General features: G+C 44.0%; 2 protein-coding genes across 5 annotated transcripts in view; one reads left to right on the forward strand and one right to left on the reverse strand.

Moving 5' to 3' along the window:
* The first annotated feature begins 3364 nt into the window (after positions 1–3364).
* Positions 3365–29826, forward strand: ZNF217 (zinc finger protein 217). 3 transcript variants are annotated; one of them, XM_069033899.1, is made up of 6 exons: positions 3365–3447; positions 17290–19085; positions 21176–21301; positions 22133–23713; positions 27006–27125; positions 28307–29826. In XM_069033899.1, exons 2-5 carry the CDS (start codon positions 17687–17689, stop codon positions 27113–27115), a joined length of 3216 nt encoding a protein of 1071 aa, XP_068890000.1. In that variant the 5' UTR covers positions 3365–3447; positions 17290–17686; the 3' UTR covers positions 27116–27125; positions 28307–29826. The 3 variants fall into 3 exon arrangements, with proteins under 3 accessions (XP_068890000.1, XP_068890001.1, XP_068890002.1); XM_069033900.1 differs by lacking the exon at positions 3365–3447 and adding an exon at positions 3964–4138; XM_069033901.1 differs by lacking the exon at positions 3365–3447 and adding an exon at positions 11349–11512.
* A 16469-nt stretch (positions 29827–46295) lies between these two features.
* The window catches only part of TSHZ2 (teashirt zinc finger homeobox 2), a 205995-nt gene continuing 181067 nt past the window's right edge, over positions 46296–71223 (reverse strand). For both annotated transcript variants that reach the window (XM_069034377.1, XM_069034376.1), the window contains exon 3: positions 46296–47081. In XM_069034377.1, the coding sequence (XP_068890478.1) occupies positions 47080–47081 (2 nt within the window). In that variant the 3' untranslated portion in view covers positions 46296–47079. The remainder of the gene's footprint in view (positions 47082–71223) is intronic.

Genomic DNA, 71223 nt, shown 5'->3' on the forward strand with positions numbered 1-71223 from the left:
CACGCAGGAAGTCTGTGGCAGAACTGGGACTGAACCCAGCTCCCCTAAATCCCATTTGTGCCTTAACCACACGACAGGCCAGATTTAATAGCTGCCTAAATATGAATCTAAAATGAGAGAGTCCCTGTGCAGAAGAACAGAACTTGGCTGCTCTCCTGCTGCCAGGGACAGCCTGGGTGTTTTGCTGCTCAGGTCAGTTGTTTGAGACAAACACCCACAGCAACCCTTGAAAGATTTTAAATTTAGGTGAAGGCTTCCTGCTGCCTGCTCAGCTCTGTTTTCATTCTCCCTGACAGCGAAGGTTTCCCTCTGTGTGCTCTGAGAAGAGCAGGACTTGAGCCAGATCACAAAACTTCCAGCCTGGATTTTTACATAATGTAATTGTACATAATGTAATTTAAAAGAACTCAGACATTTAAGTACGTTAAGAGTTTGGGGACTGAAACGAAACTTTTCAGCTTTCAGCAGTGTTATTTTATTTCTTTCTGTTGTTATGGAGGAGATTATCACAATTTTGGGCTTGCTGCCTGGTTCCAAAGTCTAGTTTGGGGCTAGGTTTAATACTGCAGGAGTGTGGAGTAACATGCAGTGCAGAGCAGTAAACACAGGTCTGTCAGGGCGATTGTTGTAGAAGTTTTTGTCTCATACATAAAACATCGACTGGGGAAGCTTCTCCAGAAAGGCAGCAAATGTCCTCAACACAGGGCAAAACGGAGGGAGAAGAAAATCTAGGATTTATTTTTTCAAGTTGGCCCTTGCCTCATATCAAACATTTCCAGCGCCATGAGCATAAATCACTGAGGTCACCGTGGCTAATCTGTAAAAATAAATTGGATGTTTTCATTTCACTCCTGTAATGTGATATTATATAATGCATTTTGAGCAAAAGAAGAAAAGTTTTAAGATATTCCGAGCCTCTCTTTTTTTCCTATAGCAGACCTTTTTTTTTTTTTTTTTTTTTTGTTTTCCACAGAGGTCCCATATCTCAGTGGATAAAAACCATGTGGATCCTGTGTTCTCTGCTAACTCATGTTTACAGTTATCCAGAGCCCTGGCTCAAGGGAACAACCCTTGTGATCAAGGAGGTCAATAGATTTCACACAGAAAAGTAAAATTTTTAAAAAATTAAAGGGGAAAGGAGCAAATAATGGGTTTTGGTGCATCATGAGAACAAGAAATACCACAACACCTGACTCAGGGAGTCTTTAAGGACAAAGAGTTCTGAGCAAAAGTACAACGTTAATATTTTTGTAAGCTTGTGTGCCTTGAATTTGTTTTTATTCTTGTTTTTATTCTATTTGTTCTTCAATATAAGGCCATTCAAAATGCTAACATCAGAGCAGAATAAAAAGAGTACATTTTTTAACAGACTGTTAAGAGAGTCATTTGGTGCAGCAAAAACTGGTTACTCCCCCACCCATTTCCAGCAAAATTCTGCTTTGTTCTCCTGGCCACGCTGCCATTTGTAGACAATCAATACTTAAACTGCTCCTGTGCTTCGAACTTGGGAGTGTTTGTGGGATCAGGTTTGGTCACATAGTGCAAGATGGTGTGCAGCGAGTTCCAAAGAAATGCAGAGCTCTTGCAAGACAAAGGAATATTTTGCATGCACGGATAAACACCCGGTCTAATACATCCTACTGCAAAAAAATCACACTAGACTGGCAGGAATTGTGCAACAAGCTCTCCTGTATCAATTCAAAACTCCATGCAGGGCAGTGGGAAGGCCAGGATTTAACACCTGAAAATCTGTGAAGGAGCACAAGGTAAATTCCTTTTCCTCATGGTTCACACAGCTGATGGACACAGAGATTTTTAACCTTCAGTAAATTAATAAGGCTGCCCCATCAGCCCATATGACCATTTGAAGGGCCAGGACTTAAATATCTGTATTTTAAATTTTTGGCCTTATCATTAAATTTTTGACCTCTTGATGAAAATAAATCTGCTTCAAGTCAGCGTGAGGCAACATTCAAATTTGCCAATAAAGATATTTCACCTTCCAGAATTACCTGGTGAGTAGACTACCTTGTGTATATTATACATTCTGTAATGGTTTTGATTAATCTTTATTTGCCGTGTAACTGACCTAAATTTCAGCCTGGGTAGTGTTGCTCATTTTAGACTGGGAGAACATTTTGAGAAGAACTTTTAAAAAAAAACATGTTAAAAAACCCCCCAAACACATGATTTTAGCTGCAATTATTTTAGAAATGTCCTCCATTCAGGCAGGATGATTTTTATATTGAAGGAAACAAGCCCCTGGGTGTGATGTAAACATAATGATGTAAACTAAACTGACTTTAGCAGGTCTCGGTGTGTCTTTGGGGGAAAAACCAGAGACCACATGGAAACTCACCTCCTTCTTATCCCATTTATTTGAGGGAGGTGCTAACCTCAGAGTCTAGCAGAGATTAAGCACTTTGCTAACAGCATTACAGATTGCATTTAACTCCGAAAAACCTCCTCAGTGCCAAGTGGGATACTCGGAAATGTGTTTTAAGTCTTTGCCTGCCGCACTGAATTCCTCTGTAGTGGAAGTAGTCTCCATCCCTCTGGAGCAGAGAGAGCAGCTGGGTGTTCTGACTGTTGAAAAAAATGAAATATAGATGAAACCCTTGGCCTTTTTGGGGCAATTTCCACAGTCAATCTGTGTATCCTGTTCCCCTGCTGCTTGGGCAGCCCTGATGTGTGCCAGGCCCACCACTGGGCACTCGGGGATCATCGGCGCTCCAACCACACGACAAAAAGGGTTGGGGCCATCATCCTGAGTGGCCCACCCAAGGATGCCAGAGATCAGTACTTATAAGGTGTATCGGCTATAATGACGTTTGTGTCTGGGTGACACTGGCTCTGTGGTGCTGCCCTCCGTTTGTCATTCCGGCAATGCCCATCGGCCAAATCCAGCATCACGATGGGCTAAGCCTGCCTCATGATGGCTCACGGGGAGGTGGCACAGAGGGAACAGCACTCACAGAGTCACAGAATAACTGGGACTGGAAGGAACCTCTGGAGATCACCCAGCCCACCTGGAGTAGGTGACACAGGAACGCGTCTGGGTGGGTTTGGGACATCTCCAGAGAAGGAGACTTCCACGCCCTCCCTGGGGCAGTCCCAGGGCTCTGCCACGCTCCACGGGCAGAAGTTTCTCCTCACGTTGGGGTGGAAGCGGCCGTGTTTTGGTCCGCGTCCATCACTCCTTGTCCCGTCTGAGGGACGGCGCGTGGCCAGCGCTGGGCGTGGCCGCGGGGCGCGGCCAGCGTTGATTGAAAGGCGCGGGGCGCGTGGCCAGCGAAGGCCCCGCCCCGTTCTGGGCGTGTTCCCCGCGCGGGGCGTGCCCGTGGCGGGGGCGTGGCCCGGGGCTGCCCGAGCAACAGCTGCCGCGGAGCCGTTTACAAACAGTGCCCCGAGCGCGGCGCGGCCGCTCCCCCGCGGCGCCTCGGTCAGGTGAGGCAGGGCTGGGGGGCACCTGCCGGGGGCTCCGGGCCCCCTCCTCCTCCTCCTCCTCCTCACCTTCCTCCGCCCCGCCGGGGGCACCTGCGGGAGGCGCAGCCCCGTCCCTCGGGCGGCCTCTGCCGTGAGGGGCCGGTTGTGCGAGTGAGCGCGGGGGGGCCGCTGCCGCCGGGATGTCTGAGGGGTACGGGGCGCACCCCCGCCCCACCGGTTTGAAGCGGGGCTTAGAGCCCCCCCCCTCCCCCGTCCCCGCGCTGTCCCGGCGGCCGTGGGGGACAGGAGGAGGAGGAGGAAGGGCAGCGCGGGGCCGGGGGAGCGGAGGAAGGTCCAGGTGTGTGTGGCCGCGCCGGCCCCGCCCGCGGCCGCAGGTAGCGGCCCCTCCCGCCGCCCCCTCCCCAGCGCGGGGCGGGCGGAGCGGCGGCGGCGGCCGGAGCCCTTCCCCAGCTCCCTCCCACCCCAAAGTTCGCGCTGGCCCCGCGCTCCCGCCGCCGCCGCGCCGCCGCCGCCCCCTCCCCTGCCGCCCCCGGGACGGGGCCGCGCTGCCGTGGAACACCTGGGGGGTCGCTCGGGCCCCCCCGAGGCGCCGGGCCGGGGCCGGGGCCGATTCTCGGCCGGGGTGGGGGTGTGCAGCGACAAGAGACTATTTCTTTGTGAGTCAAAGATGTTCCTGGAAGAAGGATTTGTAGTAAGTGGCTCATGGGGCGGAGGGGGGGGTTGTTAATGAAAAGTTTATTGATCCGTTTTGCCAGTTTTTGTTTCATTTACCTTTGTCTTTCAAAGACCGAAGCCTTCCCGATCATTTATTTAGCATCGTGTTTCTTTTTTTTTTTCTTTTTTTTTTTTTTTTTAAAGGGGAATAGGAAGTTTAGAAAATAAATAAATAAGCCTCAACTGACTTCTCAAGCAACAAAAGAGGTTGCCAGGCGAGGACAATAAAATTCTAGAATATCCAGAGATTGGATTTCATTCCTGTTCCGTGATACCCCCTGGACTTTCTGTTTTGGGGTGTGAGGCTTTTTTTGTTTGTTTGTTTGTCTCCCACACAGAAAACCTGCACCCAAAGTAAGGTCTGTATGTTCTCTAATGAGCCATCCCATAAAATGTGCTGTGTGACTCCCAGTAAGTATTTGAATTGAAGTGTAATAGTTTTGAAGTGGTGGGGAACAAAAATCTTTCTGTTGGGTTATTGATCTGCTGATGAAAGGCGTTTGAATGTGAAAAGGGTTTAGTTTAGGGGGGTTGTGTGTTTAAAGGGGTTTTTTTTAAGGCTTTTTTTTTTTTCTCATTTTTGAAATGACCTTGAGAGCTTTAAAACTACATCAGTTTCTACCAGTGGGTTTGAGGGGGAGGCAGGAGCAGAAGAATCTAGTGAAAATCGAAAATAGAAATAGGAACTGAAGTATAGCTGCAGTGAAATATTTTCTTATAGAAGTATGTGAAAAGGGAAGTTTTTGTAAGAATGTGTGAAAAAGAAGAGAGGGAAATAACGCAGTTTCAGATGCGGGAGGGGGGGAGAGAAGGGAGCATATCATTCTTCACATTTTATTAGGCCGTGAAATGCAGGAGTGATATGATCTGGAAGACACAGAAATAAAACGCCTAACTACAAGTTGAATAGCAGGCATTGACTTGCTGACCAATGCTTCCATGCTTGGTGGGGGCTGGTTCTGTGGCTGCAAAGGTATCAGAGCACAGGGCTATGACAATGGCTTGCAAATGCTTTAACGCCATGTTTTATTGCTCTTAGGAGCTCTTATTAACTGGAGGTTTGGGAATACGACTAAGACTTTAATTTGGGATGTCCACACTGAGGTTTCAGCCTTTCCTTGGATAATAGAAAAGGACAGTTGCAAATAAGTAGGATAAACTGCATTCTTTGGCAGAGGGGGAGGGAAGAGGGAGAGGGCGGAGGAGGGTTTTTTTTTCTTCCCCTTTACTAGTTCTGTAACTGAGTCAATATTTTAAGATCTGTAGCAGGAATGTGGCTTTGTGATCACTGATCTTTCTGCAACGTGTTTTTTTTAATGAGCAATCTCGTCATGCTGAGCAAAATACTTGGATTTTCGATCTCACAGCTCTTTCCTGAAACCAGCATCTGAGTTTTCAAGTTTTGCCTTTAAGTTTTTCAGGGTGGCGAATATGAAAAACAAATAACTTTAGAACCATGGTTATTACAGTGCTTATTGATTGGCTTGGCCTCTAGCCAAGCAACTCTTCTGCATGCACCAGAGTTGCTGATTTAAATTCTGTGGATTCTTTTTCATATGTTAGTCTTTTTTAATCTTTGAACAGCATATATGGCAATTTAGGAGCAGTAGTTCAGTTTTTAGTTAAGGTTGTTCAATTATGTCTTCATCGCTTTGGAGTTGGTTGAATGACTTGACATGAGATTAAGCACAACAAAAGAAAAGGCAGGGGAACAACAGCTGCCTTCCAGTACCAGAGCTCCAGATTCTGAGCAGTTCAGCATTTTACCTTTTGCTATTACGTGGTGTCAGGTTTAAATGTGAATATTTCTATTCTCCTTTACAAGAAGCTCAGGCTTGCTGATAACACATCAGCCACTCAAAGCCTGGATGTTCGTGTTTTGGGGGTTGTTTGTCTGCTGCATTTTGAAGAAAATGATCTGGGATCTGATACTGAGGGGTGAATTGATCTCATTAACTTTTAAGACAAAAGTAGCAAACAGTCCCCACTAGTTAGTACTTGTTTAGTTACTGTGTGGTAAGAACTTTAAGGTGTGTCCTTAATGGCAACTGACGATTCTTGCAGCGAAGCCTTGTTTATTTTAGGTAGATGTTTTATACAGAATTTCCAGTGGGACAAATTACTCTACTGACTGCACTTACTCTTTCTGAAGGCTGACTGTGAGCATAAGAGAATAATTTTGCCATGCTGCAATCAGGATATATTTAAAAATTGAAGCCATTAAGTTTTGCTGTGTATTTTAAGGCTTTTCCTGCTTCCTTTGTTTAAACATTCTCAAACAGTGCATATCATCGATGAGTTTAAAACATTCATATGGCACTGTTGGGGCCAAATTTAAAATTTAAGTGAATACCGACGTTCTTGTTGATCAGAATAGAAAAAGCATTTATTTAAATAAGTGGATGTTTTCTGGTTTTGAGTGTGGTAAGGAGGCTATATTGGTATCTTGTAAACAAAGTTTCATATTAAGTAGTCTTTAGAGAATGGCTTCCAGGCTTTGCATTGGAGGATTTCTTTTTTTTCCCCTCTTTAAGTGAATAATGTTTTTTTGGTTTTGCTTTGTTTTGGTGGAGGGATGGGGAGAGCAAGATTTAGGGTAGGGGCTAGAAGGAGCGGGAGATAATAAACTTTTGCACCTTTTAATCAGGCTGTCTTACACAAAAGGCTGCTTGATTCTGGTTTCCCCTTTCATTAGATCACACTCCAAAAATTCCTTTTTGAGCACTTATTTCTAACCTTCAGAAATATCTTCTCTTACCACTGTGTTTTCATTTAGAACTATGTTGATAGATTAATATGATATTTTATACAAAGTGCTAAGTTATTACTTTGATCGGGGAAAATTATTTTAAAAGGGAACTGTGGGTTTCACTTAGACTTTCAAAACAGTGATTACAGTAAACTTTTAGTTACAAAAAAATCTGAGAGTTTGCAGTTAAGAAGCTCTGGGGAAGTGTTAAGTAAATTTTAACTTCCCTTTGTTCTTTGGGACTTTCTGTTGTCCCAGCTCTTTCTAACCTGAATCTTGATTGGGAATGCATTGTCCTAGGAAAAGATTCCATCCAGTGTATATGTAAATACACTCCCTCTTTCCTGTGTTATGAAATGCTGGCATATGGAAAGAGCAGCCCCCCTTTCCCCAAGGTAAAATGGGCTGAGCTTTCTTTTCTTTGCAAGAAGCTGAAAGAAGAGTTTGACCTTTGAACTCAGCCTCACATTTCCACGCTGCTTTCAGGATGATTAAATAACCAAGGATATTTGCCTGTGTCTTATGCTTATTTATCTCACTTCAAATGTTGTAATATGTAACTGTTGAGGTATTGTCTTTAAATATAGCAGGACAGTGCTTTTGGTTGCAGTAGGGCTGCCATGTGCCAGCTCAGCTCTCACTGGGGAGACTCTGCATTTACAGCCCCCCTCAGAGACTTCCCACATCTCATATCTGCATTATTTGCGAATGGCTTTTTACTTTCAACCGACTTTGGGGCATTTCTGATTCCTTCCCCCCTCCCCTCCTCCCCCCCCCCCCCCCCCTTTTTTTAAGGTGACTTTAGGAACAAAAAAGTTTTTCTTCCTGGTGCATGAATGCGCTGAGGGGATTCTGCTGACTACTGTATGCGTGCTTTGAGAGAGATGTGACTCATTCCACAAGAGATTTGCAACTGAATACAAAAGTAAGGAAAAGGATATGACCAAGCTATGTAAGATTCTCAACACATGTTGTATTTTAGGATTAAAAAAGCTTTTTCAGTCTATAAACTTAACTTGGTTTTTATGTGGTTCCAAACAGAAAGTTGCTCTCTCAAAATAATTTGCTTTTAGAAATGAACTTTTTTTTTTCTTCAGTGAAATTGCCAAATAATACCCTTTTGTTGCTGATGAAGCCTGTTTATGCCAAATGTGGGTGTATGTCAATGAGAAAAATACATTAAAACTTCTACTGTTACAATCATATGACTTTGGTCAGAGCATAGTTTATAGCTTATCATAAATCTAGCACTCTTGATTCTTCCTTTTTTTTTTTTTTAAGTGCTGTGATAAGAGCAGGCTTTGCAGTTTCAAAGTAGAACAGGGTACATGCCTGGAAAAATGAGTTTGAAATTAAAAATATAGGTGGCATAAGTGTTTGGAAACACAATGAGGTGGAATTGGTTATCAGCGTGCCTTGAGGATTTCAAAAGAAAGTACAAGAGGAAATGTGGTTAGGATATGCAGGGAAATCTATGTAGATCAGGGTGACTTCAAGATTGGAGCAGAAAACCATCCAAGCAGAAGTGAATAATTGACTGGATGGTGCTTTCCTATGTGCTGCAGATTTTATGTAACTAAAAGTATCAAAGTCTGAGTTTGTTTATGCGCAATAGGTACACTTGCATTGTCACTGTAATAAAGGGAGTGCAGTTTGCCTCTGATTGAGCTGCATCAGGGAAACTGAGGCCCTTGTGCTGTGCTTACACTTTATTGTGATAGTTGAGAACTATTTGGGTGAAATCCTGAGGTTCTCTTAGCCTCTCTTGGTACTCAGGAAGAAGCAAATTAGATTTGCTTAGATTTACACCAAGGAATGATGTTTGGTACAGTGTAAGGAAAATGGATGTAAAGGTGGCCCAGAGAAGCCTCAATTTTTGTTCACCTTTCCTGTTTGTTTCTAACATTTTTTTGTTCTTATGCTGACAAAATTGGGATCTGTAATTGCCTGTTTTGAAGCTCAGTTCCTTGCAGATGCTGCCTCTCCTTTACAGGCCAGCTTGGCCCTGTGCAGCCCAGGCTGTTGGATACATCATCCCACACACCCCTGGAGCCCACTGGTGAGGGATAATGTAAGGCTGGGTAACTAAAAAGTCTCCATCAGTCTCTGGGAGATCTCCCACCTGCAGGGGAGAAAGGAGGCAACTGCTTGAAGTGTCTATCACTTCTGTATTTTAGTACCTTGAGATGCTAGTCCAGGGGATGACAGAACTACAAGTAAATGTCTTTTCCCTGCACTCTGTATCTATTTCCATCTTTCAAGACTGACTTTTGCAAGCACCTAATTGTGGATGTGTTTGAGAGTGACAACTTCCAAGTGCTCTGCAGAGGAGAGGGATCAGATACTGCTCCGTTCCTTCCAAGGTGCAGCAGTTTGAGCTGTGTCGGGTCAGAGTTGGATTCAGAGTTGAAGCCGGGTGAGAGCACTAGGACACATTAATGGCCTTAACAAAGGGAACTCTTTGGAAGTGACCACTTCTCTCAACTTCAGGAATAGTAAAATAGTCTCTTTTCCTGTTATTTCACCTGTGCTGCCCAAAGGGATGCAACTTGCCTGTAACTGCTACAGAGGAACTCCTGGCTCTTGAGTAATAAGGAATTAAGTCTAATTTGGTAAACTGAATTTACCACTTTGTAGTTGTGGCTGCTGGAGAGACCTTGCATCCCTCTGCCAAGAAGTAAAAAAAGTCAAATTTGCTTTTAAGGTCTCTGAAAATACCTTCTTCTAAATGAAAACCAAGAGTAAACATACAAGGCAGTCTGTGTAAGGTGAGACTGACTCAACAATAAAAATGTATCACTCATTCCACTGAGAGCCTTTACCTGCTGTGGAGAGAACAATAAACTGTTTTGTAAGGTAAGGGGTCATTGCCAGTTTAAGTGCATGTAACTTCTTGATTTAATGAAGTTGCATCATCCTATAGCAATGGTGAAATGTGTCTCAGACTTATTTAAAATAGGATTATTCTTGTGTTTTTCAGCTTTTCTACAACAGGTATTGGCCACTTCTGTTGTCTAAGGTACACTTTGGTTTTGTTGTTCCTGAGAAATGCTCTCCTAATCGGGGGGAAAAGAAAAAAAAATCCGGCAGTTTGAGCAGTCCATCTGAACTTTAAAAGTCAATACTTACTTGTAGTGCTTCCTCCTTTAATGCCAAGAATTAGTCTCTTTTATATTTGCTCTTGCTCAGTGGAGGAAAAACATGTGCAAAATGCTGCAAGCTTATATGTTCCCTGCTTTAAAAGGCCTGATTGCATCTTTTGATAGAAGAGGCATTCATTTCACTGAGGAGACACACTCAGCTCATCCATCCTCTGCCAAAACAGTTAGACATATAGCCTTCAAGAAAAAGGGACTCCACAGGAAAAGGTTTTTTAGAGAAAGAGGATATCCTTTGTTTTTATTAGTATAGATGTCTGAGATGGGGGGAGGGAGCTTTCCTAATATTGTTCATTATTAACTATGAGTTATTTTCCACTGGTGATTAAAATCCTGTTTGCGAGACTTCAGGGGGAAAATGACTCGCATGTGTGTCTGTTTTATCTGACTACAAAAGGGCTTTCAACACAAAATCTTTCTGAAGTGTGTGTGCAGAAATGCCTGGATAATAACAGTCTTGAATTCTGTATACGTCTCACTTTGGTTGTGTTCTTGTGAATTGTTCTAGGATCATTGCGTTGGAAATCTCTGTGGTGTTGTTAGAAGGGACTTGTAACTGAGCTTCTCTCTTAGAGAGGATAAAAAGGATAAGCCATGAAAACCTTTCTAAGAGTTTAAGTTTAGGATAACTTTGAAATCTTCAAGCCTGAAGGATGAAGACTAACGAGAGGGACTTAAATTTGCAGATTGAGGGAGTGGAAATTCCAGTTTAGGGTCATCTTTTATGTTCTCTTTTCAACCTGAACCATCTTCGTTTTGATCTTTCCTGCAACTGAAACAAACAACTCTCTTCCTCCCCTTCCTCCCCCTGAATCTCCATTTCCTTTACAAGTGCTTGTGGTAGTTCTTTATCAGGCTGAACTGTTAACAAAGTATTAAAAACAGTTTTGTGCTTGCACAGTTGGTATAAAAGGCTCGGTGTGGATGAGAAGCAGCATTGGGATCGCTCACGTGCTCCTCTACTAACAAAGAACACTCTGGGAAGTTGTGTGAAATGATCTACTGTTAAAAGATGGGAGTAGCTGTTTCCCTCCCTAGAAAGCAGCAGAATGCCCAGTAATGAGGAATAATTCATTGGCTTCTGTGCTGGTCTGCAAAATCAGGTTTTATCTGGGCTGGCTGTTATAACTTTTCCAGTGTTATCGTTTTGAGTCGCGGGCAGTGGATACTTGTATTCTTTGAGAAATAAGGTCATGGTCTGTGGAGCAAATACTCCATCATCTTCCCTAAATTTAGGGACTATCCCTCCTTCAGACTGGGGTAGCAGAGGCATTTCTGCCTCACAGAGGAAAGCCCCTCCTGGCCTGAAGTGTGACACACGCATTTCTGCTTAAGCGCAGAAAGGAAGTTCCGCGGTTGCCATAAAGCCCTGCTACCTGCAGAGACAGCCCTGAAATTGCACGCCGTGGATTTTGGAAATCTGACTCACCTTTTGGGACAGATGGTGAGTGAGAACCTCACGATGACACTTGGCTTCAATTTCTGACTAAGCGTGGGAACTTAGGAATGCCAGGGCACACCAGAACTTCCCCCAGCGTGGAGCTGGGGTCACTGCTGGCTTCTGCAGACACTGCCAGGACACTGAAGGGGCATCTCAAAATCTGGGGCTCCTGAATATTGTTAGGAACTGTTTTAGGGTGCTGTTTGTGCTTAACTTTGTAGGTACGGTGCAGCTGCCTTAGTTTTATGCATTGATATATATTTATATTAAAAAACATTCTAAATAAGATGAAGTTCAGCCTCATCTCAGGTTTTGTTTGAGGATTTGAAGTTCTGTTTATTTGTGCGTGAGCTGCTCTGCCTGTGATCAGTGTTACACCTGAACACAGCTGTGCCCAGATAAATAAGATAATATACATAAGGTAGTTTTTATTTGTGGTCTCAGTGAGGAAAAAGTGATGTTAACTGGCTTGTTTTATCTATGTTCCTTAGGCAGAACTGGAACAACTACAGCAAATCTTTGAAATTGAAATAATTTTAAAAAAAGGTGTTAAATTTGTAATTTCCAATAAGCAATCAGCAGTGTAAAATCTATTTACCAGCAGTCTGTTCTGAGGCATAAACACACACCAAGAGGAAAGAACAGGTCATGTAAAATGATTCTTGATAGCCTGAAACTTCTTGAAACATGAGGGAAACAGAAAGGTTTTTATAAGTGGAAATGAGAGTTGCATATAAGTTTCTCAAGTCCAATAGACCCAGTAAAAATTAAGGTGGTTGATTTGCAGCAGCTGGAAGCTGGTCAGCTGAACAGCGGTAACTTTGCTGCTGGCCTTGCATTTGAGAGTCTAAGAGTTTGTTGAGGTAGTTGGGTCTGAGTTTTTATCTGCCAGAGCAGAAAAGTAACTTTAGTGTCCTGGATTTGGCTGTGACTCTTCAAGTTTTCTCACTTCTCTTTTTCAGAAAGTGTTGCAGCAACTACTTTAACTTCTGTAATTGTTCCAGCTTGCTTTTTACAGTTTAACAATAGCTTTGCAGCACAGAATTAGCAGGGAATAGTTGTTTTCCCTGAGACTTGCCATGCAACTTTTATTCCCAGTGCCTCTGTAATGTGTTTAAAATGGGAAGTTCAATGGTTAGACTTGCTATTCTCCGAAAGGTGTGTCTAGAGTTTTTATTACATATTCATGGAAATTTTGAAATACAGGAAGTAGAAATGCAATAAAATTACTCCTGATAGGTCATTTCCCAAAGAAATCTTAAAGACTGTAATATGTTGTCTTTAGTTGTGTAATTTAATAAGAATAAATTAAATTCCTCTACAGGCACTTAATTAAACTTTTCTCCATTTTAATAATCCATTTAAATGCAGCAGGGTTTTGGTGTGGTTCTTAGGTTGTGTGGCAAGTGCAATGAAAACAGGATGTTCTCATCTGTCCAGTGGAATCTTCATGTGTGTTTTGTGGTGTTTATAAATACAGTGGGTATCTCTGTGAACCTGCTGAAACACTTAGCCAAGGATGACTCAGTTGAGAGCTGAAGTTTGCTAAATGCTCAGGCTAAAACCTCTCCAGTAGTTTTATTCTTTCTTCTTCTCGATTTCAATATATTTCTAGTTGCATCAAGTGCAGTTGGTGGCACCCTGGAACTGAGAGGAATTGGTCACTTCTGAACAGGTCACTCCAGGAAAATCCCAGGGGTGCTGTGCAGGTTCCTTCTGCCCTGCTCACTCCTCTTGGAGCAGCCCCTGGGACTGTGGGCCCTGGGCTGGGCAGGAGGGACAGGGGGACATCTGCAGATGGTCAGGGAAGTCACAAGTGGGATTTCTTGACTTGTTTTATTGTGAGGGGCTAATTCATTCTATATTTTCAACCTTGAATTCATCTGTAGCAAGTTTATCGCTTGCAGCTATTGGAAGGATTTCCTGTTTTGTTCTCTTCCTTTACTCAGTATCTCTGATACTGGTGTGTCCTTTTGTCTTCTGAAAGTGAAAGAAGGCAGAAGAAACCCAGGTACTGTATTTTGTTAAGTTCATGCACAGACCTTCAGCCATAGTCACAGTGTTGCAGGTTGTCTACTTTTCTAAGGAAGCAACAGAACTGAGGCAACTCTGGACAGTTTTCCTGCTGCCTACGGGGTTTTGAATAACAGGAATGTAATTAATAAGCGTTTTTGGTCCTCAAATCCAAGGCATACTGTCTTCAGTAGGAAGAGAGGTTTGTTACTAGTGGATAAAATCCTGGTGGGGGTATCTGGGTTGTAGTTCCAGCCTGTGTTGGCTTGTCTGAACAGTGAGAGCATAAAATCCTGCCTACTTGTAAAAGCTGTGGATCTAATCAGAGTGAAGTGTGTAATCACCAGATGCAGAATAAGACTAGAGCTTTCTAACTCACTTCCTGACTCCAGTACTTCTATTGTATCTTCTTCTCAGTTTAGATATATTCCTGTCTAGTTGCATCTGCACTTTCCTTCAGAAATGCTACCTGCTACCCGGTCTGTAGGTGCTCTCCTTCTGCATATCCAAGAGCAATAGCTGCCTGAGCTGCAAAGAGGCAGTTCAGATTCCTGAAACAGGAATATCTTGCTCTGTTTGCAATGCTGCCTAGAGGATGAGCTGTGGCTGGTTCTTAGAACTGTTCAGAGCCTCCTGTTAAAAGCAGTGAGAGCACCGAGCAGTCAGCACAGCTTGGTGGAGGGTGCAAAGTGCTTTGATCCATGGCAGAAGTCTCCAAAGGGCTTGTTCAGACCTACTGATAGCCACTAAAATTGGCCCCAAGCTCCTGTTGAACTCCTCTCATGACCCAGGTGTTGGTGGTACACTCTGTGTTTGTGTGGTTGTGAGGACAGGTTTCATTTGTCAGACAGCTGAGATGGGATTGAAGCAGCCCTGTTTCCAAAGACTTACCAGAGAAAATGTTACTGATTGATTGAGGTGGATTTTTCACACATCAGTGACCAACCTGGGGCCTTCCCTAGATGTGATCTGTGCCTGTCCCTTAAATTCTAATAAATCTGGAGCTAAGGCTGTCACAGTGTTTTATCCTAGGCTGGGTTTGGGTAGGGCCATGTGTGGTGGCCCATGTTAGGAGCTCTCTTGTCCCTCCTCTCACCTCCCCTCAGAATGCCATGAAGGACAGGACACTGAGGGTGGATTTTGCTGCTTCTCATCTGTTTCCTTTCTCCAGTGACTTAATTCTTGTTGCTCTATTGTGTATTTGTTGTAGTGCCACAAAGTGGGAGCGTAACAAACCCTAGTTGGCTTTTTCTGTTTGTAGACATGAGCAAGGAAGTAATGGATGATGAATTCCAGCAGTTCACTTTGTGGGACTTCAGGCACCGCACTTTGGATCTGCCTTGATGCCCCAGAAATGCCTCTGGCCTGTCTGTAGGATGATTGTTCCACTTCTTCCTGCAGAGCACTTCCCTGTGGCTCTGAAAGCAAATGCAATCAACTCTTAAGTTTGTTCCACTTTTTTAATCTTGCCTGGATTTTTTTTTTTTTTAAATTTGGAACTTAAGTTATTTTCAGGCAGATACTCACTGAGCTTTGCTGCAGCATGTTGGGTAAAAAATACCTCTTAAAACTCCAGTAGAAACAGAACGAAAAGGCATGTTGAAACATGAAGTATAAAACATGCTAACCAGCAGCCTTTGATATGTTTTTTCCTTAGTTTTACAAAAGGGAAAGTTTTTTGAATACTTGAGCTTCAAACTTTGGTTATGGCTCCTTCATCTGCCTACAGGGAGTGAGGGAAGGTTTGAGCTGAGAGGAGAAGGGAGAAAGGCAAGGGCTGCAGTAGCAGCAGAAGTGTTACCCCTGAGCCTGAACCTGCCTGCTACAGGAGGTTTTTGAGTCATTGTGCAGAGAGGAAGTTTTAATCATGGCAGTGATAAAACTGAAAACGGGGATAAAGGGCGTAGTTAGAAAAGAGACTTTGGCTGCAGAAAATCCAGTTTCTGTCACCATCAGCAGTGATTTGTTACCTCTCAGACTTCCCCCTTAGCCTGCAAGATCCTCCATTTGTGTTTAGCTTAGAGTAAGTCTTTGGCCCAGGCCTGAAACAACAACTTGGGATAAAAAAATACTTACAAGCGTCTTCATATTAAATGTGCTGGTTGTGTAAACCTGGGTTAGAGGACTGGGCAGTGAAGAGACTTCAGGCTTTGGAGAAGCAGAAAAAAATGAAAGACAAGAAGCTGGCAACAATAATTTTCTCCTGTTACTGGCATTCTCGTGTGGTGGTGGTTTATTTTCTATTTTATTTTCTATTTTTACCCATCTTCATTAGGCCCCAGGATTTTGTGGTCTGCATGATGGGAAGGAGGTGCTGGCTTTCCAAATTAAAAGCAAGGAGTGTTCTCAGGGCAAGGCTGCAGGAAGTGGGTGAAGGGTTTGAGATGTTGGATCCTTGACTCCTGCCAGTGTGTTCTGAGGGTTCCTTCCTTAGGTGGTTCTCTTGCCTGGGCTGGTTTCTACTGAAATGGTGTTAGATTTAATGCCTTTAATGCTTTTTAGATTTAATGCCCACCTTTTTCTCTCCAGAAATTTTTCTGATCAGAAATTGCTGAGAGTCAACTGATAACCGTGTCTTTTATCTGCTACAGCACCTTCTCCTGGAAACCTTACTGTTGCACGGCTGTGGTTGAATTGTTGTCCTTTCTTTGGGTCAAATAAAGCAAAATGCTTCATTTTTTTCCATATAAAAGCAAGGCAGAGGTGGAAGTTGAGGTGAATTTTAAACCCCAACTGTGTGTCCATGTTTTCTGCTCTAAGAGTTATAGAGCATTATGTGTTTTGGGGCATATTAATTCAAGTCATGTGGTCACTGACCAGCTGGCTCTTAGGAAATAATTTGCCAAAGTTTGAGTCAGATTTTGAATGAATTCTTTTCATTAGCTATTACTTTATTTGGAAATGTCTCGGAATGATTTCTGTGCCGTTTGTATTAGTTTGCTAGACTTTTCCTTTATCCAAAAATTTCATCAGCTGGAGTCCTGAACTCCACAGAACTCTACTTTATCAGCCCAAAGAGTGATGGCCATGAAGTTGCTGCTAGCAGACATTACAACTTTAGTAGACATAGAGATTTAAATGGGAGTTGTGATTAAAGAATTTTCTTTTTATAATGTAATAGTTGGGCTCTGGGATGATTTAAATACTAAACCACTGTTGAAGAAACAGTATCATTAGTTCATACTGAACTTTGAGATGTTCTTATTGTACCAGCCCAAAACTGTCAGACATTGTAAATTTGTGGGTGATAGGAAAAGCTTTGAGTAGTGGGGCTGGTGAATAGTTCTTAATACAAAGATTTGTGCTGACATTTCCTGTGTACCAGAACTATAAAAGCTGATTCCAAGCTGTCTGGTCTTAAAAGCCTTTTGCTCAACAGCCTTTAGAGGACAGGCAAGTGAAGTTTTGCTGTGGTTTTACAGGTTCAAGGAAAGGTTACTTGGGCTGCTACGTTTGTTATGAATTCAGGAGAGCGTTGAAATACGGTTTCAGCAGCTTTGTATAACTGGGTAAGAGGAGGTTTAGAAGGGACAGAGAAAGTCTTGCAAGAAAATAACAACTGTAAACAGAGGGATGTTCAAGACCAAACGATTTCAGCTGTGGCAGGTAGAAAAGCGACCAAGTGCCTTCTACCTTTCCCTCATTGGCTCTTAAAAATATGCTTTGTTCTAAAGCACTTGGTGGTTCTCAGCCCTAATATTTTCATTATTTGGGAGACAATACTTCTATTTTGAAAAGTCTGACTAACTCTTTTCTCTCTTTCCCAGGTACTGGAGTTCTTTGTGGCACTGAACTTGGTCTTGAGTGTATTTTATCCAATGCAACTATTTGAAATGTTTGTACAACAAAACTAAGTGCAACTGACTGTATCTGTTGACTTGAAAAAGCTGAAGAAACAATTCAGAAAAACCTCATCCCATCACTGAGTGAACCTTTGGATACGTTTGCTGGGATGTGTGAAAGCACATAAAGCTGAAGAAGAAATAATTTTTTGCTGGTGGGGAAAAAAAAAAAAAAAATTTCCTGGCAGAGGTTTTCTAGGTCAGCAGACTTGTAAGCACATGTTGGAGAACTCTACAAGTGTCCTTACTGTGATCAGGGAGCACCCCCAAAGAAGTGCAGCCTTCCACTAAGACATGTAATAGGGAGCAGAAGGGAGGAAAGATGCCAACGCAGCCTCTCCTGGCTTACATGGACGGACCCGATGGAATAGCCAGCGCCGTTGGTGCCCAGATGGAGAACAGCGATGCCTCCATGACAATAAAAGGGACAAACACCATCTCCTACAAGAGCTTGCAGGAGAAGTTCCTCATGCAGGCTGAGGGCTGCATGCCCCTGGACTGCATGTTCTGTGATGAGACTTTTAAGCACCCCGAAGAGCTGGGGAAGCACGTGTTAACTCAGCACAGGCCCACGCTGTGTGAGCCAGCCGTGCTGAGGGTGGAAGCAGAGTATCTCAGTCCTCTGGATAAATGTCAGGTAAGAACCAACTCACCCTCACCGAGCAATGAGCAGGACAGTGAAGAACTTAGCTGTAAAGTTTGTGGGCAGACGTTCGATAAAGCTTTTGACATTGAGGCACACATGAAAAAGCATAAAGATTCTTTCACATATTGGTGTAATGTTTGTGGGCGAAGATTTAAAGAGCCGTGGTTCCTCAAAAATCATATGAGAACACACACTGGAAAACCTGGTTCTAGAAACAAGCACCAACAAAGTTCTGAAGGCCCCATAACAATAAATGAGGTGGTGCAGGAGCATGTAACTGAAAATGTAACGTCACCTTACAAAATTTGTATGGTTTGTGGTTTCCTATTTCACAATAAAGAGACTCTAATTGAGCACAGTAAAGTGCACACCAAAGAATCAGTTCCCAATGGTGAAAGCCCCCAAGTGACTGCTGAAGTCAATGCAGAAGAAACATCTCAAAACCAGGAATTTTTCCAGTTCTTGAACTTAAGACCAAATTCAGTTCCGGAAAAGGACAAACTGCAGAAACTTGCGAAGTGGATCGCTGAACTAGATCCTTTCACCACGTATCAAGCATGGCAGCTGGCTACCAAAGGTAAAATTGCAGTTGGCCATGGGCAGATTAAAGAACCAGGGCAAGAAGGAAGTACAGACAATGATGAGTCATCTTCAGATAAAGAAGAACTCTGTGAAATTTGGAATGCAAATAAAAGTAGCCAGGCTGAAACTACAGGGAAGTCAAAGGTAAATAAAAACAGCAGTTTCACAGGGAATGGTAACTTAACCCAGGACAAACTGAAACATCCCGCTGGTGAAGTGCCTTCTATGGAGATGGATTCTAAATCATCCCAGAACAAAGAGAAGCCAACCCACTGCTCCGAGTGTGGGAAAGCCTTCAGGACATACCACCAGCTGGTCCTTCACTCCAGAGTGCACAAGAGGGACCGGCGGGGTGATGGAGAGACTTCCACTGCTGCCAGGACCTACTGTGCCGATATCATTGCAAACCTGGAGGAAAACGGGGCAGCAGAGAGAATGGAAGGAGGCTCTGAGGATGGCTCTGAAGATGGGCTTCCAGAAACAATTAATTTAGGTGAGTAGCACTGGGAGCACTTCAGTTTGAAGTGGCTGTTATGAGTTGTTTAGGAACTCCTTAGAGCCAAAGAATGCGTTGTGCCTTTCTGTTATCTTTCCAGAACATGATAGGAAATGTTGAAAAACTAGATAGGGAATGTTACGGTGGGGGAAAGGGAACAGAGAAAAATGAGAGGGAAAGAAAGGTTTGGATGCTGCCGTTTTGAGGTCTTTGAAGTTGTGGTGGGCCTTCTTGCAGTTAGTTACTGGAGTCATGGAAACAGTTTTCGTAACACTGAGTTTAACAATCAAAAAATCATTGTTTACTCACCCCTTATCTCTCTCTAGCTTTACTGGATGCTTTGGAGTGTTCCATATGCCTTCTCATCCAGCACATGTTTTCAAAGAGTATTTTTAAAGAAATAATTGCAGTTTCACTTTTTCTACCCTGTATCTTGTAAGGGCAAAAAATGCTCGGTGCTCAATACCAGCAGTTTTTAAGACCCTGAGAAGTAAAGAATAATTTAAAACTAAAACTTGTCTAACTGCAAGTTCAGTGTTTGTTTTGAACAGTAATTTGAAAGCCTAAATGTCAGAGCCAGCATGTTTGAATCATTTGTGTCAGGGCACAGGCTGTTAATATGTGGACATGTATGTAAGAGAGGTTCATCTTTAACTCCTCTGCCTTGAAGGACTGCTGACAGCGTGGATGGCCTCCATCTGTATGTTACCCAGGATTAATTCTGCATGTTACAGTGTCCCAGAAAAGCAAGTGATACTGAATGATTCCTTAATTGAAAAAGATTGCATGTCAGGGGACAAAAAGAAAGTCTGGCAGCTAATCTCCCCTTCTCTGTGACATGCGCCCAGCCGGCAGTTCAGGAACAGACACTTGCATAATCTCAAGGCAAGACACGACGTACAGAATGTCCTGGCACCCACACAGGGCTGACTTTGCCATTTCTGGTAATGTGCAGCCCTTTATTTTGCCTCCAGGAACAAAGGAATGAAATGATTACCTAATGTGAAGTTGCTTGTTTTGTTTCTCAGTCTTATCCTAAAGCAGAGCAGATTTTGGTGTGAGCTGCTGAGTCACACCTCTGGAGACACGAGCTGTTTGTTCAAGTCAGCCAGGGCTGAGCCATGCGCAGCATTTCCAGGAGAGAAACTCTCCAGCAGGCAGGAACCTCAAAGAACTCTTTTAAGCTCTATTATATATCCCACTTCTTAGTCACACCAAAGGTCTCTTTCCTCTTCCTGGTTTCCAGTCAGCCTTGCTGTGGGTGTTCAGTGGAGTTGTCTGGATTTTCAGTGGAAGCTGCAGAGCAGTCGCCATGGCTGCTGGTGGTTGTTGGGTGAATTCTCTGCCATTCCGCCGTCCCTGCCGCCCTCCTGTGGCACCTCCTGCCTCTGCACTGGAGTGGAACCGCTGGGACATCCCTGGATTTGTACCTGGAATACACGGGTCACCCATTGGATCACCCTGGCACTTCCTCACTCCCTATTAATGAAGTAGTACTCATCAAATCTAAGGATGCTTATAGGAAATATTCTTCATCCAATCTAAGGAGTGTCTCTATGTAGACACTCCACTGATTAGCACAGAAATAATACCATCATTAGAATTAATTAATTAAAAAAATTCATCTTTGCCTTCCTTCCCCACCTCCCTGTGTTTGGCTGTGGTGCACAGAGCACATTTAGTCTGAATCATCCCACTCACACTAATTCAAGCATTTCCTTTAATAAAATAATACAGTTTATAACTTGTATGAGTATTTGAGATGGGCCATTCTCCATCAAGATCCTGTAGATCAATAGAGGCAAATTTTTTTCTTCTTCTTCTTTGAGCCCTTGTTCTGCATCTTGTTTGTTCTCTGGGCTCCTTGGTCACAGTCACAAACCACAGTGTTCTGGACAGAAACCTTTTTAACTCTCGTGCTCTCTGGTTACTCAGTGCAGCAGAACAGAGCAAAAGTTACTTGTAGACCATAGGATTTGACAGCAGTTCATAATTCTATGTTTTTCCTTAAAAACACCATTACTGTGTTCAACAAGACTGCAAATTTGCATTTGCTCTTCCTAATATGCCTGTATTTTCTCCCAAAGATAAAAATGAAGACAGTTTGGAAAGAACAAAAGTTAAAACCCTCGGAACCTCCAGAGAATGCAGCTACTGTGGAAAGTATTTTCGCTCCAATTATTACCTCAATATTCATCTCAGAACTCATACAGGTAAAGGGGGGGCTTCACCTTTGGGGGAGGGGAGGGAAATCTGCTGAATCCACTTGGATGGAACGTTTGGTTTTGCTTATGAAAAACATAAATTGCCTTCAAAATTCTTGATAGTAAGAACAAAGTTTTCTCTAATTCTAAACTGAAATCAAATAATTGCAATTAAAATTTATTTAAATTACTTACATAAGTATACATATTTCTGAACAGGGTTAATTACATTAAATATTGCTGAAACCATATATTTAAAATTTTAAATTTTTTCTGCTTTTAGCGGTGTAGCAAAAGTTTAAGGTTTGGGGTTTTAGTTTAAAAACCAGCCTCTTTCTCAAGTGTTAAGTTGGTTATCTGCCAGCTGCTGCTACCTGGGGAAAAGCTGAGTCTCTTTATCAACTCAGCTCCTTGTTTTGCATAGCCAGACAAACCCTTCCTACTCCTGCCTGTGTGCTCCTTGGGAAGCAGCTCTGTTTACAACTGAGCTGTCCCGTTTGTGTTGGGAATAGGACACTTGTGGGATGATCAAGGGCTGCAGCTTGTTGGGGTTGACCCAGAGTTCCATTCCTTGCTTATCTCTGCCAGACACGTTGTCAGCTCCCATCTCCATCCGTAGCCAGTGTGTGGAAACATCCCAGCGTAGCCAGAAGATGTCACTGTAGTTAGTAAAAGCATTAAGATACTGTTGTTTAAATGATTTTTGATGAGTTTGGGACTTTGGAGTGTGTGAAGGGGAGAGAAGAATCAATTTTAGTGTTTTAGAGTCCACATTATTCCCTTGTGTTTGTGATCGAGACTTCAGATCTTGTCAAACTCACTGATAAATCTGTGTTGCAGGTGAAAAGCCGTACAAATGTGAATTCTGTGAGTATGCAGCAGCCCAGAAAACGTCCCTGAGGTATCATTTAGAGAGACACCACAAGGACAGGCACGGTGACAATGCAGCTGATGGGAAGGGTGACAGCAAAGGTTCCCTGCGGGGTCAGGAGACGGCGCTGTCGCTGGCTGCCGATGCTGCTCCAGAAACCAAAAATTTGAAGAGGCTTTTTGATGGTGCCAAAGATGCTGAGAGCTGCCCACCTGCCAAGCAGCAAAAGGAAGTTCTGTCCTTGAGCAATGCAATAGGCAGCACAGTCTTTTTAAAAGTAAAGAACAATTCCAGGGAATCGAACAAAGGTTCTGTTTGTAGCAATCTGAATCAAATACCTGAGAACGTGCCCACTCCTTACCCGGAGAAACTAAAGGCTGAGAAGGAAACAAAGGAAGCTCAGCCTAAAAGAGAGAGAAAGGCTTCTGTGGCATCAGAGGAAGATGATGTCCAGTACATCTGTGCTTTTATTGGTGGCAAAAATGTGAATGATGTGCAAGAACGCACTGAGAACTACAAACGCAGACCTGTTGTGGACTGTCACGAGCAGCCCTTGGACTTATCCAGTAAGACTTCCCAGGAATGTTCAGTGGTTGCAAGCAGAGGCCTGCTGGCCCCCAGCACCTGCCCCTTCTGTACCTATAGGACATTTTACCCCGAGGTCCTCATGATGCACCAGAGGCTGATGCACAAGTACAACCCTGACACGGTTAACAAGAACGGCTACAGGAGCAAGGCCGTGGCCAAGGCCCGGCGCACGGGCTGCCCCCCGGCCCTGCTGGGCAAGGATGTGCCTCCTCTGCCTCTCCATTCCAATAAAAACAAGGCTTCCCCAAATCCACAGCAAAAACCCATGCAAACAGGGAAAGCCAAGCAATGTGCTCCTCCACAGAACAAAGCCTCTCTCTTCTCAGTGAGCGAGTCGAGCAGCACAGCCCCGAGTAACCTCAAGGCTCACAAACAGCAAAGTAATCTTGGAACTCAGGCAAATAACTACAGACAACCTCAGCAAGAAGTGCACTCCAGTTCCAGTATCTCTCCAGTACTGGACAGAGTGAAAAGATCTGAATCTAAAATCAAAGCTCTGGGTGCCCCAGTGACTCAGTCTGGTCTAATCAGCAGCAGCATGAATGGGGTTCTGGAGTCTCACCTCAACGAACCTGGCTGGGCTTGCCACCGAGGGAGAGACTATCTCTGTAGTAAATCTGGGAGCAATGCAACTCTGGACTATGGAGAAACCTCTTCCAAACGGATGAAACCCACTCTGGTAGCTGTGGAGCACCTGGACTCTCCAGTGGCTAATTACAGGAGATACGAAATGAGCAGATTCCGTGTTGCAAACAGATATGCAAATCTGCTACCTCAGGAATATCCTCGCACCAAACCCACATCCTCTCTTCTGCCAACCAAACAAGGGCTTCTCAGTGCAGATGATGTTGATCCTCCCAACGTACTGACTGCTCTCAAACCTTATGAGCCATACAGCTCTGGATCACTTTATGGTTCTTGTGGATCTAGCAATGGCCAAGTAACCAGCTCGACAGGAGAAGGTACAAGTCCCTCCTTCCTCCTCAAATCTCTTACGCTGCTGCACAGGGAGGTGAATGGGATAGAAATAAGTGTGTGCCCACCTTGAAACATTGAAAATATGTCATTTCACCAAGTCCAGTCAGTGCTTGGATTTCATATTTAAAATCCAGATTCAGCAAACTCCTGGCTTGGGGAATTAGGGATGGAATGTTTGAATTTTAAAGAGGGATCTGGAGTTCCTCGAGTTCCCCCCTCCCCTCTGCCATGGGTCTCTGATAGCAAACATGCATTGTTTGCTCATCAGAGCACTCCAGACATGTTGACTAATCCAGGATATGGAATGAGCCTTTCTGCTTAATATGCCAGAAGTCTTGAACATCTGGAATATTAATAAAACTTCTTACAAAAAAAAAGCTGTCGTGGACAATTGTTCTCTTCAAGAGCAGAAAAGGATGTATAGCAGATCATAAAACTGATTTAAATCTTAGACTTCTGCTCTTCAGTGGGGTTTTTTTTAATGTTTAACATTTAGTAGGAACAGAATACTTTGTTAAATCAAGACAACAGATTTCTGTTATTCTAATTATGGTGTAGTAATGGTCTGTGGAAACTTCTGGGCCTAGCAGAGATAAATGATTTGTGATGTATTGGGAGAACTCTGGTACTTTTACAAAATACATACTTTCTGTGTTTTATCCTTGGTCAACATTCTCAAAACTTAGCAGGAGACCAAGATTAAAAGGTGCTGGGTGATATTTAAGCAGTTGTCTGACTGTTTGTAGAAGCTGGTATTTAAGCTGAGGTCAGCATGGACTTAGCTACAAATATAGGACTTTGAATTTTGAAACGAAGATCCCATTATAAAAATGAATAGCCTGTGTGGGCTGTGTAGTCTTGAAGTCTGTGAAGTTCCTGAAGTCTGAATGCTCCCATTCTCTGGAAGCAGTAAAGTTGCTCTTCTGAAATAGGTCTGGGATGGTAACAAGCAGGGGTGTGTTCCCTTAGGTCAGAGCAAACTGCAAATACTGAATCCACTTTCATGAGGCAAAAAGAAATCTATTTGATCACTCTGTTCTGGTTTTTGTTTGCTTGTTTTAATGTGGCAGGCTTCAAAAATATATCACATTTATATAGAAATACGCAGTGAGTTATAGGGAAAGGTGAGGGAAAGTGACACAGTTTTGTGTCCCAGCTGGGCAGGGAGTGGAGAAGGAAAAGCACCACAGCTGAGTCACTGGAGAGGTGGGGAAATGGAGTTAATTCCTGGTTTCATGCAGAGCTTTGTCTGTGTATCCTGAATTGCTCTGAGAAGTGCAAAATGGGCACTGGGTTCTGCACAGGGGTGCCCTGGAACACAAGTGTTGTTGCTGACCTTGGGTTCCTGGCGATGTGAGAGGATGAACCTGTGGAGAGGGATCAGTGAGTGTGTGGAGGGATGGGGAGATGCTGTCAGCAGTGTGGGCCAGGGCAGCCTGCTGAATAGAGCTCATGCAGCTCTATTTTTAAACAGTGACTTCACTGGAATCCACCTGGCTCTTCTTTTGGAAGCTCCACCTGTGCCAGAGAAATCTCCGTGCTGGGCTTTGCTTCCTCTTCTTTGGTGCAAGCCTGGAGACACTGTGCTGCAGTCAGGAACTTTGCACTGTTTTTTGTTATTTAGAGCTCTCAGAACTGTGGCTGCAGATAATTTGACAGCATTGTTGTCATGGAAATGAGGATTTCTTTGTTCATTACCCAGTGCTGGCTCAGGGCGAGAAAAGCAACTTTTTATGGCTGTTACCTCCATGGAAAGACTTGTGAAACAAAGCCCCCCTCTATTGGGTTTTCTTAGCAACTTCAGTTAAAGCCTTGGGCAGGAAGATGTAGGTTTGTGAGGTTAATTTCTTAATTTTTCAACCAATTCGCCTTGAAGTACCGAACCCAAACCTTGATAACTATTGAGAGGGTACAGGGCAACAGGCAAGCAACTGGTAACAGTGTTAGAATTTTATTGTGGGTGGAGACTGAAAAGTTTATTGAAATCCTTCTTATGTTTCGTTAAAAAGCTGAACTGCAGCAGTTCCTGTAGACTTCCACTCCTCCAAGCTGTGTTGTGTGATACCATCTGCGGAGTTGTGCAGGTGCAGACCTGCAGCTTTCTGCTCTCTGCCTCTCGAACCCTGCTGATATTCTAAACCACGATGTCAAAACCTTTTTCTAAGGGCCCGTGTGCCTTGTGGCAACATTCTTGAGGTCCCCCGAACATGTTCTGTCGCATGTTAAATGCTGGATCAAGTTGTCAGGAGAATATGTTCCACTTGGCAAACTTGATTAAAGCATGATGCCTTCCCTTATTGCTTGTAAGCTTTGCCATCCCGTGTTGCCCTGAAGAGACAGAAACATTCTGAAACCACTCACTTTGTGTTATTCTCAAATTAGTTGCCTTTGCAATGGCAACATGTTATCAAGGATAACCTGTTGGCTGATTGATTTGGCAGAGGCTGCAAATTAAAGACAATTGCTCATGACACACTCCAATGGCTCCGTGGATTCTGTTGAAATATTAATTTAGCGGTGCCATTTTCATTTAATTAAAGCTCTCGAGGTTTTTTCAATGCTGCATTGCAAGCTTTCATGGAATATGGATGGCAGTTGGGCTTTTTGGATCCTGGGGGAGTAATGATTTCTGGACTTTTTGCCTTAATTTTATGAAGTGTTTTTGACTGCTTGCCTAAGCTAGTAAGACTTAATATGGAACAGGCATTGATTTCACATATATAAATCTGGATTAATGGTCTCAGATAAACATGAAACTGCCTGTATACTAGACTGAAAATTGCTTAACAAAGGTCTGCAAGTAAATGTGCATTAACACTCTTTAAAGTGTCACGAGTTCCGTATAATCCATGATGGCAACAATGAAGTATCCCCAGTTTCCCTCTCAAATACTCACTGAAAAATTCAGTTTTCAGACAAATGGCAGGAACTGAATTGGGCATTAAGGGTGCAGCACTTACACCTCCTTAGGTGAGGCCTCTGCTGTGGGATGAGTTAAACAAAGACATTTCTTCCTTGCAATAAAATGAGCAAAATTTGGAGCGGGACATGACGTGGATAAAACTTAGCACAAAGTTGTTAAATTATCTTTTCATTCTCCTTGTATTTATTTTGGATCCTGAATTTCATATAATGTTCTTCTAGGACTAGGAATATCTATAGTTTTGAGGCCTGATTTTGAGATGATCAGTCAAGGTATTTTGGATTCTGGATGCTGATGCAGACCTGAGAGTAGCAAGGAATAATTCTAACTGCCTTAAATGACTTTTTTTCCAGGAAAGAGATCGGTGTCATACCAACACTTACCCAGCAATCTGCTGCAGAAGAGAAGTTACGAGCCCTTCATGGGGAACACACCCTTCAGACCCAGTGACAAGAAGAACTGAATCACTCAAGGTAAACAAACCTTCTGAACTAATTGTTGCTTAAATGTTGCATGAGTTACTCGTGGCATCAAAGGTTCCTGCACAGCATGAGGAGAGGCTGTGAGTCTGAGCCTGAAAAGATAAAAATTTCCTTCTTCTTACAGCCAAATGCTGATTGTTTTGAGTAGTGGTAATGGTTTGTTTAATAGGTACAGAGATGCTCATTTTTGAAGAGAAATGGGAGGGTAATGCTAGATAAATATATTAATTAGTTCCAGTGGGAAGTGTTCAGTGAAAGTCAGCAAGTCAAAGTGAAGTCAGAAAGTCAAAGTTCAGTCAGTCCCTGAAGGTGGAGGAGGAGTGGGGTGTGGGGAAGCAGAAGTGAGAGGACGTGCCTGTGACACGCTTGGTGGGTGCTGGGGGAGGCTGTGTTGGTTGGGCCTTGAGGAGACACAGACGTTGCTCACTCTGCCACTGCTGAGAGGGAGCTGAGGGTTTCCTTACAGATTCTCTTTGTGACTCCAGAGGTGATTCCAGATAGTTTTTCCTCTGTTTGAGGGAGGGGAGGGTGTGCCCTCCTAGGGAAGCAGTCCAGTGAAATCTTTACCCTGGTGCTTTGAGTTCATCTCCTCAGTGCTGCAGCTCTGTCTGAGACCTGAACACCCCCCTTGTGTTTGCACCATCCCTCACTGCTCAGGACAGAAGTGCTCTGTAGGACTGGAAATAAATAGATCTGTTTGCCTTTTTCAAACCCAGAGCTACAGATAATTTCCCTCATGCAAATTTAAGGAGCATGTCTGGAATGCTGTAGCACTTTGGCCAGCACACATGATGTTACGGAAAAATTTTGGGAGCAGAGCTATCTAACATCAAGCTGACAGCTTTTAAAACACTTTTATTTCTTGGTATTCTTCTAATTCTCCTGCTCTCATTGTCCCCCTGCTAAGCATAGTTGTGTCTGGTTGTGCTGTTAACTTGATTTCATGCCTGAAATTCTTTTTGGGGCTGAGCATCTTCCAAAGTACATTTGATTGCCAGCTTTTATTTAGCAAATAGAAGATCCAGACTTACATGGCAATACCAATTCTTTAGCAAGGCTGTGGAAGGAATTCCCTTTGTTGTAAAGACACTCCTTACAACAGAAACTGTGCTGTATTATTTTATAGCTGTACACCACAAACTTAGTGTTCTTTTCTTCTTTCTTTCCCCCAGGTCTGAGGACACAAGTGCATATTCCATGGCGTTACACCTGCAGTTCATCCCCTGAGGAAGAGAAAACGGTGAAAGCTACTGAACTAAGCTGTGATTGTACTGTATATAGAAACACTACAGTTTTATAATACTGGTTCTTTTAACATTTTGTACCAAATAGCCATACAAAGTAGTCTAAACAATTGGGTTATGAAGGTGTGTGGAGAACGTATATCTTGACCTTGACTTTTGAGTATTTTTCATTAGAATTAATTGACCAAATATTAGGTAGGAGTTCTATTTTTACATACTTGAGCGCTGCTGGAGAGTTTCTCTTGGAAAGAATATATATCGTTGCACCTCAGGTAAACTGTAAATATTGAAGTTGAAATCCTGTTGGCTTAATGCTCTTTTTTCATAAAAGTGAAAGTTTCTCACCTGTTGGTTTTTTTCCTGTTGAACTATGTTAGTTTTTTAAACCAAGTTCCAAATAAACTGTCTGAAACTGTCCGGTTTATAAATGTTGTGAACATTAAAGCAACGGTGCTGGCTTTGTGCTGATCTGCCTTGGCTGGGTGAGGACCAGGACGTGCTGGAGGGCTCTGGTTCTCTGGGGTTGTTTCCAGCATGTTTTTAAATGCAAGCATGAGGCAATACTTGACATTTGGATTTCCTGAAATGTGGTTGGATTCTTCTCTTGGCTTTGGTTGCTGTTCTTCGGAGAAGCCTCTTAAAAACACCTCTGCCACCATCCAAACAGAAAATCCCTGGGACTTGCTTGAGAAACAGTAATAATCTTGATGTTTCGAGTGTTTTGTTCTGTACTAAGCTCCACACAGTCACATTTAGAGAAAAAAACTTCTTTGCACCGTTGTCCAAAGCTGTAAAGTCTCAAACAACAGACTTGAAATACGAATTTGGGATCTCCAGACTTCAAAATGGATGTGGCTGTGGTGGAGCCTACTTGACTGTGCTTGGAAGCTTCTTGATGTCAAGTCTTAGCATCTACTGGGTGTTTAAAATGAGTGAGAAATAACCTGTAAATGGGAGACTATCTCCTTTTATTTTTTTGTGAAGACAACAAGAGTTTTTTCTAATGCACATGCAGTTTAATTTTTGTAAAGGGAAGATGGCCAGTTACCAGCCAGTAAAGCAGAACTGTTGCATATTTTGACTTGCCTTCCTCGTTTCTTCTCATGAAGTTGTAGTTAAGAGTTAATTCCTTCTGTACCTGGCTTTGACTTCCATATATTTTAGTAAAACAAAAAAAATTAAATATTTTGCACTGTTCATTTTGCTCTCTTCCCTCCTACAGCAAATGTAAAATAGCAAAACCTAGAAACTCTTGTTTTTTCATTATGCAACTTGAGATGTTCCAGTTGTCTTGGTTCCTGTAAATGGGACTGGTTTTTAATGTCTCTGTAAACTGGCAATGGAATGAAGTGCTGTGTATCAGGAAATTGTACACTATTGACCTGTTTTCCTGTTCATAAGCTGAGCCATATGTACATAATCTAGATTTTTGTTTTCCTAGTTTTGCACTTTTATAGCCTATTTTTTGAAGATGAATTCACTTGGAAAAGGGTTAATCTATTTTTGTGTGTGATCTCTCCCTGTCCCGGAGGGTGCGTGGCTGTCACTGCTCCGCCTGTGCCACTCGGGGCAGGGCTGCTTTTTAACGTATTTCAGCAAACAGACCTAAGTTTTGTTTGTTTTTAATCTCCCTTCATGCTGGTACAGTGTCCCTCAAGGCTTTTTTTGGGGTTGGAATGGAAAAATGGACCTGAAGACTCCGTTCCATGGCAGCACCACCCTGTGCTTCAGAACACACTTTGCCCATCAGTATTAACTATTGGGATACTACTGGTTTTGTATGTTCCTTTGGAAATAACAGTGCATATATAGAGGTACAAATTGTTGATTTTTTTTTCCTTTTTTTTTTTTATTTTTAATGTATTTATTTCATTCCATTTTGTTCTATTTTAATTGTTGGAACCAGAAGTCGGCAAGCAGCAGGCACACATTACTCATTTAATTTATGATGTATTTCACTTTAGTTGAGTATATTATTACATGTGGATGTAAATATAGACTTGGTGTTTTGCAAAACTGGTTTCTGTGTCTTGCTTTTAAAGCTTAAAAGGAGTTGCCTGGAATTTCATGTTCACTTGACCTTTCGCCATCCTCACGTTGCTGGGGAAGAGGGAGAGAAGCTGCCAATAACCAAATCCAAATACATGTTCAGTTACATGAAAATACTGAGTCACTCCCCAGAAAATCTGTCTTAAAATAAGGAAGAAACTTTTGCTTTCTTGTCTAGCAGTTATTCTCCTTCAAGAAAGGAAACTGAGTTATTAAGTGCATTTTTTGTGGTGATAACACTGAGGGGGGCATGAGTTGTGTTTTTATTGTCAGACTTCATAATTTGTATTAAATTATTATTAAGTTTTTGAAACCAAATATGTTCTGCAAAGTTTTCTAGCTCTTTTGTGTTCTTGGAACTCTCCTGTCAGATCACACCAGCACCTCTGACCACATCTCAAACTGAAATTATGAGCTTGGAAGGCATCTGGGGGAGACGCATCCTTGGGAGAAAGGGAATTCACCCGCTGAAGCCCCAGTATGAAGCAGTCCCATTGAAGGGCACTAATGGGGCAGCACTAACGAGAGGACACGGCCTCCTGCATGGCTGGGCTGCACTGGTTTGTAGGCTGGGCCCGGTTCTTGGCTTAAAGCAGTGCTGGGGAGGGTGAAACCTTCCAAATGTGGGAGCTGATGGCCAAAATGATGTGGAAATGGAATGGTGAGTGCTGACAGTGCCTGTGGTGCACAAATGGGGGGCTTGCGGTGTTGCTGGTGCTGTCGGTCACAGGGGCTGCGTTGGGGTGACCTCCTGTGAGGGGCTGGGTGGCACTGGCTGGAGGGGACACCAGCAGTGGGTGTGAGCTCTGCAGCCGTCTGCTCTGGGCCCTGCCTGGCCTTGGTGCCTGTCTCCAGGCTGAGGGTTCCTGTGCTTGGTTTCAGATCAGCCACACAGACCTGTTGCTTCCAGGGACTGAGGTATTGGTGCCTCTGTCCCGTTTGTGAGCTCTGCCGGTGACTGAAACTCAAACCAAGGAGCAGCTCCCACTGCTGGCTGAGGAGGAGGTGCTGCAGGTAAGAACCAGGGCAGAATATTGGTGGGCTTGGTACCCTGTGAGTGCCAGGCTCTGTTTGCTGCCTCCCAGCAGAATACTGGGATTTCAAGCCCTGTCCAAAATGATGGAAGGCACAGCTGAATTCTGGTGTGAATGTTCAGAGCCGCATCACCAACACTTGTTTGAGGGCTCTTCCTCCTCTGCTTTTAGCAAATGACTCTTTGGATCCATCTCTGACTGCTCTGCGTCCTGAAATCGCAGAGAGGCGACTCATTCTCACTTAGGAGGAAGAGCTAATACTAACCACAAAACAGTTTCTTCTCCCCCTTTGTGAAAGAGGAAAATATGTAAGTGCTTTCCCGAGCAGATTTCTCTGTTCATTTGCACACACTTGAGAAAAGTGCATTTAATTAGGATTAGCAAGTCTCTAAATTGCAGATGGTTCTCAGGGGAAAAAAATAGTTATGAGTGCATTCATGACATTAAAATCAGTACATTTAATTCAATTTCATCTTAATATTAATTCATAACATCTAAAGTAGTGGTTCCTACTGAAGATATGCATATGATCCAGGATTACTGGGGAAAATGAGATCTAGCAGTTCCAAACATGCTGCAGCATGATTACCACGTGTAATTATGCAGATTGAGTAATCAGATGCTAATTGCAAGAATGCCCATTTTGACATGTGTTAGAACGAGGGTCAGTTGTGTGATAAGTTTTATTTAGCTTGGAGTTCTTTGTTGATGGACACAGAGTCCAGGATTGGGTCAGATGTGAAATGCTGCAAAAATCAGGAGTTAGGGGAGCAGTTGGAGCAGAATTCCAGGGAGGAGGCTGCTGGCATGAGCATTGCAAAGCACTAAATGCTCTGGTTTAAGGCTTCTCCTCCTGCCCCAGGCTCTCCTTCCTCCAAGATCCAAAGGGAAAAGTGTGGTACCCTCCCAGCCCATCCCTCACTGTGTGATCAGTTCTGACCTGGGCTGTCTCAGGCAGCCACAGCAGCTTTTTATCCTCCTCCCCTGGGTGTGTATGAAACCACAGCACCCCAGTCCACTCCGGACCTTTCTGCAGGACAGGAAATCTGGATTTTGGGAATAATATTCCCTCTCCAGAAGTTTCCCCCTTTGCTTCCCCTGCGTTTCTACCTATTCCCAGCACACAGAACTCCCTCCTGCAGCCTCCAGCAGCTCGCCGGGGTGGTTTTACCACCTCTCAAATGTCCCTTAGCCGCTGGGAGATGGGGAAAGGTTCCCTGTGCTGCATCCGGAGAGAATCCCATCGCTCCGGGGGCACAGGGTGGGCCAGGGGCGGGGAAGGGCTCTGGATGGAGCAGCATTCCCGGGGCAGGGAAGGGCTCTGGATGGAGCAGCATTCCCGGTGCTGGGGCTCTGGATGGAGCAGCATTCCCGGGACAGGGAAGGGCTCTGGATGGAGCAGCATTCCCGGCGCTCCAAATTCCCGGGAGCAGCCCAGCGTTAGGTGGCGGTGTCGGCCAAGCGCGGAGCCGGAGCCGCGGCGCGTCCCAAGGACCAGGGCAGTGTAAATTCCCGAATTAATCCGAAATAACAGAGAAGTAGCCAATAAACACGGAGCAGCCCCCGCAGGCAGACAGGCGATGACCTGTTCAATAATCGGGAATCGCGGCATCACCGGGAAAAGCTGCAGGGACAGGGAGATGAACCGGAGCAAATCTGTCCATCCACAAACGTTATCTCTGATTTTCCCTCTCTCCCCATCAGTATTTCCTGAAATGCGTTGCCACCGAGCAGATTCAGTGCAGTTTAGCTGCTGGCAAACATTATTTGTGATTGCTGGAGATCTTACAGTGGGTGAAGTGACGTGGTTACAGCGTGGGACCCATCGCCACCGACAGAACCTTTTGCACGAGCAAATTCAGGCGAATAAATAATTGTGGAGCACGCTGGCATTTAAAACTCATTTGGCACATATAAAATGTTTTCATTAATCCTCTCTGAAAGTCATGACCTAATTACTGATTTTTTGTCTTGTTGAATAATTACTTGCAGGGAACTTTTCTGTGATTTCATCCCTTCAGTGGAACAAGTGGGAAATAGTGAATGGGCAGAGCCTGAGTTTTCCATGTGAGCCAAGGAAACCACAGGCTGCTTGGTTTACTGATAATTCTGGAAAATCAGGAAATAGCTTGCACTTAAAGCAAAAAAAAAATTATAAAAAAACCCCCACATTTTGTCATGAAATATTATTTCAGTTTAGGGTAGTTCTGAATTTTTAATATATATATATGTATGCTCTCAAAAGTCTAATTAAACGTTGCTAAATAAAGTAGATCTGAGCAAACCCAATGAAATTTTAATGTCAAAGTTGAGCATAAATAGTTTGGGAAAAGAGAAGATCAGAAGTGAGTGAAATGGTAATTAATGCTGAAATGCGTTTTCACCAAACTTGAATTTTTTCGCCTTCTGTTTCTTTCCAGCTCACTCCCAGCAAAACCTCCGGAAACTTCCCAGCTTTCCAGAGCAGGCCAGGATATTTCCTACCTCAGGGACGGGTTCCTGCTCTCAGTTGATGGCTCTGGGTTGTCCAGGGATCACTTTTCCAGGCTCAGTTTCTGGGATTTTTCTACCTTCAGTGGATCACCTGCCCCGTGTTGGTGTTGGGTTCACTCTGTGGGTTCACAGAGGGGCTGAGGATGAGACTTGGCACTTTTTAATTTCACTTTCCTTTAGGTTCCCCCTCAGTGTTGTGTTTGGGGTTGGATTTCTGGTCTCCCTTCAGCTGTTATGTGAGGTTCAAAGGTAATTGAACTCAGCATTTCTCCTCAAACTGGGTCTTGTTAAATCTGGGCCTGTGGCATTTTGACAGAATCTGTTTTCAGGTTGAAAAATCTCTTTCCTGATAAGATTTTGGGTTGTTTTCCTGTTTGACTCCAAAAGCCTGAGCTGATCATCTTTAAAGCATTAGCACAATTGCTTACAGATGGACTTTTCATATAAAAATGTGATTTCCCCTTTCTCCAACCAGGCATTATTGCTGTTTGCCTGAGCTCTCCTTTTGTTCATTTAACCTCAATATGTTCTGGATGAGTTTATCCAGAGCTGTTGGTATTTTATTAGCTTGGAAAAACAAGCAAACAAAATTCTTGAACACTTGTGACACTGTTCAGCTTTTGACAGTTAAAGGGGAGTACTGAATATACTGGTGCATGAAATGCTTTGGATTTGGTTTTGGTTCTGGATTTTTATTTTTTTAAAAAATTTGTTACTGATTTTTGGCACTGGATTTATAGAGTCCAGTGTCAGGACACCTTAATCCCACCTGAGCTGCCCCACACCACTGACCTGCACACTCAGAAAGCCAGGCCCAGGGAATTTGGTTGTGAATGCTTTAAAAATAGAAATAAGTGATAGCGGGAGAGCAAAAAGGACGTCTTGGTGGAGGGCCAGGGCTGGTAACTGAGGAACCGTAGCTGTACTGGCATCATTACAGATTAAAGCTGAGTATTAATGAAAGCTGGCATCCATTTCTGAAAAAAATAAATGCATTTAAGGTTTATTTCTCTGGGAAATCTGCCTTTTATGTAATTTAATGTTTCCTTGGTGCAGTAACACCCGAAATGTCCAGCCCCAGTGGTGCACCCTGCTCTGTCACTGCAGAACATCCAGGGGGCCCAAGGCCTCCAGACAGGCACCACACTTCGTATTTCAGGGCCTCAGGTGTATTTTGTAGGACAGCCAGAGGAGGTGTCAGAGGCCTTAGCTCAGGTTTCCACTCGGACTGGAGAAACCCCTGCCAAAGTCCTGAATTTTACAAAATTGCAAGGTCTGGACCTTGCTCTGTGAGACTGGTGTGGTCTGGAGTGCTGAGAAAAAATAAAGGCAGGATTTGAAGGGTTTTTGCCCCAAGCACAGCTTGGTTAAGAACTGCTTTAGGGCACAGGGTGGGTGTTAAGGTACCGGGGCCGTGGGGACCCCCTGAGAGCTTTTTATCCCCATATGGATGGAATCCCAAAGGAGCACATCCCTTCTCATACTCATTTGTGGTGCCTGGTGTGTGGCTGGTCACCAGAACCAGGAGACACGAGCAGACAGGGCCCTGCTCAGGCCTCGTGTGCCTCCAGATGAAATTTGGGATGTTTCTGTTTGGCTGTTTCTTCCTGCTGGGACACACCCCTGGATCTGTGGAAGGAGGGGGACGAGTCCCAGCCCAGAGCTCTGTGTGTGCTGCATCCCAGGAGAATCCTCTTTGTCATCATGCTCAGGACTCAACTCCTTCCCTGAACAAAGATCTTCCCAATAGCAGGGAGCAATTGGATGCAGCCTGATGTTTGATGCTGAATTTTGGGTTGGTTTTTGTGATGTTTGTTCCTGCTCTTTCCCTAAGGACAGCCTGAGGTCTGGAGCCCAGTGACAGCTTGCTTTGCTCAGAGCTGCCTCTGAGTGGGGCTGAGGAGCCACTGTGAGCTGGGAACAGATGCTCAGGGGTTTGTGCCGCTAAACATTTGTCTTTCCAGGCATAAATCTTCCTAAGGAGCTGCTCTGAGTGGCACAGCCCCTGTGCCAGGTGTGGTGTCCCAGCCTGGCTCAGCAGCACCCAGGAAAGCTCAGCCAGACCCCACCTGGAGATGTCCTGGGCCAGCCTCACCCACAGAGGGGACGGGGCAGGGCCCGGGGCTGTGTGTGCAGGGCCACCAGCTCTGGTGGCACTTCTGTGCTTGGAAATTGCCGAGCAATCGTGGGTCACACAGCCACAGAATCGCTGGCTCTGGAAGGATCACCCAGCCCACCTGGAGCAGTGACACAGGAACACATCCAGGTGGGACTGGGACGTCTCCAGAGAGGGAGATCCACGCCCTCCCTGGAGCTGTTCCAGGCCTTTGCCATCCTCATGGAAAGAAATTCTTCCTCATGTTGAGGTGGAACTTATTGTGCTCAGTTTATGTTCATTGTTCCTTGTCCTGTCCCTGGGTAGCACTGGGAAGAGTTTGGCATCATCCTTTTGGCACTCCTTGGAGAGACTTCTGTGGATTGATGGGATCCCCTCCCTGTTCTCTCCTCCTTCCCATTCTGGGGGTCTCAGGAAGGTGTCACAGTGTCCCCCCTGTGCCGTGTCCCCAGCCCTGGTCCCAGGCTCTCCTCTCTGCTGTCCCCCTGCAGCCCTCGTGCCCTCCTGGAGCCGATGGTCCCTCCTGAGCGCCCAGCCCCCTCTGCCAGACCAGCCATTTCAATTGTAAAGCACTCAGCAAAGGTAGGCAGAATTAAATTTATTCCTGAATTGTTGAATAATGTAATATTCGTGTTGTACATAAAAGAATCACAAACCACCCAGCCTGATTTTCCTATGAAAACATTTAACTTTTATTAAATCAAGACAGTTTTAAGGAGCAGCAAAAAAAATGAAAGAAAAAACAACTGAACCAGCTTTCAAAGTTGCCCTGTAGCCAAAACATCCATCTGAGAAGCTGAAGGGTTGATTTTATTTGTTTGTTTGTTTGTTCTCCTGCTGGAGTGTATCACCAATAATTAAAAAAAACAAAAAAAAAAAAAAAAGGGAGAGAAGAGAGTTCAAACCCTTGGAATGAATTAGAGCCATCTCTTCAGGCTGCTGAGGGCTGCCTCCAGCCAGTTTGGTGTCTCCAGGATTTGGGAACGCTGTGCTGGGGGTCAGCCGGGCTCTGGCACAGAGGGGACGGGGATCCCTGTGGACCTCTGTGGATCCCTGTGGATCCACGGGGAATCTCTGAGGATCCCTGTGGATCCCAATCCCAGCCCCACAGCCCAGGGGGGCCATGGGCAGGCTGAACTCCCCTCCCAGCCCAGAAAATTCCAGCTTTGTGGGGCAGAGATGCATTTGGGGTCAGCACCTGAGCACGCTGCAGGTGAGCCTCCCTTCAGCCAGGATTGGGCTCCGTCCCAGTAAAACATTCCTGAGCCATTAACGACCCTTCCCAGGGAAGGGGCAGAGGACCCTGGGCTGGAGCTAAGTCAGAGAGGCGAGACAAAGCCCAGGGGAACGGTCTGCGGGGAGCAAACCTGTATTGGCAGACAGCAAGATAAATTGGATGATCTAATAGTCCTTTTCCATCTCGAAGTTTTATGATTCATTTGTTATTTTAGCCATCTATATATATTTTTTATTTTACCCTAGAGGGGTTTCTTGAAATGTGTGCAATATATTCCTTTAAAAAAAAAAAAAAGCAAAGAGGTCGGTGTTGCAGGATCCAAGGCACCGTGGGGTGTGTTCACCAAGGCTGGGATGGGTGTGTCCCCCCACCCCATAAATAACCCCAGAGCTGGAGCAGGGAGAGGGAAAAATCAGGAGAAACCAATACAGGGTGGTGGTGTTGCTTTTTCCCCCCTCTTTTTTTTACTTTAAGTGATTATTATTGAAGGGAAAGGAGACTGTGAGAAATCCTGCGTGAGTTTTACTGAAACAGGCACATTCCTGTGGTTTTTTTACTCCCACAGCCTCTCCAGGTCAGTCTTTTTCTTTCTCTGCAGAGAAAAGCAAAAAAAAAAAAAAAAAAAAAAGAACGAAAGACAAGAAAAACCCACACAAAAATCAATCCATCAAATGTCATTACAGATTTATTAAGCCTGATGTAGAAAGACTTTTAACAGTAACATCTTCAGAAAGCATAAAAAGAGCACTTCTGTTCAGTCTTGTGCTTTGAAAATCTAAATATATTTTTATCATATAAATAATTCTTTTCATGTTTTAAGTGCATCTGTTTTTTTTTTTTTTTTTTTTTTTTCCCTTTTCAAATTTCCATTTTACAATTGGCCAAAAAACTGAAGTCTGCATTGACTGAAATGAAGCCATTTGCAAAGCTAATGATGTTGTGAAGCATGTCTGTGGTGAGCCATATCAGCTAGATTTCAGAAAGGTAGTTCAATGAGTGCAGCATTAAAATGAGGGACAGCCTCCAGCAAAATCATAATTGAACACACCCAAGTCCTTAATGTCTGCAGTTGGGTTTCCTGATGCAAATTACGATAACATTTCAGATGTGAGCAGTCGCTTTCCAGTAGCTGCAGTGGAAAAGAGACATTTTATGCCACAAAGGGAAGAATTACCATGTTTAAAAATGTAAATAATATATGTATAGAAACCTTTTTTATGGAAATGAGGCATTCAGGATTATGTGACTAGTTTGGGCTATTTTTTTTTTTCCTTTTTAAACACAACAGATAAAGATGTGTGATCTATTATTCAGGGCTTTAATTACAGTTCTAAAACTGCAGTGATTTTATTAAAAAAAAAAAAAAATCCCTGGGCATAAAAAGTAATGTTTTCTGTGGGAAAGTTGAGGGATTTTTTTTTTTTTTATACAATGTATTTACCATGGTGAAAATACAGAACAAAAAAATCACATTAATAGATTTCAATGCTACAAAATCATACACAGAAATACATCTTAAATGCTCTGGAATACAGTCATCTTCCTGTAAATCAGAAAAGGCCTTAGATAAATAGGTTTGACCTGATTTAAATTTAATGAGATACATAGTCCTGATTGTTAATAATTGGTTTGGGGGAACCCAAAACAATAAAAGCAATAATCTCCTCTAGTATAAATTATATGAATTTATTTAGCAATCAACCGAAGAGGGAGGGAAAAAAAAAAAACCATTAACATTATCAATTTGTTTAGTTTAAGTTAGTTATAATAAGCAAATAATTGGAAGCCAAATTGCCAGGCAGGCTTTGGGAAAGTGAATATTGGGAAGATGCCTGTGTGTGATGAAGCTCTGGGGCCGCTAGATGGTATGGTCCTCCCAGCAGAAAGGGCTTTTTCCATGTAAGGACCATTCATAATCATCCAAACCAAGTGAAACATGGTTTTGATTAAAGCAGCCTGTTGGCTCAATAATCTTGGTAATTTTAAAAACATCCTTAATGTGGAAGAAGAACACTGCAATGTCAGAGATGGCCTTGGGGCCCATTATAAACAGCAACAAAATAAATAAGGAGAAGAAATGAGAGGTCATGAAAACAAAATTAAGCTAATGTTTCAAATTTTGACAATTATGAATTGTTCCTCCAAGAAGACATTAAAAAAAATAATTCAGGCACTATTAGATAAAATACAAAGAGAATAATTGTACATGTATGAGTTTCCCATGGGACTAAGCATGCTTTAAAAGCAAAACTTGACTTAGATTTCCCCTCTTCCCCCCGCCCCCCTTTCTAGCCAGCAATTGGGCAGGTCTCATGCAAACACAGACTTGCTTCTCCGAGTTCCTCCAAAAACTCCTCTCTAATTCCTTAATGAGCCATTAAAAGACGATGACCAAGAAAAAAACCCAAGAAACAAAAATGACAAAGCATATTTTCTATGGAAAAGAAAAATAATATCCCCCGTTATGGACCAATTTTTTCTTTTTTTTTGTAGGAAACCGAAACAAGCAAATATAACAAAATCTGTGTTCATACCATGGCAATATAGTTAATATATACAAATATGTACAGTATAAAAATGCATCAAAGGCGCAACTTTTCATCCAAACAAGCTGCAGTGCCCGAGGAAGAGCAGCTTGGCCCCCTCCTCTCTAAGTTACAGGCAATATGTTCTATACAGCATGCACTGGTTACAAAATGAGTGCAGGAGCACCGAGACATTCGCCAGGGAAAGTCACGCGAGGCCCCTCGCGAGGGAGTCCCGTTTGCGTTGTTAATATAAAAAATGGGTTTAATCTTGCCTTTTTGCCATTTGGAATATATACATTTGTTTTTTAAAGAGAAATGAGCTTTTGATTCTTTACTTTGCTTATTGTTTTCGAAACAGAATCCTAACACCACGGGTCACAGATGTAACCTGAAGATGCTGCCAACAACAAACGTGTGACGAATCACCAGCGCCGGGGCAGAGCAAACCCATCCAAATTTACCAGTGTGGCCAACTGTGCTCCATGACTGAAATGGGGGTGGGTCCCTCCTGATTCGTGCTGACATGTTCCAGATAATAAAACCCAAAACAAACACACAGAGGAAAAGACCAACAGAGGATTAAGAAGAGGTGCCTGAGCACGAGACAAAAGGGCGCATTGTACCAGAGACATAGGACAGAGAAGTACCCTGAGCCAAATAAGAACTGTTGAGCTTGTCAGCTTTTGCAACCTGTATTGCACATTCCAGCGTCTGCTGCGGGGTAAAGCCGAGATCCTGCCCTGCACATCCTGCAGGTTCCTGCTGCCAGCAGTGCCCAGCTGCTGCCTCAGGCACGGAGCCGCTGCCTGCTCCTGACGGGATGCACAAACACACACACATGAGTGGGCCCGTGTCTGATGGGAAATGTCTGTGTGCACCTGCACATCCTCCTGGATACACACAGATATGCCATTCTTAAATGTTACCTGGACCAGTTTCTAAGTGAAAATATTGCCCACAGAAATCTGCCACATTTGAGGCAGTTGTGAGGATGTGCGATGCCGTGTGGGGATGGGGAAAACATTCCCTGCCATTAACGTAGCTGCATTTTTGCAAGATATTATTTTCATTTTCTTTGTGAAATACCGGTCTTTTTTCCCCCTGCTATCTGATCTAAGGAGTCTAATGAAAGAATTTGTTGCCTTTACTTAGATCAAAAAAGGAAAGGAAAAAAAAGTTTGCTCAACTTGATGGTGTGAACTGGAGCTGTACGATCCGCCAGGATTAGCGTTTAATCTGTTGTCTCAAACAGGGCTTTTTACAAAGACCTAAGGACATTTCATGAGCTGAGAGGGATGATGAACTGGAAGTTTATTACTCTGCAGTTAAGTCCAGTGGTACAGCAAGTTCACTTTTAAAAATACTCTCCAAGAAAATATTGTGCAGACGTTTTGGTACAAGAAACAAGTGTCATCTGAAACTTCATCAACTCTTCACATCTCTTCTGGCACAATCAAAGTGAAAAAACCACCTCTAGACTGAAGGATCCTGGGATAAAAGTGCTTGCACTGGTATAAAAGTGGTCCAGCAGAGCAGAAGGAGCTGTACCAGTATAAAGTGCTTTATAGTGATACAACTGGTGTTACGTCAGGACTTTCACGAGCATAGTCACATCAATATCAAAGTTTTGCAATCACCTCCCTGACATAACTAAAAACCTTCTGAAGTGCAGGAGATTTAATTTACCCAGAGCTAGAGACTGAAGTTTGCTGAAGTTGTTTTCAAAACTGCCCAAACGCGTTTGGAATAGGAGGATGGGACTATGAGGATGGTGTTTGGAGCTGGGTAGACAGAGGGTAAATCTGCTGGATTTGAAAGAGGCTCTGGATTTACACTGGAATAAATGCATCTGGAATCTGCCTCTGTTTTTCAGACATTAGACTGAAATGGAGGGAGGTGGTTGCAGGGAAGATCAGCAGGGACGTGGCACAGCACGTGTGGGGTGCAAAGGTGAGTCAGCTTCCAGTACCACTGCAAACCCCTTATTTTTATTATTTTATTCTTTCACTTTCCTTCAGAAGACAAGTGGAGAATAAAAATTCTTAATTTTGTGTGCTTTCCACTGCAGGAAATAATTAAGAAAAAAAGAAAACCCAGGAAGCATTTCCTTCTGGAGTAACAGTCCAGTGGCTCGCCCAGGGCCATCAAACCAACAGGCTGATCTTGAGTTCAGGTGCTGACAAATCAAGACCTCATCAATGAAATGTGAATTGAAATCTGCCTTTAGATGCGTGTACTTTATTGTTTTGTTACGTTTAAAAATATTACACTTGCTATGGTCCAACCTGGCACAAATGGTCAAAGGTTGGGCTCGACAGTCTTGGAGATCTTTCCCAACCTAAATGATTCTGTGATATAAAAAAGGCTCTGTTTGCACCCACCAATGAGAAAAACTCTTCAGCACAATTATGGAAATGTTCTCACTTCTAGGGAAATTCAAGAACCTCTTGCTGACCATTTCCAACTGAGGACAAGGAAAGTTGTGACCTGTGGGATAAATTGTGATGGGGAACAGGAAATCCAGGTGAGGAAAACCACGGTGTCACTGACCCTGCTGTGAAACCCAGTGAGAAGCTGGTCTGGGGGCTCTTGGGTGGTCAATATCCAGGAATTACAGCTCCACAGCTCCTAACCTCAACTTCCTAGGAGCAGAAATGACACGTCAGGCTGTGCTGGGAGAAGATGGGCACATACCAGTAGCACTTGCTCACAATCTATCAAAGTGGCTCTATCAGTGCTCCTGCTTGGGGACAGATGGCCTTTGAAGCCTGCTGTAATTGCAACATATTGATCTGGAATCTGTGATCAATACTGTCTTTATAGAGAGAATTTTAAATATAAATTGCATCGTATATCTGTTGGTGAGGACAAAAGCCCTGTGTGATGGAGATCCCCCTGCGCCGAGCCGAGCGCTCGCTCCAGCCCGGAGTGACCATGGAATACGGAGAGGGGACAGCCCAGCCAGGGCCACCTCTTCAATATCTGCCAAAAATCAGGCTGCCTTCCTCATTCCCTTGTGTTCTTAACAGGTTTGATCCCGAGGTAACACCCACAGCATGACCCTGAGTGTGTGGGATGTGGCCGGACTAGGCTGTGGGGAGCCAGCACAGAGCCAGTGTCCCCTCGGCAGCTCCCACCCCGAGCTCCAGTATTCCTCTGCTTCCTGGTCACCAAGGGCAGCTCGTTTTCCATGCAAATCCTATGTGGGTGCTTCCCAGTGGGAATATCCCCTTCTGGTTTAGGAGCTGAACTGCGGGTATGAAGTAATCAATAAATATGGCACTTCATCAAAACATGATTAAGGAAAGAAAAAGAGGCCAAAAATTAGGGAAACAATCCTTGCCATTTGAATGCATGAGAGTTGACTCAATAGCCTGTAAAGCTGGCTTGGAAGGCTTCACCCCCTATCGTGCTAATATATAATTATTGATTTTTAAAATGACTTTTTATATCCTCCCTGATCTCTAAAAAAGCTAGGGAGGTCAGTCCTGTAAATACTTTTACAAGTAGGTAATAAAGCCCATGATAACTTGCATTGACAAGTAATTACTGGGCAGGTTTGTTAGCAGATTCTCAAAGATTTTTTTTTAACCCAACAATTATTATTGTACTAATGACAGCCATTTTTAAAGCTAAGTGTCCTTCTCCCTCTCAGCTTAAGTAATAAGAGCCTGGAAAAAACACCTGAGACTGATCCACTGAAATTCTTATATATTAGGCCCCAAAGGGATGCTAATCACATCTCCCTGTTTTAAAATAGAACTTTTTTTTCAAGTAATATGGCTTATTTTGACATGGATGGTGGTGGGAAGGGAGCTCTGGTTTCTGAATAAATCTTTCAAAGCAGTGTGTAAGGGTAACAATTCTTCCTGCTTTATTTCAGTGCAAGAGCATAAACAGCTTGGATATGTGGTGTATCAATATGCCACTTGTTAATAAGTAAGGATGTGAATCATAAATATTCGGCTGTTTGATCACCAGGCTTTTAATTAATGTTTTGATGATCTCCAATAAGAATAAAAGTCAGAACGATAGATATTGAGTAGCGACGACAGAGAAAAGATGCAATGATTTTCTGTTACCTGATTTATATGACAGAAAAACTATCAACTCATCCAGTTTCATACAGAGAAAAGAGAGGAGAGATGTACATTTTCTTTTTTTTATATCATATTGTAAAAAAAAAATAAAAATCACTTAATTCAAATGTGTACCTAAAACGTTCCCCGAGGACAGTGATGCAGGCAAAATGATCAAGCTTTAGCACCGTGTGATAAAGGTTTGTGGCCAGATTTTTAAACAAAGTAGCTGTTCCCACACAGTGAAGCTTCCTGAGCAAAACCTGACCTCCCTCAGGGGGTTTGCCCTTCCCAAAACCTCCCAAAACCTTTGCAGCTCCGGGGTCCCAGGTGGGGCCGTGTGTCCTGCGGTCACCCTGAGCTCACAGGGCACCAGCAAAGCCTCTTTTCTGCCAAAATTGAGCAGCTGGTGCCCCAAATAGCCCCAGCTCTGGGTGCTGTGGGCTGGCCAGGGCTCCAGGCCTCCTTTTTGTGGGAAGAGGCTCCCGAGACCTCCCTGTGTGGGAATTCCTACAGCTTGGCCTTGTCACAGGTGCAAACCCCCACATGGAGAATCCTGTTAAAAGCCAGCCAAACTCCCGGCTGTGACAGCATCAGGGCTGGGAGCTTCACCTGTCAGATACTGCAAGCAGCCCAATATTTTTTCCCTGCACCCAAAAGCTCGGGGAAAGGAGCTACATGTGCAGTTTCTCCCCAGGGGCGATTTTCCATGGCGCTCGTGGCCTTTGGGTTGGTGCCGCGGGCCCCACCTTGTGCAACTTCACCTCATAACTCTGGCCTGGGCTGTGCAATTTAACAGCTTCTGAGGGGCTCGATGCTAATGCATTGATTTTGCTTTAATAGAATTTTGTTGTCAATGGTCGGTGCTCAGCACGGTGCAGGCTTCAATCTTACCCCATCTGAAGGCTCTGCTCGTTTCCAGTTGAGCTCCGTTCATTTCCAGTTGAATAGGTTAAGCAAAGACAGACCTCACTGTTCTCAATTCACTTTATGATCCTCCCATCATAAAAAATAATATCAGCACCTTGCTTTTCATGTCAGAACTACATTTGAGCTGCTATTCCCTATGCCCATGAGTAAATCCCATAAAAGCCGCCCTGTTGTACTGTCGCTATTTTTTCTCGTGGATGATTGATTGATGGATGAGTGCTGACACTTCAATGAAGCTATTTCGACTGCCATCTCAATCCGATGATGTGAGGGGTATATTTTCTGTCCATGCCTCATTACTTCAGAATGACATTCCTGGAACTTCATTTACTTTTTCCCTCCTTCCCTCAAGCGCCATATTTTTTCCCATCTAGGTTATGCATGCCATAAAAAAAGCAATTTGCTATTATATGTGGCATAAGGGCAACACTTTCCCTAGGAGGTAAATAAGAAGGGCCTTTTTTTCTCCTCCATGTTGAGTTTAGGGATCATGTCAAAATTTCCCAAGCAGTGCCAAAACAGGCCCTTCTGCACAGGCCACAGGGAATGCAGGGAACATATTCTGTCTGATTTTGTGACTGCTGCACTTCAATTATATCCTTGAACATCGCAAACAAAACAACAGGAAAAGACACCCCAAAGCCCTTTCTGATTTGAGAAAGAGCCTCTTCTCCACTTGTGCCTCGCATACTTTGAATATTTCATTTGCCAAGGAATAGCAATTTACAACTTGATCCAGATTTATTTTTCCTTGGAGAATAGGGGAAGTTCATTGTTAAATGCAGAGATGGATTTGTCTACTGGAGGTTGCTTTCTCTGAGCGAGAGCAAACAGGGCTGCGCCTGGATTTCCAGGCAGTGCACTAGGAAAAGTGGGACTCGTGACATTGGCATATCCTGGAAGATTCTGGGAGTTGACTTGGGACACGATTTTAATCTGTGTAATACAGTATTCCCGTTAATAATAATGTATAATTAAGACATCCGTTAAAAATCCATAACGTTAATTTAATGGAGAAAATCTAATACAGTTCTATTGGAATTTTTACGTTAAATTAACTTTAACGGGCTTTTAATGGATGTCTTAATTAGATCTCATTATTAACGTGAATATTCCACAAATTAAAATTGGGGCCTCGAAGTTTTAATGAAAAAAGTTACAAGCACAAATTTGAAATAGCCATTTTTGTAGCCCCCTTCTCCCAGGTCGGGGTGGGTTTGAAGGCACGGCCAGCTGTGCTCGCCGGGCCGGACAGAGCTCGGATACCAGATTCTGATCCCATTTTTGGTGGCACAAATCCAAAGTCACTCTGTTGACCACAACAGAGCTTCAGATTTACACTCACCTAACTGAGAAAGGAATTCTACTTTTATTCTTTTATATCTATATATAGATATTTACATAGTGATATTTATATATAGATATATCTATATTTATATAATGTTCAATAATCTAACAATAGTACTTTTGTTTAAAAATCCCTCCATCCCATATGTCTCGTCATAAACCGTAATGGAGATTTAAATATATATATATATCTGAGGAATAAAACAAACTGAAAATAATCCATTTCAAACAAATCTTTGGCAGCAACATGGTTAAGCATAACTATTTGAACAACTTGCACAGAAGATTAACATTGTTCAGAGGTTTTTTGGCTCAGAATCTGTTTTAACTTAATAATTCTTGTACTTACTGTGATGTATTGATCCCTAGTGCAATGACTGGATTGGGCAACCCAGGTGCAACAGTAATAGCTGCACAGAATAGAAACATTTCCTTTAGACAAACTATCCCAAAGGGGTTATAAATAGGAAATGGACATTACCATGATAAGTAAAGCTTCCAATGTGACTGCATCTTGTGTAGCACACTTGGACATTAAACTATGAAGAATTTTTTTTTCCTGTCAAGTGTTACAAATTGACGAAATAAGTACATCAATGTTCTCAGTCATTATCTTACTTCAGTGGCACTTTGTTTTAGTGACAGCAAAAAGGGACAGTGGAGACCAGACAGCCCCAGTGCAGTTTATCAATGAAAATCTAATATCGTCCATAAGCAGGGGAGTGGAAATCAATACTTCATTACCAAATTGTTAGTGAGGATGAAGAAGAATAGCAGGAGTTTTTTGGCAGCCTCCTCGGTCCGGGTTGCTGGGAGTTCAATGTCAGGGCCGCGGTGCCGAGCGGGGCCGGCGCGGAGCTGGGCGGGAGAGCTGGACTAAGGCATTCGTCCTGCAAGCACAACAACAACACAGCCACTGTTACACGCTCTGATCACAGCCCACACCACTGACCAGGCACTGCCGGCCACTGAAATGTCTGCAAATGAGCTCTGCTTTATTTTGTGCACCCACAGGCTCACAACACAAGTGTGGATGGAATCCTGGTTCCACAACCATGCAGGAATCAGTGGGCAAACTCCAGCTGGTGCTGAGGCTGTGCCTGGTCACTGAGCCCCTTACTCTGCTTTTCCCTCATGTTCCTTAAACTTGGAGTTCCTTCCTACAGCCAGCCAAGAGCATGCTCTAAAATCCTCATGGAGAGTTGGACATCTCGGTACCCACACAGTGTTTAATTACCCCACCATTGCTGTGTTATTCCTGCTTGTTGTGGCACCTCCCCAGCATTAAAAGCCATCTTCCAATAGACCTTTTCCATCCTGCAGCTGCTAAAAGTGCTAAGTGACTCAAGTTGTGAAGTTACTGCTACACAGAGACAGAAGGGCCTTGTTTTATTTGATTTCAAGATGTGGGTTTAAAAGTTCAGCCCAAAGTTGAGTTCTGCTTTGCTTATAACCTGGGAGAAAGATACTGAGGAAAGCAGTAGAAAAAAACAACTGGAAAAATAGGGTGAGAAATGAGGCAGGCAGTAAGTACAGTGAAAGTCAATCTGGAGAGAGCACAGAGGAAAAAAAGAGCTGCAGTGGGCAAAGAGAAATATGTTACTGAAAAATATATTATCTGTTCAAGGCCATGGATATTTCAGCAAACACAACTCAAATCCTGCAGTGTGTTCTCTGTGTTCTGGCTAAATCAACTGGAAATTCAGTAGCAGCTTTATTTAAAGTAAAATAAACTCAGCTTTTCAAAAAATTCCATATGAAAACAAAAAAGTCCATTGACTTCATGCTAGTTAGTTCATCATTTGGTTTGGTTTACAATATCTTCACCTTTTCAGTTTTCACAGCGATGCTGAGTTTTGCATTGGCAACCCAGACCTGCTGTGGAGAAACTCTTGGAAGGGAAGACGAGGTTTTGGCAGCTGAATGTAGAGACTTTTGGCAACTGAGGATACATCGAAGTCAGTTTGAAATTGTGGTGAATACCTTGGATCGTTATTCCCACTTAAAAGATATTAAAAGCAATCCATGTTGACACTTTAAGATGTTGCCTTTAGGTTTCAGAGGTAACGCTCCAGAGCAGCTCACACTTTGCAGAGCTATTATTTTTCACTGCAAAGGGGCACAGCTGTGCCAGTTTACACCCTGCTCAAATCCTAAAGAAATCCAGAAGCACTGCTATCGTAGGGCCTAGAGCTGACACACAGCAATGCTGTTGGCCAAATTCTCACTATGGAATCACCTCTGCAAATGATCCAAGTGAGACTGTGGGGATGGCACAGGCATTAGGCTTTACCTTTCCAAGCAGAGGTTTCCAGGATGGAAAACTACCTGTAACATCCCACCTTAGTCCTGCCTTGGATGATGCCAAGCCCTGCAGCATCTGCCTTCCTCGTGGATGTGGGACACTGGTGATCCAGCTGAGAGCAGGAGTGGGGACTCTTCACCAGGTCAACTCTGCCTCCAAAACCTCGCTAGGATCATTAAGCAGAATTAGTGTCACTGGAAGTGCTCAATCTAGGAAAGAGTCTTGAAGTTACAGCAAAGCACTGGTTCCCTGCCAGTGGGAAATATTTATAAAAGCTTGGATTGGAAAAATGAAAAGCCAAACTCCTGTCTCCTTTTCTTTCAGTGTCATTGTGAGGAAGGCCCTGAGACTTTTTAATCAGCATAGCAATATTCCTGGTCACTTCCCTGGCACAGAACAACCTTGAGGACACTGTTAGCCCTGGGCAGACACTTCAGAGGCACACTGGTCAGGGGCAAGGTCCATGAGAAACTCTTCTGGCAACAAATAAACTTTTGAGGCTCAGTGTCCATGTACTTGACTAATGGCAACATCTGTGCACAAGTAAAATCAATTGGGACTTGGCATTGATTTCCATGGGATAAGTACTTCACCCCAAGGTCTTTTGGCCAACTGAAGTCTCCATCCTTGTGGGTTTTGTTGGCTTGTTTTTTTTTTTTTATTGATACCACTGCAGGCTGGGACAGGACTTTGGGAAATTAATTAGTGTGAGCCCTGATCAATAAAGGTCATAGTTTATGTATTTCATTATCAAGTCTGTAAGAGATTCAGGGAGTTTGTGGAGAGCTTGTCACCTGCAGTCAGGGCAGAGCAGCCTGCACGTTCCAACAGCTCTTGACGGGCAGAGTCCGGTGCTTCCTGGGCATTTGCTGAAATGTAGCTCACCCTGTGCCATAAAGAAAACTCCATCATTTAAATCACGTTCTGAAAATGTGGCTGAGGGTGTTCATTATACTGATGCCTTGTACAGCATATGTGAAATATCGGTTGCAGATACTGAAGCTTTGCTTTTATTTAACACTAATTATCGAGCCATCAACAGATGTAAAAAGTCGGCTCTATTTTAATGTGGATGTGTCAGGACTCAGCTTTCCTCCTAACAGCCGCCTTCCCACTCCTTGTCCATGGCACAGCTTCCCTCTCCTCATTCGAGCACTGCCAGAAAAACACAGCTGTGAAACCTCTGAAATGGGAGCTCTCAAACACGTTTGCAGCCCGAGACAACTGTCGAGTGTGTGTCAGCAGCTCGTGGCACGCCAGGCCCCAGCGGTGACGCCGGCCCTGCTGGGCTGGGCACGGCCCACAGAGCTCACAGAGCTCGCAGGGACCGGCTGAGCTGGGCTCCCAGCTCACACAGCACTGCCCAGCTCGCCTCCCACACCCCAGTGTTCCTCTGCTCTCTCCAGTGTCTCCTTTTCCCCTTATCTCCATGGCCAAGAGCCACGCTAACGGAGTGACGTGGCTGCCCGGGGGGCTGCCTGCTCATGGGATGGTTTTCAAGTCACGGAATCCCAGAATGGTTTGGGTTGAAGGGACCTTAAAGCTCATCTCATTCCACTCGCACCTTCCAACTATCCCAGGCTGCTCCAAGCCCCATCCATCCTGGCCTTGGACACTTCCAGGGATCCAGGGGCAGCCACAGCTTCTCTGGGAACCTGTGCCAGGGCCTCTCCACCCTCACAGGGAGGGATTTCTTCCTGATATTTCACCTAAATCTCCCCCCTTTCAGTTTGAAGCCATTCCCCCTTGTCCTGTCACTCCAGTTCCTGCTGAAGAGTCCCTTCCAGCTTCTTTGTAGGCTCCTTCAGATCCTGCAAGGTGCTGTGAGGTCCTTCCAGTATCTGAAGTCCTTTTCTTGAGGATTGCTGTCACCATTTGATTTTTGGGTTCTGCCACCTCCTCAGTGGCACAGTCTGAGGTGGGATGGAACTCCAGAGCCAGGCAGCTTCATGTATTTAAAATGTCCTCCCTCTATTTCCATGTCTTAGCCAATATCATTTTACCAGCTCCTATTTATGCAATGGGATAACAAAAATGACAATATTCCTCTGATCCACCCACCACAATCCATGGGAGTCTATGGATCAAAACTTCTCCAGGCTGCAGCTGTACCTACCACAATAAATTGCAGGACTCTTTAAGGCCACATAGAAAGACATAGACAGACCCTTTATGGTTACCAAACACGTTATCTCTAGATGTCATTTTTGACCTACTTTTGCTAGATTTTTGCAGCAGCACAAAATCTGTTCCTTAAAGAACCCTGCCACGTGCACAGTACCTAGAAAGGGGGAAACAGCAAATCTGGATATATTTTATTTCATTTAGGACTCCTCTCACCATGAATTACAATGTTACAGACTCTAAATGCCTTCTCGTTACCCATAATTATAACGAAAATTATATCAATCTAAACAGTAACTACTGGAATGATTCATCCTGATTGGGAGGAGCATGCTCCCTGGAGTTCTGCCTGCCCATCCATTTTAAAGCCTCATGGCAGGAATAGCTTTCCAGAAGGTCATTTAACAGCACATTAAATAAATAAACAGAACATATTTGTTTCAGCAAACACACTCTAATAGGATGGGAAAGCATTTTGGGAGAGGTAGCAACAACCCTCATGAAAATTAAATCCTTCAGTTCTCACCTTGCTCAGGGTGCAGCACCCACCCAAAGGCAGGCAGAGGCTCCAGGTGATGCCAGCAGGGAAAATCTCTCATGTCCTGCACAGTGAAGGGCCCCACAGCCCACCAAGGTCACCTCATGTCCTTGCAGAAGCCACCAATGTGTGAATATTCACCCTCAGCCACACAGAGAGGGAAGTGTGGAAAACATTTCTGATCCAAGCTTGAGAGAGTGTAGGGCAAGACAAAGGAAATGCGGGCTCTAACTCAGCTGTGCCTGGGGTGTGTCTGCCTGAGCACAGAATGAACTGCTGTAACATCCAGGTGGATGAATTTAGAGACCTCCTTGCCTGGGATGATGCTTTTTTTCCTGATAGTTTGGGCAATCCAGAGCTTTGCAGGGAGCTGAGGCAGCAGCGGTGCAGGAGGGACGAGGAGCTCAGTGCTGAAGGGAACCAAAAAGAAAGGTGGAGAGAGACAATTTCCAAAGGCCTGGAGTGCCAGGACAAGGGGGAATGGCTTCAAACTGACAGAGAGGAGGTTTAGATTAGATATTGGGAAACTATTCTTCCCTGTGAGCTTGGGGAGGTGTTGGCACAGGTGGCCCAGAGAAGCTCATGGATGAGTCAGACAAAAACTGGGGCTGCAGATCCCCGTGGCTCCAGAGAGACCCAGTGGAATCCTGGGCTGCTGGAAAGAGGGGGATTTGTGCCAGTTGTGTTGAGAGGCCAGGATTTCACTCCTGAGCCCAGCGTGGGCCTCGCAGTGACACAGGACACACGTGTGCTCAGTGACACAGGGCACACAGGTGTGACAGGTGCCTGGTCCCCCCGGTTGCTTCTGCACACAAAGCCCAGTACAGAGGTGTCTGCAAGAATCACAGACTTGAAGAGAAAAGAAGAATTACAGGGAACATTTATTTCTTTCTATAAATAAAGTATAGCCATCAAATCACAATGTATTTGGGAGCACACGTTATTGACAGCCTATTCTTGGAGGGGGAAAAAAAAGTGGATTTTTTGGCAAAGTTTCCGAAAGATTAAATTGTTCATTGTACAGGGCACCATCTGCCCTTGGAGAGAGATTTAGTTGATGGCAGCTGCAGCCAAAGTGTGGAAGATAAAGCTGAATTTCTGGTTTCTTTTCAACTAGCAACTGTCATTACAGGTCACATGCAAAGTGTGTTATTTTCTGTGACAAGCAGGTTCTGCAGGATTGGGTGCTCACTACATTTTAAAGTGCCACCTGTAAAGATCCCAACCGAGAAACAGCTTTTGGAACACACCTTGCAACGCTTGAATTTACAGCAGATAAGACAAAGCAATTATGGCCCAACCATCTGGACACTGGCTGTGTGCTCCAGGCCCAGGCTTAGGGGATGGAGGTCGGGAGGAACTGGTGGGTCACTTAAAGGTAGATCCCTTAATTCATGTGAGTGCTTAAAAAGGCTGAATTGTTATCTGCAAGTGTTCACTCAACTGTTGCATAATCCACAAGTGCCTCCCTGTTTTCCTTGAGGTGCAATTCCCTGTGAGACTAAACTCCACCTTTTTTAAACCCTGAAGAGAATTTCTAAATCACCAAACCAGAGGCTGCTGAGGGTGGGATTTTCCCCACCTCTGAGCTATGACACTAAAATGTCTTGATTCACTGCAAGGCAGCAAAGGCCACTGGAGAGTGGGGAGATGCTGATCTGTCTCCGCACTTGGAGTTACTTAAATATCACACAAACCTCATCCTGGCTACAGCAAACCCCTCCAGGAGGGAAGTTGTACCTCCTCCCTCTCTCCTAACGCTTCCACAGGAGAATGATGTTCCCTCTCTCCTCGGAACAAAACAGGAGGGGAGAAGTTAAGAGCACACTGGTAGATTTTATTAGGACTAAGAAACAAAGCAAAACAAAAAAGCAAACCCAAAGCTCTTTCCTTTCATCCCTGCCTTGCTATGAAAATGCCTTCATATTTGCAGGCTTGCTGACAATATTTCAGGATGGTACATCACACACCGTCTCGTCTGGAACAGCAGACATTGTCAGTGCTGGGAGACAGCCTCTCTCTGGTTTGTACTTCACAAAGATTCTCTATAAAGCATTTCTATAGAAAAAAAAAAAAGATTTTTGAAATTTGTGAGTCTCTTAGCCTTTCAGACAAGGATGGGTTCTGGTTAATTTTCTTCTGATGATTTCCACATTTTCTGCAAGGAAAATCAACAGCTACCATTGCCTTAAGACAGACTGAACTAGTTGTAACATGCCTAGATATGAGATTTTTTTTTCACGTGAAGCAATTTGCAGGACATAAATTTGTTCTTAAGTTTATTCTGTTCAGTTTAACTTGTTGGTCTTCTCTCCTATTTTGTCACAGTAGAATGGGATCATGTTTTGAAACAGAAAATGCTACTGTTGGTAGCTTCTTAGCCAATCTGCTGTGATTAATCCATGCATTTGGATAATAAGATTATTTTTTAACTGGGTAGGAGCTTTGCCTTTCCAAAACACTGCTCATCATTTCAGGTGTCAGTGCCTCTGATGGCTCCGTGATGTGTCCAGGCCATCCAAGCCAAACCTCCTTGGGAAGGCTCCCACTCCAGTGTCTGTGCTGCTGCAGAACAGAAATACACTCACCCTCTGCCTTTCCCTAGGGAAATGCACCTTTTTCCATCCTCATCTGACTGAGCCCAAATGCTTTCGGGATTGGGGCCTTTTTAAGAGACATTCAGAAAAATGTTTAATTTTTAAGACTTTGCCTGTTTGGGTTCCTTTTTGCAGAGAGCATTAGTGGGTAGGAGTGGAGGCTGCTCATGTGAATTAGTGTGGGATCTGCTGCTTTCTCCTTTCTTTGTGAGGAAGCTCTTAAAACACAAATTCCCACCTTAAAACCCGAACGGGAGCGAGCTGCGAGTAAATCACGGGCTCCGTGGTGCCAGAGCTGCACATGCTCTTCTGCTGCTGATTTGTCTACAAAATATATCACATGCCAGTTACTTGAATTAGGATCATGGGGAGAAGGGAATCATTAGAGAGTAGAAGAAACTCTAAAGCATAAAGAAAACTTATCCGTTTGTCTCCTGCGCGCCGCCTGTTTTATTTCCTCTTCAGGCGCTGACAGCACTGATGAGGCAAAGGATGCTGTAATCCTGAGCGATTGCTTTTGGGGGGAGCATCATTAGGGAGGGAAATGTTTGATACAGAGAGAGCTCTGCATTTCCAGGCCCTTTTCCGTGGTCATTCCGAGGTGCTGGAAGGTGAAGGCACAGCCTGGATCTGGTATTTCCCTCCTGGAGCCGTTTCCTTTGCTCTCAGAGTGCCTTGGAAAGCCAGGTAAATTAGACTTGGAGAAAGGGACACTGCATCTTTGAGTAATGAGGCTGGGAAACAGGGAACACATTTTCCACTAGCTCATGTCTCACTGTATGGCATTCTGATTTCCTGACACTTCATAATAAATCATTGCTTATCACTCACATGGGAACATAACATGGTTCAAGTTAAGATTCGTTAGTGATTGTAAAGAAGAAACATGAATTGCTCTCTATCAGGGCTTTTTGATCATCTTTCTGTCCACTGCAGGTGTTTTTTTAATCAGAATATTTACAGGAGCCATTGTCTAAGGCATAAATAAAAAGGAGAAGAAAGAGCAGAAAATATGAATAACGAAAATGAATTTATTTGTCTTATTTATGTGTTTATGTAAACATTTGGCAATTGCTTTGCACGGCAGCTTGTATTCAGTGTCACGGGCTGCTGCACCAACATAAGTTTGTAAAGCTAGGATTTTAAATATATATACGTGAGTGTGTGTCTATAAAAAAACCCTAAATGCCAATACATTCATTTTCTGGAGAAGAAGGTTCTAGCAAGCACATCCAGAGCCTGTTTGCTTTAGGATGGCTTCCACAGGGAGAAGAGAGTCTGATCCTGATCCTGCTGGCCCACCTTGGACAGGGGGAGTGGAAACCTGGTGACCTCAGAGGCTGAATTGTTTTAACTGGGATGAGACTGGGATGGTCCCTGCAGGCAGGGGTCCATCAAAAGCTGTGGGAAACAGGGATTCACTTCAGAAAAAGGGATACCCAAGAGCTGGGACAACCTTCCTACAGCCCCTGTCCCCCCAGTGAGCTCAGGGATGGCAAATCCTGAGCTTGGATGGGTCAGGAATTGGGGAAGGAACGAGTGACAGGACAAGGGGAAATGGCCTCAAGCTGCACCAGGGGAGGTTTGGGTTGGATATTAGGAAAAATTTCTTCCCGACAGGGTTGCCCAGCTCTGGCAGGGGAGGAAGCCCCATCCCTGGAGGGATTGAACAGCGGTGTGGCACCTGGGGACATGGCTGGCCTTGGCAGTGACAGGGAATGGTCAGACTCAAAGCTCTCAGTGGGCTTTTCCAACCTACATGATTCCATGATTCCATGCATTCAGCTCTACATCCAGTTGGTTCACTGCCTTCTCTGACCTTCAGTGGATGGAATTTTTTCCGGAGTTCACAACTTTATCCTCAGCAGTTTAGGGAGAGGGGTGAAAAGATGAAGGGTGAAAAGATGGTGTCAGTCGTGCTTTAGGGGAACAGGGAGTTTGGTATAAAAAGACCTAAAAACTGAGAAAATGGGAGCTCATTTAAAGAATTACAACTAATATGCAGAAATTTTTCACAAAAAAAAAAAAAAAATTCTATTCCTTCCCTTGTTTTACAGATAGTTTTCCTTTAATTTCTTTCTTTATCTTTTGGGTCTGATTGTGGGAAGTACCTGAAACTTTGGGATAACCCGAGAGAAATCAGATAAGGGAACTATTTGCTGCAACTATGGCTTTGATTATTCCCCCTTCAGTAATTTGCTATTTACTACATTAATCAACGATATAATGTGTCATTTCTACTGCTCCCTGGCTGAATAATTTCCAAAACTACAAACAGCTTTCAAGATAGTTGCCAGACAGGCGCAAATTAATACTTTCAGAAATTCTTCCTAGAAATATTCCCATGAACAGAAGCTTTCGCACCCTCTATTTGTGTAAAGAGTTGGCTCAAAAAAAAAAAAAAAAAAAAAAAGCCAAATGATTATTTTAGGCAAATTCTTGCATGTATTTTTTCTGGTTTTATATATATTTCTATCTAATATTTATGAAAAATATGCAGTTTAGAATAAGCAGCCTTGGGAGACAAGATGGCAGTGGAAGTCCATATGGAGTTAACTGTTTGTAGGATTAATTTAGTAGTTACAAAACGGAGGGATCTGATTGCTTTCACTGAGGCAAATAATCCCCTTGATTTGTGGGACAACCTGTCTGAGCAGAATGGCACACGACCAAGGGATTGTAAATTCAGCTGCCTGATCCAGGTGATCCTCCTCACAAATTCCAATATTTGTGGCTGCTCCAGCCTCTGCCTCTGATCCCCAGCCTGCTCTCCTAAACTCAGTTTCCCTCCTTGTGTTCATGGTCCCTGGAAGTCCCTGTAAGACTTTGCCTTGTGCTCAGAAAACCCCAAACCTTCTACAAGAAATGCATTATGCACAAAAATGTGAAATCCCCCTAATATCAAGTTTTTAAAAGAAAAAACAATTCCGTTCTGGTAAAGCACAGCATTGGATGTATTTATTGTACCTTACTTTTCACCTACTACCAAGAGATGATTAGAGCCAAGAATTAAACTCCTCAACTCTTGACCAAGGAAAAATCCATGGTTTTTCCAATATATCTGAGCCAGGCTCTTAATCTGCACTTGCTTGAAGTGGTGCAGTGAATGGGAATATTCTCCATTTATTTTGGCTTGCACTAAACTGGAATTTTTGCCCCATAAGCTTCCTGTGATTTTTATGAGTGGAACTGCCTTTGTCAGCATTCCTAATATTTCCCCATGGAAATGGTATTAAAAACCAGCACATTTGCCCTACAATCTCACATCTTACCCTTAAGAAATGAGGACTTTTGGAAGATTTTTTTGTTGTTGTTCTCTCTTTCTGTAGGAAAATGGCTTAATAAAAACCTCAACCAGAGCCTGGAAGGAACGCTCTATCTTCAAAATGTTAATTCTGTCTCCATCCATGCCTGGGTTAAAAACAGATATTGAAACAGGGGAATAAATATTTGACAATGCTGTTAAGGCAACTTTGCTAACGATTTTTGAACAACCTCCAACTGAGGTCTAAATGTCTGCAATATCCATAAACAACTCTATACTGTCCAATTAGGGAGACAAAGACATAGAGTCCTGTCAGGAAGATTTGCATGGCTAAGTGTCTGAGATCACGGAGCCGATGAGGGATCGCTGCCGTGCTGGGGGATGCACACAACGGATGACTATCATTAGGATATTACAGAGGCTTACACCTTCCCAATTACTGGCAGGATTCATTAGTTACTGCTGCATTTCCCTAATAGAATCCTCTCTCTTGGCTTATCGCTACCTTCCCTCTGTCTACATAAACCCACAACTCAGCAGTCGATCACCTATGAAAAATTAGACGCCGGAGCTTCCAGTGGCCTATTTAAAATGAAAAGGGAACTGAAGAAGAAATAAAGAACAAAAAAAGAAGAAGGGCTGGAATGCAGATATGTGGCATCAGATGGGTTTGGAATTCTCTTGCTATTGAACTATTTGAGGGAAAAAATAATCAGTGGCAGCTGCAGAGAGCAGCATCGTGGTGGGTTTAAAAGCACAATGAAAGTGTTTTACACAGCCCTGCGTACACGCACGAACTGGAGGCAGATTGCAAAGTGACAATTACTTAAGGCCTGCTAGGCTGAAGTTTCCCAAGTAAGATTGGTGAGGATTCCAGGGGCTCGGTGCTGCTGCAGTCGGCTCAGCCCCATTAAAGATAATGGTGTGAGCATTTCCATGCTGTCATCGTGTTACTATCAACAGCATTATCAGTATCAACTGCTTCTACAATTACGCACAATGCACAATTATGCTCTTCCTGCACAAAGACTTAGCAACCACCAAACTCGTTTTCTTTTTAAATACACTGAAAAGGATGTAGATTTCAATCCTTCATCTGCTCACAGATGAAATAACATTTCCAAATCATCACTGATAGCATTTTTTTCCTCCCATTCTAAGGATGGCCAACTGTTCTCAGCGATTTCTATTACATTTCCTACCTATTATTTCATGTAATGGCATTCCTTAAATTTTAAATTAGCTTTGAAGAATAAAAATAATTGAATTCCTGCTGTTTTGTGTACATAGAGGGTGACAGGAGCTAATGTGATAATTTAAACTGTAAATGAGTCTTCACTTTGTGTTCATTAATTACAGCTAATTACTGAATTACAAACCTTCTTGGTTAGGCACTGTTATGTATTCATGTAGCATGTTGGATTTCCAGCTGGTAGAAAACTGTTTTATAGACTTACAAGCTGACACACCAAGCTAGTGCCGAAACAATTCCGTGGGAGAAATAAAGGGAGGGCGGGGGGCACACGCCTGCTCCTGCTCTGTGAATCCAGGCAGTGAGGAGAAACAGGGCTGCAAACCTGAGCCTCAGGTGAGCCAGGATCCCGTGTGTATAATTAGGAAATATTTGCTGTATTTGGGAGGCAGAAATGTGAGTTTGAGCTCACAGTTGGGGGAAGAGCGTGAGCCTGCCCTGTTCACTCCTGTTTTACACCAGTTAATTCCCTGGTTTAAGCAGAGTTCCTCCTTCTCAGGGCACAGCAGAGAGGCAGAAATGCCCCTGGAAATGGGGCCAGTGCTCCCAGCACTGATGCTTTGGCTCTGCTCAGGAGCAGCAGGATGGTGATGGCAAACTGAGCATCCCAGGCAATGTGCATTGTGTTCCATACGTGAGTGCTCATTGTTACTCGCTGAAGGAGCGCCTCCAACGCTGTAGGGCTGTCTGGAGCATTTACTCAACAGTCTCTGCACTGAATGGCTCTGTCCAAACCTCTCCTTTGGATCCCTTTTGTCTGCTGATGGTTTTTATGGGAGCTGAATGCAGGAGCTGAAATCTGTCTCTCTGCAGAGTGAGCAGCACGGTGACAGAATCAGCCATGGTGAGGTTGTGTGAGCTACAGAGCTCAGTGCCCACAGAGACAAATGTGGCAAGTGGCAAAACAAAGAAACCCAAACCTCACCTGCACCTCTGTAAACGCACAGACAGAAGAGACAGAGATTTTCCTTTCACTAGCATTTATTTTCCAGTACTTCATGTGTTGCGTTTTCTTTTAACAACACAGGCCAGCAGCCTGTTCAGACCCCTGAGCCCACACCAGCCCACCTGCCCTGCTAGTGGAAACCCAGCAGAGATTGCAAGAAACTGCTGAATCAAATCATTACCTTAAAACTGTTTAATTAAATTAATCTATCAGCCACTGTGTCTTCCAGAGCGGGGACTGAGAAGACACAGACCAAGGGTTCAGTGTTGGGTCTGGAGAGCAGATCCTTCTCAGAAGGTTTGGCCTGTATTGGAAGAGTTCAGCTGAATAATTCTCAACAGCCAGAAATGAAGAGCCAGATCCCCAGCTGATGTAACACTATGTAGCACCATTAATTTCAGGAGAGTTCTGTTCATTCCCAGCAACTGAGGAACAGCTCAATAGGTCTGTAATAATAAAGACTCTGCTGAAAAGCCCCTGAAAGCAGCAACACTAATGTGTGACTGCTCACATAAACACCAGTTCAATGACAAGGCTTTTCGTCCTAAGAACTAGTCTGTGTCTTCAGGTTTCATGAAAAGTACTAGGCTTTTGTCCTTAAATAATAATTTTCATCTGGAGAATGGCACACTGACTTGTTCTAACACCAACAGAGATTCAGCAGTAGGCTTCTCAATGGGATTTGTGTCATGTCCTATTCCCTCATCACCTTCCCATGCTGCCTCTTCTCTTTCAGGGTATGAAAAGAGATGGGGAAACCAGGGCAGAAAAGATGTGCAGGCAGAAATTCCTTTTATTCTGTGGGTAGTAACTCTCTACTATCATATAAAGATAATGACTTTCATTAATCTTCTGTAGGTCTTTAATCAAAGGGTTTTTTCACTCCACGCAGAGACACTACTTAAATGCTACTAAATGTTAAGTAAAAATGAGAATTCTTGATCTCAGATACACAAAAGTGGTGTGAGAGGCAGCACAGTGCAGCACAGTGCAGCACAGTACCCACAGAGGCTCAACACTAGAGGTGAGTCTGCTGTTCAGAAGTTACCAGCCACCATTTCCAGGCAGTCTTTGACCCAACTTGTTTTCATGTCTCACTCCTTTTCAATCTCACAGTCTCTGACATGCAAATCTGCACTGAAACTGAGCCTTCCAAATGTGCCGGAGGGAAGCAGGGGCCTCACACCTACTGGCAGATCAGTGCACCTAACGCCCTTTGGCTTTTTTCCCCTCTCTTTTAACAGAAAGGCTGATTACTCCATTAGCTGAACAACTTGGAAGAAATGACAAGGAACTAACAAGAGGGTAACACTGTATTTTCTATTTGTTTTCCTCCGTTGTGGTGGTGCTAATTAGAGGAGTTCTTGATACGGAGCTCTGGGAATGCTGATGAGGAGCACACAAAAGGCTGGAGTGCCTCTTCTGCAGAGCACTGGATGCTCAAAGACAGCACCCTCTGGACTCTCACTGCCCTGCACCCCCACACTGCCTCACATTTGAGACATCATGACGCTTGATTTTAGAGGTGGGACAGACCAGCCTTTCTGATACCTGAACCCTCACTTAGGGGCGAGTAAATTCACCTTAACTCACAGCTTATCATAACAAAATATGTTTTCAAGCAGAAATATCAAACCTGTTTGGAAGGGAAGGGAGGTGGAAATGAGGTGGGGATGTGTCTCTAGAGGGGACCTGGGCTCTGTGCTGCTCACAGGGCACGGGCTGCACTGGGTGGGAGTCATTACTCACCATCCTTCCTGCAAAACCCTCCCTCCCTGGAGCCTGCAGCTTTCAGCTCTTTGGGAAGGCCAGCCTCAGAGGTTGGGAAAAAGGGAGACACTGCCCTAACTTTCCAAATGCCACCAACAACAGCTTTTCCTTCAAAGCTTTCCACCCCCTCTTGGGCTCGGGAAGGGGTCGTGGGGATGGAGGCTGGGAGGGTAGGACAGCACCTCTTTCCCATTCACCAAGGTTTGATTCCCTTTATGAGCACGATCCGCCAATCCGTAATCAAGGGTTAATTTCACAGCTCACTGCTTCATCTAGCATAATATCCATTCAGACTAATTAAATCTGTCTAATAATGTGAGTGTCTTTGTCTTTGTTCTTTCCATTCTTTGTTTTACACCCTTCACATCTCATCTCCAGAACTACACGCCATCACACTCTGCTTGACAAGCAGAATCCATCCCTAAAATTAAAACATTCCTGACCTATCTGCGATGACAAGGCAAGCAAGCTTCACAGCGCTGCGGCCCATGAAGGGAGCTGACACATTTGTTTTTAATTTCAAAAGAGTAGAAAGTGAAGATCTGACCCTGTCAATCAGGCCCTGTGACAAGTTTAATCATTGCTGCCCCACAAAAATCACGGCTAAATAGGAATGCAAATAATGTATCACAGGGCTCTTATAAATGCTAATCAAGGAGAAGTAATCAACTGACAATTTCACTGATCTCCTTTCTGAAGAAGTCAGTCAACGCACTGTCTCTGGACCACAAAGAGAAGAAAAGACAAAAGGCATAGATGCCGTTTCCCAAAAAAACCTATCCTTTTTCAGGGCTTTCTTTTTCTTTTTTATAGAGAAAAACAGAGAATTCACTCTTTTTGATCCTCCACTGAACTTTAAAGCAAAGCTGTTTCTCAGGAACTTGAACAGTTATATGTCAAGTGTACTTTATTAACAGTACCCTCCCAACCCAGAGACAGCACTTGGAAACTTCTGCTAAAATAAAAATCTTCATTTGTCTTTGTCATTCATCCATCTTCAAAATTCTTCTCCATCTTAACAACTTCTGTCCTCTACGGGCAATATATTTAGTGATATATGAAGTTTTACAAGTGGAAAGCTAATAGTTGAGCTCACATTTTAGCTCCCCTCCTCCCAAACTGAAAAAAGAAATATCATGTTTGGGATTTATTTCAGTGCAAAAGCTTTCTTCAGCAGTAGGATTTTTAAACTGACTCTCCTTTTATGACCTTTTTAATGTGGTAAAGAACAGACAGCTCAGGTATAATTCTGGTCTTTCACTCACAAATTCTGTATGGCAAGAAGCCGTGACTTCACCTGGGTATGGAGCAGAGGAGGGCCCAGGACAGGCAGATGCACAAGCCCTGTAAAGCAATTCATGTTCTCCTCTCACTGGTTTGCTGTGCTGGGTCCTGACAGGGCCCATCAAACCTCAGAGTCACTGTGCTGGCACAGAACAAAAGGAGATGGTTTGGCCAAGGAAACTCAAGGCAGGGAGATGTAAGTAGCATAAAGATTGCTCTAAGAGGTAAAGTTCAAAGAATCTGGTTGTTTGAAGTTTGGTTGGGGTTTTTTTGTTATTATTAAACTCCTTTCCTACATGGAGCCAATAGATGAAATAACCTGAGGAGGGCTTCAGCAACGGAGACTTGGGCTACCAGAGGGGTTTTGAAATAGAGATCTTCCCCCACAGCACAGCCTGGTGCTTTCCAGCCCATGGCAGTTACCCACAACAGGATAAAGCAGCAAGAGCAGCTTTATCAAAGTCAAAACTTTGTCCTGGGTTGTGTTTTGTGTTTGCAGGGCTGAGTGACGCAGCTCGGAAGGGCTGAGAGCAGCTGCTACACGGGATGGGGAAGGTGTCACCAAACCCCTTCCAGACTGGGCTCTGAAGCACCAGATTTACACACGAGCAAATTAAAATGGGAATAATCTTTGGCCAAACCCAAGTTTCCAACTTCTAGAAGCACTGGGGCAGCAGCAGAAGCTTCGGTGCCACTTCAGTGAGAAATGAGAGCTGGAGCTTCGTCACGCAGCACTCGCTGCCAGACGGGGCTGTTCCAGCAGCAAACTCTCCATGCAGGATGAGTGTGGAGGGTGGGAGTAGCAAACAGAAAGAGGAATTGAAAAGCACTTTGCAGTTGTCATGTCACTTAGCAACAACCTTTCCTACTGCACATCACCACGGGCGTAGCAGGAGCCTGCACAAAGCACAGGCACCGAAATCTGGGCTGAGCGAGTGTAGGAGGGCAAGAGGAGCTCCACCAGCAGCTCATCACACACAGCTGTCATTTATTGCTTGAGACACGTCTCACATCACTATCCCTGGGTTTGGGCTTCTCCTGAACAAACTCTGGATCCAGCCAGGACTGATCTTCTGGTGCTAATGCAGAGTAAATGACACAAGCCCTCCTGGAGGAGGACACCAAAGTTCAGCTCTTTGTTTCCCAAATGAACTCCACTGAAGTGGTCACTCTTCTGTCTGCAGTTTCACTCTCAGATAAACACCTTTTTTTCTCGCCTGCTTCAGTTTCCCAACTTTTTCCCTGTAGGATTCCCACTGTCCTCTCTCTTTATGTGCTGGATTTTAATCAAAAGGTCCAGACTTGCAAGTCCTCAACCCCTAATACTTCTTCCACAAGGTAATGCTGTGGATCCTATCAGCTGTTTCTGTCAAGTGGAGAATTCTCCTGGGCCCTGATAAACAGAGGAGTAGATCCCTTCCTGCAAGGCAAAGTGGCTGAAGTAAAAATTCTGGCACAAAAAGAGAGACCTGTGCAGGTCACTTTGCAACTTCTAAGGAGGATGAAAAGTCAGGCACCTCTCTGCTTTATTTATATCACTTGCCCTTATTTGTTTAGCTTCAAAGAGTTAGGATTTAATTATTAGCTGTCCCCATACCAGTAGGGACCAGCTGAAGGGATGATCGTGGACACAACACAAGGAACCTGTGATTCAGGACTTCCTTGAGCTACTGTTCTACTGCTCGGGAAGAAATGAAGGGGCAGGAGCAGACCTGAGAGTCTGTTATTTCTATGTTTGCTCTCTGACTATAAAACTCTGCAAAGTGTATGAAATATTACATAAATAGAGCAATAGTATGTGCCAAATTAATAACACGCATTATCCAGCAGCCATGCAGTGATGCTTATTGTACGATCCTAAATCATCCTAATGGGGAGAAAAAAATCAGAATCCATCTCTTTGTGGCTGAGTTCCTCTCCTTGCAATTACCAAAAGTGTCTTTTGCACACAGAATTGTTTGAGATGCATGATGGAAAGCTGGGCATTGCCAAGTGACCAGAGCACCCCACTGCCAACCAGGGGCTCCTGGGCTCTGATCCCAGAGGGTGCTTCTCTGCTTAAAGCCACTGCAGCATGATGCCAGTGTGCCTTGTTTTGGGGTGGAGAGCACAGCCTGGTTGTCAGCCCTCTGTTGGATACAGCCACACACCTTCCCTTCACCCAGGCACTCAGCACTTGTGAATATCTGAGGATATCATTGGTGGCAAACGTGTTCAGACCACGCTGCTCACCAAGTCTGCTTTTGTCCTGCCTACACATACACACACTCTCCAGCTCCAGAGGCCTTACCAAATAGACAAGAGACTCTTATTTTTTACAGCTGAGTTTTGTTTTTGCAGCTACCAAGTAGCAAAGAAAAGCAACCCTGGTGATCTGGCCAGAGGATGTGTCCAGTGATTCCAAGAGGCTTCCCTGGAGGAGAGCAATCACCACCTGCTGCCATCACACTGAGCCACTGCTGCAAGGAGCCAGCACAGGGTGGTGTTAATAAAATTCTGGCTGCTCATTGTGCTCAGCCAAAAACCCAAGGCAATGTTGCAAAGGTGAACGAGGCTTTGGCACTGTAAGGATCTCTTGTTTCCATCAGGGCTCAGCCCCTGCTGCTGGCACACAAGGGGAGTTCTGCTGGGGTTCACTCTGCGGGTCAATCTGATCCTGTGCCTGCCCTCTGTCACTTCGTACGCCATCAAAATCAGCAAACAATCAGCATTCAGCTCTGAAATGATCTCTCACCAGAGTCAAAGCAACTGGGAGAAAGGATCAGTTCTCCCCTTGGTGTGAGCAGGGCTCCCGTGGCTGCCATGGGCTGGGGTTTGGGGCTCTTGGACACAAAAGATGATCACAAAGAGAAGGGTTTTGCTGTTTTGTTGTCTTGCTTGGGCAGCCTGTGCCAAGGATCCTGCACAGATTATTTATGCCTTAAAATCTTCTGGACACAGATGTGACAATGAGCACAGAACCCAAAACCTCATCTGAGCAAGGCAATAAGGACTGGCACAACTCACTGCAGTGCAGACTGGCATTGACTATTAAATCAAAGACTTTCTTGCCTGACCTGAAAGAGGAAATTCTGCAGTAACATTCCAAGTGTAGAGAGCAGCACAAGCTACAAACTCCAGCAAATGAATGCTATTATCTTACACGAAGAATACATTAATATAGATGACCGTTACATAACACACATTAACATAGAGTAATAATATATTTACTCAATATAGGCATGTTTTGACACAGTGCAAGCTGTGTGCAGTTGCTTAGAGAATTGGGGATTGTATATTTTTACCAATATATTGAAAAACTTAATTTCAAAAGAAAAATAAAGAAAGAAAGAAAAAAAGAAAAAAAAAGGTGGTCTTGGGGGTACTTTGGTGCAATTCTGACAACTCGATGTAAAATTCAGAGGAGCTTTGGCTCCCATGTCTGGAATAATTGAGCTATCAAATGTGTGTCTGTCAGATGTCAGTCATGTAACTGCACCTCAGCTGCATGTGATGGATTTCACAACGAGCCAAAGGCTATCATCTCAAATCTGGGTGTGTTTGAGCTGGGGAATCCATGCTGGAGCAGGGATGGATCCTGCAAAGGGCCTCCGTGGCTCTTGGTGCTGCCTGTGGTCACTAAAGCACAACAGTTCTTCCGTGTCATTTAGGGACTTGAGCTCCTTAGTTTTGATCTTTTTGTTCCAAATGAAAAGGAAGAAGAAAACAATCACAGAAAAATTAAGACTCTCCTATATTGTCCTATGGGAAACTTATTTGTTGTACAAATCTGCTGCTAGAACAAAAGTTTGGTTGTAGCCATATGAGAATTAAAGTGAAAGTTAAATGGAAGAATGTTATGTTATACAAGAAAAAAAACAAGCAACAAAACCAAACAAAAAAAAAAGAGGAAAGAAAAAGAGGCGGAAAAAAAGCAAAACCAGTGGAAATATAACCTCTGCATTTCATAAATCCAGCCACATTCATTACTGCTTTCCTATCACACCAAACTTTACATTGCAAATTTATCTTCAACGCCTGGAGTCCCTCTCCCCAAGATGCTGCCTGGTGCCAGGCTGCTGCACTGCACAGTGGTGCTGGCCAGGACTTCAAGGATCCTGCTTTTCAGTAAGTAACAGGTTTCCCTCTCCTGAAATCCCAGGTTAAGTGACCAATCTGATCTCTGCACTTCTAAATCGCAGCTAGCCCAGGATACTGGTGTGCCTTGAATGAACGCTTCTTCATCCAAACAATACACCAAAAGCAATCTTGGCCTTTTTGTCCTTTTACTTTAAGCTGATTAGAAAGTTGGTTCTGTAGTTGATTAAGTTCTGCAGAAATTGGGCTTGCGATGAATCATTAAACAAAGACATTTTTTGTACAGCAATAAAGTCTCAAATGATTAATTAAGGGCACAATGCCAAAACAAGTGTCTTTGTTCAAAACGCAGTGGACAAGACAGGCTTGGGAAAGTTGATGTCTTAAGTAGACGCCACAACATGTTTTTAATTATGTTCAGGAAGAAGAACAAGAATGGGAATTGCCAACTGTTTGGAAAGATAATTTTTTTTTTTTTTTTTTAGAAGAAAGATTAGAATAAAAAATAACAAACAGAGCATTATTGATTTAACACAAATGCCATTTGTTGGGCCTTTTGTAATTTCCTTATTAGTGTCATCATTCTGGAGTTCATATGCTCCCTTCTGTTATAGCATTTGGCACACATTCAGCTCCCAGCAATATGATACAGTAAACATTCAGTGACTGCTCATATTAAAATGTTTTATTTTCTGTAAGTGTACCAATGCTCAGGCACTGCGGGTCCCCAATCAGCTGGGCTCGTGGGGGGAGCGAGCGGGGCCGGAGCCTCCCTGGCCGCGCCCACGGGAGCCAACGCGACATCCCTGCCCCAGCAGCTCCTGGTGGCCCTGGCAGGAGGGGTGGGACTGCTCAGCTGACACAGCACCAGCTCCAACCAGTGCCTGTTCACATCTCCCTCCTCCCTGGGTTATTTTCGGGGAGTATTTGGGAACTTCCCAAATATTCTTTTCAGACTCGATTTTACAGGAATTTGCCAGTTTTATTCTAAAGGTTATTTCAATTCTATGTTGACAGTCACAGAAATGACCAGTCCTGTGTTTTCAGGTATGGAAAATTATTTTGGGTGTTTATAGAGGAATCACATAATCATTTAGGATGGAAAAGCCCTTCAAACCCATTGAATCCAAGCTGTGCCCAGTCCCCACCTTGTCCCCAGCCCAGAGCCCTGAGTGCCACCTCCAGCCCTTCCTTGGACACCTCCAGGGATGGGCACTCCAAACCTCCCTGGCAGCTCCTCCCAGTGCCTGACCACCCTTTCCACACAGAAATTCCTCCTGATGTCCACCCTGAGCCTCCCCTGGCACAGCTCGAGGCCATTCCCTCTCCTCCTGTCAGTAGTTGCCTGGAAGAAGAGGACAAACCCCACTTTTCTACAACTCCAGGAGAAAGCTTAAGACGTAATTAAAAACATAATTTGGCCCTTCCCACACCTCTGGAGTGGGTGTGTGACCTCCTGAGCCTCCTCATTTGTCCAGCCAGAGATGGCACATGTGTAGGCATGGAATGAGGCTGGAATTCCAGGCCTGCTCCTCAGCCTTGCTAGGACCAGATTTACATATTAACACCTCCCATTAGCACCTCCCAGCCTTAATGAGACAGAGCCATGAGCGTCTTCAACCTGAGAAAAGAGGAGAGCAGACATCCCAATTTTCTTTTCAGTCCTCCTGCTTATGTGGAGATCCATAAGAAACACTGATGGATAATTATTTCTGGTGAACACACCATTAATTTACCTGTGGGTCTGTGAGAGAGGGAAAGTTTTTTGACGTGGATTTCTTTTGAAAACAGAGCCAGGGGATTTGCTGGGGAAGAAGCACAGGAGAGGATGGGCTGGGCTGTCATTCCTTACCACGAGGGGCTGGGGAATGCAGTGGCTATGGGGTGATTTAGCTCAGAACAGCAGCCAAAAGCCAAATCTGCCACCAAATCTCTCTCTGAGGCCCGGGCCTGCCCTGTGTATCCATTCAGAGCTCAGGGCACTGAGTAAACACAATAACTAATCAGATGCAGTAGGTTGTCAAATCTATATGGGTGCTATAAAACCTGTAATGATCCCCTTAGGCAATAATAAGAGTTGGGTGTGTAAATTCTGTACACAACAAAGCAAGAGAGATTCTAATGGGCCTCAGGAAAAGCAAAGAAAGCACAGGTGGCATTTATAGCAAAAAAAAAGGATGTGCACAAACCCCTTAAAATTTCTTCTCAGGCCTCCAATATTTCTGTTCACCTGGAAACTCCTTAAACTGCTCGAGGAGGTACTGGGGTTTGCACCAAAGGGCTGAGAGCCCTCAGCCCCCAGCCCCTGGCTGGCATGGGCTGTGCACAGGAGAGATCCGGCTCTGTCGATCCTTCCATGTGCAAAGGTGGTGGGTCCAAAAGGAACTTTCCAAAAAAATAGTTGATGAGAAACATAACCTTCTGAAGTGCTTTTGAAGTGAGAAAACTGGATGGAAAGAAGATAAACCCACCAGAACTTAAACAGATTGAACAATTTCTGCTGCTTTGACTGACTTTGTGAAGAAAAATAATATAAACACTTAAAATGCATAGAAGAAAAATAAAATTTCTGCATTTTTTTAAAATTTGACCTTACAAGAAATTATAACACTTTTTTTTTTTTTTTTTTTCCCCTACATTTAAAGCCAAAAAAGGAGTTAAATAGCATTAGAAAAAGGGTTTTCTCATGACCTTGGAAGATGGGACTAAGCTAATCTTGGGACAGCCCTTCCCATACACAAGCACGAGAGACAAACATGGGACACAAAACTTTGGTTCCTGTTGCTTGTGGAAGAGACAAAAGGGTTTCAGCCCAGAATTCTCAACAGGTTTTCCAACGCAGCCCATCCTGGGATGAGAAAGCACCAGTGACAACAAACCTGAGGAAATCAGGGATGTATCCCACGGCAGTACAGGGCTAATCTAATGCCATGGCAACATGGAGCAAGCATCCCGCTGGGTGCTGCATCCCTGCTGCTGCTGCTGCTGAGCCGGGCACAAGCCACAAGTGCTCCAGATCTCATAACGTGTCTTCCTAAAAGCCAAATATTCTTTCTAGCAGGTTTGTTTCATGTTTAGCCATCAAGCACCTCTTCTAAGTTGACTGATATTTGTTAAAGTCACCCCACACCAGCCCTCGAGCACGGTCAGAAGAGAGAGCTGAGAAAGGTTTGGAGCAGCTGGAGGCCTTTCAGGGTGACCCTGGCTGAAGAATGGACCCACCAGCAGGAAATTGTCCAGGAGCTATTCCTGTGCCTCTGAGCAAGTCCTGTGCATGGTTTTGTGCAGCTCTTAAGAGCAGGAAGATTTCCACGCTGCTCTTTCTAGAGTCACTTAACATCTTAGTTTACCATGGCCTTATGTGAACCCCTACAATGGAACCACTGTTCCTCCTCTCTGTTCATTGCAGAGAATTATTTGCTTTTCCAAATGGAAGTCTGAAAATCAGCAAGCAGCAGGTTGGGAGCCTCAGTCATCTGAAGGTATTTACAGTGGTTGCTTTCTTTGAAGGCAGAAATGTCCCATCAGAAACAAAAATAGCTGAGGGGACCTGCAGCTCACAGAAAGGTGTTTTCCCCTCATGGGAACAGCATCATTAACTTTAAATAAGTCGTCCTTAATCTCTTGAGCAGTGCAAACAAACAAACAGATAGAAAAAACCAACGGAATGTTTTCCCTCTGCCTTTCAAAAGCACAAACAAAGGCTCGTTTGCCAGATGGACGCTTTCAGAGCTCGCCGAGGGTTGGGGAAGGCTGATCACTCAGCAGTGTTTCCTGACGGGCTATGGGGGAGTTTGCTCAGAAGCTTGGTGGTGCTTTAAGATATTCCAAGATGCACAAGCACAGCGTCTGCCTTCCAGCCCGCTCAGAGTGGGGGTTTACAGCTTTGGCAGTAAACTGCACAATTATATTCGGGACGCTGCAGTGCCCAAGCGTGTGAGTGGGAAGGCAGAAGTCCGTAAAAAAAGAGAAAAACCAAAAAAATTCCTGGCACTTGTTCTGCTGTAGAACACATAAGTGAGATCACAGAATCACACAATCTTTGAGGTTGGAAAAGACCCCCAGGATCATCGAGGCCAAGCTGTTCCTGATCCCCACCCTGTCCCCAGCCCAGAGCCCTGAGTGCCACCTCCAGCCCTTCCTTGGACACCCCCAGGGATGGGCACTCCAAACCTCCCTGGGCAGCCCCTGCCAAGGCCTGAGCGCCCTTTCCATGGGTAAATTCCTGCTGGTGTCCAACCTGAGCCTCCCCTGGCCCAGCCTGAGGCCGTTCCCTCTCCTCCTGTCCCTGTTCTCTGGGAGCAGAGCCCGACCCCCACCTTCCTGCAGTCTCACCTGTATTTTAAATCCAAATGAAACTTTTATTTCAACCTCAATTTGGATTTGTTTGCATCCAACACTGGGTATGGTGAAGACCCCACCAGGAATGCTGAGCTGGGTAACTGATGGTGCAGGGGTGCACTACCACCACAGAGAACTTTTAATAACAATTTTGCAAGGTTACGTGGCTGGGTGCTCACCTAACAATGCAGATGCAAATCGGCATTCATAATTTAAAGGAGTCCTTTTTGTGCACCCCAGCAACACGAGCCGGATGCAGAAGGAAAACGGAAGACTTTCTCCGGATACAGAGAGGATCAAGCAGAATCTCATTAAGGACCACTTCAAAGATCAGTTCTTCATTTCCATACAAACAAGTTTAAATTATCTTGTGTGAATCTGCTGTTAGCTGTTGCACTGTTCCATTATGCATGATTCTTGACTGCTTGTATCGTGCAAATCTGCACAGGGCTCCATTAGTGATTTTCAGTGTTATGCTAAAGCTTGCAAGTGGTCATGTTATTAGGTTAAAGTACTATATTTTGCATATTTAT

The sequence above is a fragment of the Aphelocoma coerulescens genome, chromosome 20 (assembly GCF_041296385.1).
Source record: "Aphelocoma coerulescens isolate FSJ_1873_10779 chromosome 20, UR_Acoe_1.0, whole genome shotgun sequence".
NCBI lineage: Eukaryota > Metazoa > Chordata > Aves > Passeriformes > Corvidae > Aphelocoma > Aphelocoma coerulescens.

Coding starts and splice junctions, on each gene's coding strand:
- ZNF217 (XM_069033899.1), top strand. CDS start 17,687: ATGCCAACGCAGCCTCTCCTGGCTTACATGGACGGACCCGATGGAATA. Junction 19,086..21,175: donor TCCAGAAACAATTAATTTAG/GTGAGTAGCACT, acceptor TTTCTCCCAAAG/ATAAAAATGAAGACAGTTTG. Junction 21,302..22,132: donor TCATCTCAGAACTCATACAG/GTAAAGGGGGGG, acceptor TCTGTGTTGCAG/GTGAAAAGCCGTACAAATGT.